The following is a 72089-nucleotide window of genomic DNA, read 5'->3' as shown; positions in this document are numbered from 1 at the left end:
TTTCAGAATCAAAGGATCTCACCTCAATGACTGTGGCATCTCTTTTTGGAAAACTAAGAGAGCATGAAATTGAGACTCAAATGCTTATTGTTTAAGAGAGTGAAGACAAGCATAACAAGAGCATAGAACTTAAAGCTAGCAAACAACAACATGTTTCCAGTGAAACTGAAGAAGAAAACATAAGTTTGTTATCAAGAAAATTCAGCAAATTCTTGAGAAAGAAACAAGCTTCTAAAAGGTATGATTCAAAGAAACCTAGTGAATTTAATTCTAATAAGTATACTTGTTATGGCTGTGGTGAATAGGGACATATTAAGTCTGAATGCCCAAACAATGAAGTCAAGGAAAAGGGAGACTTCGAAAGGGAGAAAAAGGGAAAAGCTAAGAAAGCATATATAGCATGGGATGACAATGATGTCTCATCCTCAAGCTCTTCAGATGATGAGGAAGCTAATCTTTGCCTTCTAGCATCAGTAACAAGTAGTGTGGATTCTACTTCAACAAGTAAAGGTACCACCTATAATCAATTGCTTAATGCTTTTTATGAAACTCATGATGAAGCCAACCGATTGGCCCTTTCTCTCAACCGGTTGAAAGGATTAAATAACTGGTTAGAAAATAAAGTTAAGGATTTAGAGAAAGAGCTATATAAAGAAAATGAAGATTTAGAACATCTGGATTTAATCTACAAGAATTCTTCTTGTAGTTGTGAGAAAATAAGTTGTGAAAATTGTGAACATCTTGAAAAGAAGATTTGCTATCTTTTGAAAACCTTGGACAAGCTTACAACTGGAAAGTCCAACTCTGAAGATGTTTTAGCCTCACAGAACTGTGTTTTTGGAAAAACAGGTTTGGGATTTTATCCTCAAAGCAAAGAAAAAATGATTGCAAAACCTTTTTCAAACTTTCCAGAAAAACAATCGGTTAAAAATTCGTTTCAACCGGTTCTTACATGCTTCTATTGCATGAAGAAAGGCCATTATGTCAAGTATTGCAGGTTTCGTAAATCTCTTTTACCTAAAGGCATCTATAAGTGGATTCCAATATGTATTGACAATACAAAAGATAAATCTAACACTGAAGGTCCCAAATTCTTCAAGGGATCAAATCTTAAGATTTGACAAAGTTATGTTTTGTAGATTTCAGATTTCTTTTGAAAGGTTCAGCAAGGACTGAATGTTCTGTACATGTCAACATATCAGAGTCTTGTTCTGGTTCTTGAACTTCTGTAATTAGGAAATCAGTGATCTAAGGATTAAACTCTCATTCTTTGTTGAGAACTATCAATGTACAAAATTCAATTTAATATGCTTCTCTATGTTTCTATGAGTGATTTCTATGTGCTCCATCTTCTCTCCATATGTTTTATAGCTTGCAAATATGTGAAAACATAATAATTACATGCGACATGTGTTTCTGGTTTAAAATAAGTTGTTTTTCTTCAGAACAGGAATTTAACCGATTGTTTCCTCGAAACAACCGATTATTTTGTCTGATAAGCTCTAGATGAATCTGTTTTTGTTTTTTAATTTGTGGTTTGTGATTCTGTTAAACCTAGTGACGAGTATGGTCAAACTTGCTTTAATTGATGATTGAATGTAGTTTAATTCTGGTACATTACTTTCAATTTATCAGATCTCTACCTATCTTGAAAATCAAATATGTCTTAAATCCTTGGTCAAATATCACATGTGAATCTGTACTTTCTGATTTGACTGACTATGTCAGCTTTATAGTTCAGATTTGATTCGTTTTTATGTTGAATGCAACCAGCTTTGACTAGGGGTACTCTACTATAAAACCCAATGCATTTAGCTACTATTTCCACTCACAAATAATTACTTAATCTGGAAATGGTATTCCTATCATTCTCTAAAAGCTTTCTTTGCAGAAACTGGTTCTGATTTAACAATGGCTGGAACTCCTCCATCGGCAAAAAGGATGAAGTCCAGGGGTGTCAAAAGCTCTGGAAAGCTTGAAGGATGGTTTGCAGGAGATACCAATCTCATCAACAAGTATCTACTAGAGACTAGTAAAAAGAATGTGAATACTTCAAAAGTTGTTTCCTTCACTTGGATGAAATAGCAAAAGTTGGATTATGTAAGGAGTATCCTCAAAGAACAAAAATTGAAGAGATTTCTAGAACTCACAGGGAACATCTATCCTGATCTTGTAAAGGTATTCTACACTAACCTTCATTTTGATGGTGACTCACTTGTTTCTCATGTCAAAGGTGTAGATATGATTATCACAAGTGAGGTATGGTCTGCTGTGACCGGACTGAAGTCTTCTAAACTGACAATCAATAGGGGAAACCTTGGAGTAGTGGAAGATTTCAACAAAATCCAGTTTTACAAAGGTTGTCTCAAGAATTTTTCTGAGGAATTTTTCTGTTGGAGGGTTGAAGCTTGATGAAAGGCTTGTGGCCTTCATAGTTTCATGGATTCTCACATCATGCTGATTATGCTGGCCCAAGTGGAACCAATGAAGGAGATAAAACTGAAGAGGCAGCAATGCAAGATGATCCTACTGCTGGAACTCAAGAAGGCATGCATCATGACATCAACATGGAAGAAATGATGTCAAACATGTCATCCTTTTAAATGCAAATGCTTAATAGAATGGAAACCTTTTGCTGACAATCAAAGGAACCTTTATGAGATGTGCGAGTCAAGATTTACAAACATGGATACAAGGTTCTCTACTCTGGATGAATAAATTGAAGAAGTTCAGAGGCAGATTCTGGAACTGCAATTCCAAAGGGAGGATAGCCCTTCTTTTTAGCTTAAAAGTTTTAAATTTTTATGTTGTTTTTTAATCCTACCATTTGTCTATTTGATTGAGACAAATAGGGGGAGAAGTATTGGGATTGTAATGTTCTTAATATTTCTCTATTGCTTTTGAACATTGCTTTATTGCTTGCTTTTATAAACTATTTTATCTGGTTTATTGTTTAGTTGTTATTTATGGTTTACAGCAAAATTTTAACCAATTATCTCTGTATTATAACTTATTGTTCTTATGCAGGTTCTGCTAATTTTGAAATCTGATATATAGTGCATATCTGTTTGGACTAGACTATTTTGTGTTTGTTCAGTGATTGCAGGATTCAACAGATTCTAAACAAAGAACATTCCTAAAAGCATCCCAGAGATTTGTCTCCATCAAATAGGGGGAGATTGTTGAAGATGGGAAGCTTTGATGTGTCAAATCATCATGAAGCCTGAAGCTGTGTGATGTTTTAGGTTTAGGTTTTGTTATGGGGTTTAGAATCTTTGTAAGATTAATAGTGAATTTCAGACAAAGCTTATTTCAATCTGTTTTAAAGATTAAAGTGTTTTTCCATGCAAAGAGAAAAACAACCGATTAAAATGTCGAGATAATGGGTTGTTTGTAACTTAGCTGGCAAATGAGTTTTGAAACTGTTTTTTGAATCAGTTGCATAACTGACAAAACCATTCAACCGGTTAAATTGTGGTTTTAACCGATTAAATGTATGTTTTCATAACAACTTTTTGGTTGTTAAAAACTGTCATCAACGGTAGCTTTTCAATGTTTATAAAATGAGTCTTCTTTTAAACGTAAAAAGATGGATGAACAAAAGTTCTTTTACACTTTGAGTTAAGATTGATTTGAGAGGTTACAACCTGTTTGTGAAAAGGTTTTTACCAAGATTACCTTTGAGCTTTGTTGTCATTCAAAGAACTGATCAATAGGGTTCTGGTTTATTGTGATTCCAGGTGTTTTATAACCCTGTTCAAGTTCTTGTAATTGTTCATATTACTCTGTGTATAACTGTTGTAAAATCCTATAAAGTCATTGTGATTCTGGCTTGAGGTGTGTGTTGTGTGCAAAGAGGGTGAGTAGGCTTTGTGTGATTCAAAGTCACCTATTTGTGTGTGGTGTTTGTGTAATCTGTGATTGGTTGCATAGTGGATACTCAGTGGTTTGACTGAGGACTAGATGTAGCTCTATGATTGAGTGAACCAGTATAAACTCTGTGTGTAATTCTCTCTATCTCTTCACTCATTAACTGCTTGTATTTTTCGCTGTCATAAACAACCAGTTAAATCGAAATTTTAACCGATTGATTTTCTGATACCAGTTTCTGTTTGACTATTGAATTGCTTTTCTGAATTGCTTTTCTTTGTTGTTTGTTAAAGTTTCATTCTAAGCAAAGTATTTGAGAAAATCTTTTGAAAACAATTTAGCGCCCCCCCCCCCCCTCTTGTTATAGCCATCAAACCTGACAGCCTACACTAGCCGCAACAACCCTGCGTTTGGCCACCAACTCAACCATCTTTTTCTTCATCTCTGTGTTGAGAACAATCTCTGCACAAGAATATAGCGAATAAGATTTTAATTTGGTAAGCACATAAGAAAGTATGAGTACACACAGAATGAGCGAAGGTAAAGAAATGGGAAGTACCAATATGCTTCTTGAGGGAGGCGGGGTAGAACTCGAACTTTATCAGTTCGGCGGTGTCGAACACCACCCCCAACGTGGAAAAGAACTTGCAGGTTTCGTGATCGCGAGGGATTCAAGTCCTCGAGGCGCCTAGGTTTTTTGAGTCTCGGTTCCTTCACCCAGTAGAGCAAAAATCCATCCAGTAGGGTGGAGTCGAACGCACTACACCGTACGTTGAAGAACTTCCCTTTAAAGCCCTTATTAGACTACTGGAAGAGAGACAACAACACTCTTCCAGCGACTCCGTTAAAGCTTACCCAAAGCCTCTTCCCATGACTTTTGGCTTCAAAGAAGTAAAGGAAAGCGTCCACTGATGGCGTATGGCCGAAGTGGTCGCACAAAATGGAGAAGGCCCTAATGAACGCCCAGCTGTTGGGATGGAGTTGGGCAAGGGTCTCGTTGACCTCGGTCAACAAGGCATGTTTGAACCCAGTAAACGGAAGACGCAGTTTAATTCTTTTAAATACGGTGGCGTAAAGGAAGAAGAAAGGGTCCTCTTCGTCCATGGCGTCGTCGGCACACACGAGTTCACCCTTCCTGCAAGGCATGACCTTCACGAATCGGTCGTGCTCCTTCCCGAAGATACGAGACTTATCTTCGTCGCGTTCGCTATCCTTGTAGGCCTCAAGGTCTTCAAGGGTGGTTATTTTAGAAGTCTCGGCCAGAAGGGCTTCAGGGGCCCAACGATATAGGGCTCTGTAATCAACGGGAGGAGGGTTCAACGTAGTTTTGGTTCTGGCCATCTTGATAAAAAAAGCTAAAAGAGAGAGGAGAAAAGAAGAAAACGAGGGTTTAACAAAAGATGGTGGTTTGACTCAGGAAACCCAGAAAAGCAAAGACTCAACAAACGAAGAACAGAGACGGTGCAAAATATAGAAAACCTAAAGAGTGAAGAAAGATACAGTCCCAGAACAGTTATGAGCAGCAGAATCATAAAGCAAGAGCAAACAACACATAAAGTTCATACCTTTGGTCGAGCAGGGGTTGAAGTTCTGAGTTTTGAGAAAGGAAGCGCGAGCGTTTCGAACAAGAGAAAAACTTGGAAATGATTTGCTTGAGTGAAAGTAATGAAACAGTGAAGGGAGTGTAAGGGTTTAATGGTTTAAACAGTGCACGAAGAAGTTCAAGCGCCAACAAGTAATAGCCGTGGATCTTGCCACGTGTACGCGGATGGAAAAAGTATGGTGGGACGTCACTTCAGTGTACTGTTCACATCCTGTCACCCAGTGCCACGTAGGTCGCCTAGGGCGATCACTTAGTCTCTTCGCTGAAACAAGTTACAACTCGAGACTAGGGGGCTTGTGTACCGACCAGTCCTCGGTCATCGACGCTAATGAAGACCTCAGACACCAGAGTATAAAGGCAAGGTGGGTCCCAGGCACACACATCAAGATATGGGCTAGTCTTCGGACATCCGTACCATGGAGATCGACATCAGAGAGAGACAACAGACATCGGACATCAATGTCTGATGGTGATGATGGGCCACGAAAGCGAAGCCCCGCGACTACATAAGCTGGGTCCCATAAGTGGTATGAGTTGAGGTATCGATCAGTTGTCAGACATCGACCTTCGTCTTAAGGACGATGAGTCGTCGGGCATTGGTAGTCTGGACAGCTGAATTGGGCCACAAGAGGTAGGCCCTAGAGGACATCTCAGTCATCAGTAAAATACTCAGATACAAGGGAAAGCCTAAGTCACGAGGGATCCATGCAGGCGGGATGTATAACGTATTCAGGCGCGGCACGAGTGAATAGCCCTTGGAGGCGCTAAGGCCCATTAGGGTTAGGGTTCCCATGGGAGGCTGCATGCATGGCACGTGAATGCTTAGGGCACCCTCAGGACATATGGTCCCAGAGATTAGGTGCATGAGTAAGCATCCAGGTGGCCATTTTGTTGGCCGTTACACTTTAGTGAAGGGAAGCCTTATGCGTTAGATTACACTCATATTGTGTAATAGCGACGCAAGGATATTCCCTAGTAACCCTAGCTATATAAAGGGTAGTAAGAAACCCTAATGAGGTATGCAATTTTACACAGTTTTATGACTAAGAGTTTTCAGAGATTTGGTGTTTCTTTGCCCTAAGATTGACTTGAGCATCGGAGTGTTTCAATCTAGGACGCCCCTTTGTCTTTGCAGGTACATAGTGTTTCAATCCAGGAAAACATGAACCAAGGAGAAGACAAACAGGGCATGAGTCGATCGTTAGAGTCAACCGGCCAAACCAAGTCAACCCGCGAGAACAAATATCATACATGATTAGTGATCACTACATAATTAGCTTGAGAATTCCCATTATAATCGCTTTTTTTGTGCACAATTTTTTTATTCTACCCTTATTTAATATATGTAATTATATTAATACAATGTAGTATTTTGTCATTTCATATGAATTACTTAAAAAATAAATTATTTTTTAATTTTTAGATTAATATTAATGTACAGATTTTATATGACTCTCCCATTACTCTCTTAATTCCTTATTTTAAGGCAATAACTGAAATAAAGAGAAAGTATACTGTCACACATTTTCACACCAAATCTCACATATTAAATAAAATAACCTTTATTTTCAATCACTCACTGTAGTCCATTTTTTGCTTTTCAATTCCGACTCATCCAACATTATTTATGTATGTTAAATAATTTCTACCACGCCTGTGTTTCCGCTAGTATATATAAAGGGATATCTCTTCTCACAATTTTTTCCTATTTTATCCTTATATCAATATTTAATTTTATTAAAATTAAAACAGTTATCATAAGCAGTTTTGAATGTAGAGTAGTTTTTTTTTTAATTTATTTTTCTAAAATATATCTCAATTTTTTTTTTAGTTTTCATGGATGTTTGCTGGTTTTCATCGCTCGTTCTCTATTTGCTCTTTCTCAATTTATCTCTCTTCTTCATCTTCTTCAAATCTCTTAAAACCCAATAACAAGACTTTCATGCTTTTTGTCTCTCATGCTCTCTCTGTCTCTCATACCTACAATACACATAAATCTATATTTCATTTTAATAAATATAAATATACATATATCTATACCTATATATAGGGGTTTCTCTCTTTAACTTATCTCATTTTTTCCCCTATTTTATCCTTATATAAATATTAAATTTTTATTACTTTATCATGGACATTGCGTCATTTAACAATTTTTTTAAAAATTTAATTTGTTGAAATATATATCCATTTTTTGAACACATATGGATGCATTTTATTGATTATTTATCATTTCAAAATTAAAAATATGAAATCAAGTGAGTTCATTTGGAGAGTAAAAAGTTGTTTCATTTTTTTAGTTTGTATCCTCATATTTTTGTTAGGATTGAGAAAGAGTTAGGAGAGAAAAAAATATTTATACAACACCAAAAGTGAAATTAACAGATTTTATAGAGGAAAAAAATTAAATTTAAATATAAAATTCACTTTTTAGTTCTAATTTAATTTACCAGAAAATAATAAATAAATCACATCTAGTCACTTATTCATGTTTCACCCATATTTAGTTATGCAAAAATTAAATAATAAAGAAACAAACAATTAATATTAGCAAACTTTATTTATTTAAAGGACACTCCCATAAAAAGGGAAAAAAAAGGTTTGGTGGTTTGGAGGGTGAGAAATCTCAAAATTATAGGGTTTAAATTGTAACTTTAGATAAACGCAGGATACTTGAATGTAGTTGTTGTAATCATATTACTTATTGTAGTTATTGTTCTTTGAGAACTGATAACTTATTATTGCGTGTGATTCAATATTGAATTGTAAATATTTTGTTTTATTCTCCTTAACCGACAGTGTACTTTGTCTGCTTTTTGAGTCAAACAATGGTTTTTTAAAACCTTAAAATAACAAAAAAAAACTTGACATATATGAAAATCTTAAAGTTATTCAAAAATTAAATAATAAAGAAAAAAAAATTGATGTTAGCAAACTTTATTTATTTGAAGGACAATGCCATGAACAGAGAAAAACAAGGTTTAGTGGTTTGGAGGGTGACAAATCTCGAAATTGTAGGGTTTAAATTGTAACTTTAGATAAAGGCAGGATAATTGAATGTAGTTGTTATAATCATATTACTTTTTGTGGTTATTGTTCTTTCAGATATAATTATTTATTATTGCGTGTGATTCAATATTGAATTGTAAATACTTTGTTTTATTCTCCTTAATCGACGGTGTACTTTGTCTGCTTTTTGAGTCAATGGTTTTTTAAAACCTTAAAATAACAAAAAAAAAAAAAACCAACTTGACATATATGACAATCTTAAAGTTATGCAAAAATTAAATAATAAAGAAAAAACAATTGATGTTAGCAAACTTTATTTATTTCAAGGAAACTCCCATAAAAAGGGGAAAAAAAGGTTTAGTGGTTTGGAGGGTGAGAAATCTTTAAATTGTAGGGTTTCAATTGTAACTTTTCATAAATGCAGGATACTTGAATATAGTTGTTGTAATCATATTACATATTGTGGTTAATGTTCTTTGAGAGCTTATAACTTATTATTGCATGGGATTCAATATTGAATTGTAAATATTTTGTTTTATTCTCCTTCACCGACTGTGTATGTTGTCTGCTTTTTGAGTCAAACAATGGTTTTTTAAAACCTTAAAATAACAAAAAAAAAAACCAACTTGACATATATGAAAATCTTAAAGTTATGCAAAAATTAAATAATAAAGGAAAAACAATTGATGTTAGCAAGCTTTATTTATTTGAAGAACGCTCCCATAAAAAGGAAAAAAAAAAGGTTTAGTGGTTTGGAGGGTGAGAAATCTTGAAATTGTAGGGTTTAAATTGTAACTTTAGATAAAGGCAAGATACTTGAATGTAGTTGTTGTAAACATATTATTTATTGTGGTTATTGTTCTTTGAAAGCTGATTACTTATTATTGCGTGTGATTCAATATTGAATTGTAAATATTTTGTTTTATTCTCCTTCACCGGCTGTGTACTTTGTCTGCTTTTTGAGTCAAACAATGGTTTTTTAAAACCTTAAAATAAAATAAAAAAAAATACAACTTGACATATATGAAAATCTTAAAGTTATGCAAAAATTAAATAATAAAGAAAAAACAATTGATGTTAGGAAACCTTATATATCTGAAGGACACTCCCATAAAAAGGAAAAAAAAGGTTTAGTGGTTTGGTGGGTGAGAAATATCGGAACTGTTGGGTTTAAATTGTAACCTTACATGAATGTAGTTGTTGTAATCATATTACTTATTGTGGTTATTGTTCTTTGATAGCTGATTACTTATTATTGCGTGTGATTCAATACTCAATTGTAAATATTTTGTTTTATTTTCCTTAACCGACAGTGTACTTTGGTCTCTTTTTTTTTATCAAACAATGATTTTTTAAAACCATAAAATAACAAAAAAAAAAAAACTTGACATATATGAAAATCTTAAAGTTATGCAAAAATTAAATAATAAAGAAAAAACAATTGATGTTAGCAAACTTTATTTATTTGAAGGATACTCTAATAAAAAGAGAAAAAAAGGTTTACTAGTTTGGAGGGTTAGAAATCTCGAAATTGTAGGGTTTAAATTGTAACTTTAGATAAGGGCAGGATACTTAAATGTTGTGGAAGTAATCATATTACTTATCGTGGTTATTGTTCCTTGAGAATTGATAATTATTGGGTGTGATTCAATGTTGAATAGTAAATATTTTATTTTATTCTCCTTAATAGACGGTGTACTTTGTCTGCTTTTTGAGTAAAACAATGGTTTTTAAAAACCATAAAATAACAAAAAAAAAACCACCTTGACATATATGAAAATCTTAAAGTTATGCAAATATTAAATAATAAAGAAAAAAATAATTGATGTTAGCAAACTTTATTTATTTGAAGGAAACTCCCATAAAAAGGGAAAAAAATGTTTAGTGGTTTGGAGGGTGAGAAATCTCAAAATTGTAGGGTTTAAATTGTAACTTTTGATAAAGGCAAGATACTTGAATATGGTTGTTGTAATCATATTACTTATTGTGGTTAATGTTCTTTGAGAGCTGATTACTTATTATTTCGTGTGATTCAATATTGAATTGTAAATGTTTTGTATTATTCTCCTTAACTGAAGGTCTACTTCTTCGGCTTTTTGAGTCAAACAATGGTTTTTTAAAACCTTAAAATAACAAAAAAAAAACCAACTTGACATATATGAAAATCTTAAAGTTATGCAAAAATTAAATAATAAAGAAAAAACAGTTGATGTTAGCAAGCTTTATTTATTTGAAGAACACTCCCATAAAAAGGGAAAAAAAGGTTGAGTGGTTTGGGAGGTGAGAAATTTCGAAAATTGTAGGGTTTAAATTGTCACTTTAGATAAAGGCAGGATACTTGAATGTAGTTGTTGTAATCATATTATTTATTATGGTTATTGTGCTTCGAGAGCTGATTACTTATTATTGCGTATGATTCAATATTGAATTGTAAATATTTGGTTTTATTCTCCTTCACCAGCTGTGTACTTTGTTTGCTTTTTGAGTCAAACAATGGTTTTTTAAAACCTTAAAATAACAAAAAAAAAAAACAACATGACATATATGAAAATCTTAAAGTTATGCAAAAATTAAATAATAAAGAAAAAACAATTGATGTTAGCAATCTTTATTTATTTGAAGGACACTCCTATTAAAAGGGAAAAAAAGGTTTAGTGATTTGGAGGGTGAGAAATCTCGAAATTGTAGGGTTTAAATTGTAACTTTAGATAAAGGCAGGATACTTGAATGTAATAGTTGTAATCATGTAAGGAAAAGTGGTGCGGAAGCTATGAAGGTGTGTGAGCAAGATCCTCCTAAGAGTGATGTTGATCTTGAAGGTGCATGATATGTATGAAGCTAGGGAGGTTCGGCCAACCCAAGGAGAGGTGAAGGAGATGAAGTTTAGAGCCTAGAATTCTAGGGAGAAGCAAAGCTTGGCACAAAATGGCAGCATAACTTTACTCACAATAAACTTGAAAATACAAGGTGTAGGCTCCTCCTTTTATAGGCTAAGGAGGACCATAATGCAACCCTAATGCTAGCCAAATGAAATGTAAATGTGAAGCACATGGGTGCACATGGCACATGGGTGCACAAATGAGCACATGGGGAGGGGTGTGTCTAGTTTTTATGCTCACCCCCTCCATGGGCTTTCTAGACCGGCCTTGGTAAATTTAGAGGTTTTTTTAGAAACTCTAAGTTTACCTAGGTTGGTGTTTTAGGTGCCAAAATTAATTCTAAGAAAATTACAAATAAAGTTCCTATGCTAATTTTGACAAGAAATTAAAGTCTACTCTACACTAGAGTTTATGGCATTTGAACATGTAAAAGAACGTCTTCTTGGATCCTCTTGGCCATAACTCTATGGTTGGCCCAAATCTACCCTTTGGTGGGCTTGCATGTGGGCTTGTGCTTGGGCCTCTTCCATCATCCCCTCCCTCTTGAAAAGGATTTGTCCTCAAATCCATTGCTTCTTCTTCTTCATGGCTAGGGGATGGTTGTGGCTGGATGGTGTCCATCATCTCCTCCTTCTTTGAGAAGATCTATCCTCAGATTTTCAGACTTGATCTCGGATAGCAGCCTCTTGCTTCGCCAAAGCTTGTCCTCCTGAGTCAAACGTCCACCTATAGAAATAATCAAATAAGGCATAGGTGTTAGTTTGCAAATTAATTTTACTAGGTTGCCATTTTTGTTTTTCTTTTGGTTTTGGCAACCTTGGACAAAGTTTCTATTTTAATGGTTGTGTGTGGTCTCTAATCATCTTATGTATTTTAAAAGGTTCATTTGTGGTTACTTTCTCTTTAGGCATAAATCCTATAGAAGATGGTAACAACTTAAAAGGAGGAAGATGATTGAACCCACACATAACTTTAAAAGTAGAAATATAAGTAGTTTTGTGAACTACTTTATGGTATGTTTGCTCACCTGTAGAGTTGTGTGTGCACTTCATGTTTATTCTAGGCATAGTAGAAAGAGCTAGATTTTCAAATATATTTTGACCATGCGTTTGAGGATGATAAGAATTTAAAGTGTGCAATTTAGTTGCAAGTTTTCCAAAGGAAATCCTCAAATCATGGTTTGCGAAATTTGGAACTCTATTCAACACTATGCTTGAAGATAAACCATGAAGATGTATGACTTCTCTAGAGAAGAGTTTATCCATAACCATGAAGATTGAATCACAACCTTTTGTTGTCCCAGGGAGTTTTAATATGAAATTTATATCTTCCCAAGGATCATTTGCAAAAGGTGAAGGAGTATAGAGTTCATGAGACATTGCCTTGGGTGTAGTTTGAAAACAAGAATTGTACCTAAGGTAATGTCTTTGAACTTCTTTTCTCATGGGGGACAAAAGTTTTCCTTTTAAAAGCTCTAGAGTTTTGTCAACTCTAATTTGTCCCATGAGTTCTCCTTCATGAAGACTCTTTCTCTTATGTGTAAGGATAGTCTCGTTGTGACAACCATTGTTTATAAGGATTTGTACACTTTGCAATGGTTGTCTCAATAAGACATGACAAGTTTCTTTAGGCCCTACTTCACATAAAAATTTGTTTTTGTAGATGCTTATAAAAAAACTTGACATTCACTTGGTGATATCCTAGCACATATGAGAAATAATCTATTTCATTTTTATCTATGCAAGCTTCTTTTAAAGACTCTTCTTTTTCACTTAGGCTTGCAAGTGTTCCTTTACAAAAGGTAAGGCTTTGAGGTTGTTCAGCAAGACACATATTTTCAAAGGTATTTTTAAATCTTTGGTCTTGTTGAATGACCTTGTGGGAAGGAACACTCTTCTCCCACGCCTTTTGTTCTTCAAGGGTCTTCTCATGCTTTTCTTTTTCTTCTTTTTCTTTAGCTTCCCTTTCGACTTCCCCTCTCTTCTTTTGTATTTTTCTTTCCTTTCTTTCTTTATGGGAAGCAAACAATTTTTCTACCCTCATTTCCCAATCTAGGCAAGCTTCTATATTTTCTTTTCCATGGAAATGGGGTTGTTCTACCCTAACCTCTCTTGGGTTTTCTTGTTCTTTTCTATCTCTTCTATGTCTTCTAGGGGGTGCTTGATAATAATCATTTACTCTAATGCTTCCCTCCCCAAAAGAATCATGATCTTTAGAGATATATGCATGAGAAGGTAATTTTTTTAGAATGTGAGACTTCTCATCCTTTGCTTTAGTCAAAACATTAAGTTTAGTCTCACTCTCCAATTGTCTATATGCAATTGATTGCACAGTTTGTGAAACTTCTTTCAAAAGAGTTTTTAAAGATTTTAATTCACTTCCAATAGACTTTGTAGAATGAGAAGAAGAAGACATGGCTAAAGCTTTGTGTATACAAGTATTTTACCTTGAGAAAACTTAGGAAAGTCAAAGAAGGTAGTTTTCCAAGTAAGGGAGGTGAGTCACAAAGGACTACTTAAATGCCAAGCCTTTGCCTTTGCCAAAAACTATCCCCCAATGTCTTCACACAAAGCTTTCTCTTAGTAAACTACTTAGAACACAATTAAGTTGAGAAATCAATTTTTTTTTTCAATGCAAGAAAACAATGTATGCTAACTAATTAACAAAGCTAGACGGTTTTAACAAAGCTTAAAACAACCACACATACAAAGCGTTACTAATTAAGCAATATAGAAACAACTAAAAACAATTAACAATTGCTAATTAAAGAGTTCTACACTAGTCGGCCCTAGGTGAGGCTTCTTGGACACTTGGAGCCCTTGAAGACACACTCACCGTCTAATAACGTAATTAAGAGGTAATTAACACAAATTAAGTTGCAAGGAAATTAAGAAAACTACCTTTGTTGATCCTCTTTTTGCTAAATGCACTTCCTTGTTGTCTTTGTTTGTTGGCCCTCCAAGTGTTTGTAGTGTTTTTCAAGAAAGCTTGATTCGGCCTTGGCTTTGTTTCCCCTTAGAATGAAGGTCTTAATTCTCCAATTCCAGCACCTATCAAAAGACTAGACCTTACCCAAGTCAAGTTTCCATTCAATTAAGCACCAAAGGAGAAATAAATTCCAGCACCAAATTAGAGGTCAAAGAACAAAAGCAAGAAACAATTTAATTGAATAAAACAGTACCACCAAAAGGAGTTAGATTATGACAACTAGAAAGAGGTCCAAGAAATATTAAGCAAGCAAATAAAAGGTACCAAAATAAAGGTAGGCACACAAAAGAATCCTAAGAATGACACTAGATTTAGATGACCAAATAAAAAAACAGCACCACTGGAAAATGTTGTGGGCCAGAAATGTGTTTTTCCCCAATTTATGCTGAGCTGTGTTTTTAATATATGATTCTGAAATTTGATATGCAAGATATTCAAGATCTTAGCTAAATCCTGGCTTTGGAATCACTCAAAACTCATGCACCAATTATTTTTAATAAATTTTTCAATTTTGGTGTTCAGTTACGCCAGCTGTAGCGCCTCAGATTTGCACACTGATTTTAAAAGATTTATCATTTTTTTTCTGTTGCTTCTTTTGGACTAATTCTTTTTTTGTCCTTTCTATAACACTTAAAACTTGCAAATTCCAGAGAATCAAAATTTTCCTATGAGTGAAATTATTTTTTCTGGATCAAAACAGTCAGCACAGAAAATCTGAAACAGGGGATTCTGAAAACTGGAAACAAAAAACAGCAAGATACCAAAGTTTAGACACAATGGAAATTTGTGAAATAGAATTGTGTAGGATCTAAAATATGAACTCAAACTAGGATTAAAAAGGCACCAAAAGAGCAAAGAACAGCAGATTCAAGCAATTAAAGGGACCCAAAATCAAGAAACAATCAAGCCAAATAAAAGGACTACTATGAATTGTTGACAATATGGATGAACATGACTTGACAAAACATGTATAGATTCAGAAAATTAAAGACTCAAAGCATAATATGAACCAAATAATGAAAGCAATAAAGACTCAAAAGCCTAAAAGAAAATAGCAACTCAAAGGTGTATGGAATCCTATCACAAATTGCACAAGAACTTGTTCAAGATCAATTGAACAAGAGTGCTTCGGTTGGATCTTCCACAAAGCACACCAAACAAATTAAAATGTAAAAAAAAGCAAGACAATTATGGAAAATAAGATGAACAACATGAAAGTAAAGAAGAACTAAAAATGAAAGACCAAAAGCAACTCATCTTGAAGAACCATAGCTCATGATACCAAATGATGGCATTTCATGAAGGTCTTCTTGAATCATGTAAGGAAAAGTGGTGCGGAAGCTATGAAGGTGTGTGAGCAAGATCCTCCTAAGAGTGATGTTGATCTTGAAGGTGCATGATATGTATGAAGCTAGGGAGGTTCGGTCAACCCAAGGAGAGGTGAAGGAGATGAAGTTTAGAGCCTAGAATTCTAGGGAGAAGCAAAGCTTGGCACAAAATGGCAGCATAACTTTACTCACAATAAACTTGAAAATACAAGGTGTAGGCTCCTCCTTTTATAGGCTAAGGAGGACCATAATGCAACCCTAATGCTAGCCAAATGAAATGTAAATGTGAAGCACATGGGTGCACATGGCACATGGGTGCACAAATGAGCACATGAGGGGTGTGTCTAGTTTTTATGCTCACCCCCTCCATGGGCTTTCTAGACCGGCCTTGGTAAATTTAGAGGTTTTTTTAGAAACTCTAAGTTTACCTAGGTTGGTGTTTTAGGTGCCAAAATTAATTCTAAGAAAATTACAAATAAAGTTCCTATGCTAATTTTGACAAGAAATTAAAGTCTACTCTACACTAGAGTTTATGGCATTTGAACATGTAAAAGAACGTCTTCTTGGATCCTCTTGGCCATAACTCTATGGTTGGCCCAAATCTACCCTTTGGTGGGCTTGCATGTGGGCTTGTGCTTGGGCCTCTTCCATCATTACTTATTGTGGTTATTGTTCTTTGAGAGCTGATTACTTATTATTGGGTGTGATGCAATATTGAATAATAAATATTTTGTTTTATTCTCCTTAACCGACGATGTACTTGGTCTGCTTTTTAAGTCAAACAATGGTTTTTTAAAACTTTAGAATAACCAAAAAAAAAGCAACTTGACATATATGAAAATCTTAAAGTTATGCAATAATTAAATAATAAAGAAAAAACAATTGATGTTAGCAAGCTTTATTTATATGAAGGACACTCCCATAAAAAGGGAGAAAAAGGTTTAGTAGTTTGGAGGGTGAGAAATCTCGAAATTGTAAGGTTTAATTTGTAAGTTTAGATAAAGGCAGGATACTTGAATGTAGTGGTTGTAATCATATTACTTATTGTGGTTATTGTTCTTTGAGAGTTGATTACTTATTGTTGCATTTGATTTAATATTGAATTGTAAATATTTTGTTTTATTCTCCTTGTACTTTGTCTGCTTTTTGAGTCAAACAATAATTTTTTAAAACCTTAAATTAACAAAAAAAAAACAACTTGACATATTTTAAAATCTTAATGTTATGCAAAAATTAAATAATAAAGAGAAAACAATTGATGTTAGCAAACTTTATTTATTTGAAGGACACTCCCATAAAAAAGAGAAATAAAGGTTTAGTGGTTTGGAGGGTTAGAAATCTCGAAATTGTAGGGTTTAAATTGTAACTTTTGATGAAGGCAGGATACTTGAATGTAGTGGTTGTAATCATATTACTTATTGTGGTTATTGTTTTTTTTTGAGCTGATTACTTATTATTGCGTTTGATTTAATTTTGAATTGTAAATATTTTGTTTTATTCTCCTTAATCGACGATGTACTTTGTCTTGGAGATGTCCTGCTGACATGTGGAGTGTGTAGTAGGTTTTGTCACGGCATATATTGTTTTGCAGATAGGAGTTCTTGGTATTTTTTTATGGAGAAGGGATAAAAGAATATAAGATTATAGATTTATATTGTAGCAAGAATGCTGCTGTTATTTCCCTCTACAGAAGGGAATAAGGGAGCCAAAATTTGTCACTGAATTGTTTGAAGTTTGATTTGTCATCTTGTATGTGGCCTTGAAACATATCGTTGTAATAGTTAGACTTCTTAATACCACCCGTTTACTGAATTATATAGCTGCTACTTATGTGCTAGTTTTCCTGTTGAACAAGTGACTCTCGCTGTTCTTTATTTTCTCTATTATTTTTGCTTTGAAATATGTCATGCATTTTTTGGGGTGTCACATTTGGATTGGGAGGGTGAAGGCAACACTTTGGTAGTGAACCGTAAACAGAAAAGACAGTCTTGGAGGTAAAATAGGGTTCTTTCTTTCCAATGTGCCTTCAACCAACGTCTCGTCGGGGATAAAGATAAAATATTCTCACTTATAATGAAAATTTATTGTGATAGTATGATGGAAACCATCCAGCCACATACATCCACATAATGATGATGAAGAAGAAGCATTGGATTTGAGGACAAATCCTTTTCAAGAGGGAGGGGATGATGGAAGAGGCCCAAGCCCATGATAGAAAAAGCCCAAGCCAAAGCCCAAATACAAGTTCAAGCTTCAACTCAAGCCCAACAAATAGAAGATATGGGCAAACTAAGCATCATTGGATGTCTTTCTTTTGTAATTACTTTTGAGTATTTTTAGTAGAACATAAAGGGAGGTGTAGATATAAATATAAGAGGTGCAAATGTATAAAGTTAAGTCACACCTTCCATGTAACACAAAAGAAGGTGTAGGTATAGATTTAGGAGGTGCCAAAAATAGAAACCAAATCACACTTCCCTTGTGATTAGGAATTGGCTCCAAATTCAAATGCTTCTCATTTGAATTTTCCTCCACTTTCTTTTTAATTTCCAGCCCCTAAACACTATAAATAAGAGGGCTTGACTCATGTATTTGCAAGATTAATTGAATAGTGAAATGCTGCCAAAATTGTGTCATTCTCACTCCTTGCCTAAACTCTCTTAGGAATAGGCTTTTAATCTTCAAACCCTCACCTCCAAAGGGAGTTGGCCGAACCACACCTCTTAGGAGGACCTTGCCCACTCTCATCCATAAGCTTCCGCACCATCTTCAACCAAACATCCAAGAAGAGCTCATAGGAAATCCATCACAGTATAATTTATGTTTGTAATTTTTATGCATAAAATTAAGGTTATTGAATTTAAATAATGCTGCTTCTCACTGAACTAAAAATCCTATAAGCACATTCGTACTGGCATGTAGACATTTTCACCTTGAATAAAGCTGCTTCGCACTGCACTAAAAAGCCCAAAATCTTAAAATTATTACTAATACTAACTAGGGATTGAACCCTCCAAGGTTTACTATCATATTCTCTGGAATTACAAGGTTTTTTTTTAAATGGTCAGCAAATTATATAGCCTCTTTTAAAACAAAGGAATGGGGGGATCACTGATGGTAATCACATTAAAATCAATTTCATGGATATTTAACCATACACCAAAAGAAAATTCTTTAAATGTCAAGACAATAAATACATGAATCTAAATGAAGTTCATGAGATTCTCACTATGACTCATCCAAAGATGCTTCAATTTAGAGAAGAAGAAATCCTTAGCAATCTCAATTAGAACAAGTTCATTCATGATGACTGCAATCTGGAAAATCTCAGTTGCAGCATTACGTGTTGAAGATGTGGCTGGTCGCAATTTCAAATTAGTAGCAAAATCTCAAAATTCTTTGAACAACATTGGTTCCAACATCAAATTGGTTCACCAATCTCAAATTCGCATAATAATAACTTTAGATTTGTCCAACTAGTAGCAAAGAAACCGAGTGGAATTTAAGTCCACAAACAAAACTCCAAGTTCCTATCCAATGAATAGTTGTCCAAGGAAGAACAAGACAATAGTGTAATCCAAATGATTGTGCAACCAAGAGAGTAGATAAATATGGTAGTCATTACAAGTGAAATTGGAAGAAACCATTACAAAAGAAAATTACAAGCATTAATTTCTAAAATTATTTAGAGAATGCAATTATAACACTAGGGAAGTAGTCCAAATCACTGGCAGACGATTGTGTGGCTACTCCCTCCTAGTACCAACGTGCACCAGAAATGTTCTTACTACTTGGTCTTCCCCTAATATAACTTCACAGATGCATACATCATTATTTTTTATCTTGTTTCTTCTACTAAAGTTAGCCCAACCCCCTATACATATTCTATCGTTATTCCACCTACACACTTTTCCTGTCACTTCTAAATATTTTTTTTCTGATGGGTACCAGTTGTGCCAAGTTGAGATGATAGTCTTGCAATTGGTTTCTTTGAATATCCTGTGGTGACAATGAATGTACAGAGCTATAACTTCAAATTCTCAGGACAACCCCATTAATTCACACAAATATCCCCAACATATACTTGTAAAAATGATAAGTAACTATTAGAATCATACCGTACGCTGGCAGTGTTGGCAACATTTAAGGGTAATCTTTTCAGGAAAACTAAGGGAAAAGTCTTGAATGGCGATACCTGGAATATGCTGCAATAGAAAGGAATCAAATCAAACCAAAAGTGAAAAGTACAGTATATGGACAAAGGAAAATGCAATAGTTAAAAGTTATGAAAAGTTAAATTGCTTCAAGAGAATCAGGAAATGACAAATCAATCAGTTAACACTTTAAACATGAACACAACAGTATAGGCTCAAAGATTGGAAGGGTTTACAAACCAAACCAAAGGGAATTTAAAGCAAAATGACTTAAAAAGAAAATTGACTCTGGTCGAGGTGGATGAGGCAACAATAGCACTGGAAGAGCTCGAATACGCAAGGTTTAAGATTAGGGTATCAGTGGGCTGTGAGGCAAAGCTAACAAGCTATATGAGAATTAATGATGTACTGTATCAGGTATCGGTGGAGGAAGAATGCATTATCCCAGACTACAAGCTCTGTCAATGCCAGTGGGACGACGAAACTGGAAGTGTAGATACAGAGGCCGAATCAATTGGGTCCCAAGCTTCAGACCGATCGGTATGTAGGGAGTTTGAGGAAAGCAAAGTTGAAGAGGAAGACTCGTCGGTAGAACCGCCTGCCATGGCACAAAGTCGCCGTAGATCGGAACCAATTTTTCCGTCTAGGTGCTGCGAGCCTCTTCTGGCAAGACCTACTGGTCCTATCCCTGTACCTAATCGACCTACAGCTAAAGGAAAGCAAGTTTTAGGGTCAGAACCCCCAACGGTTACAACCACGGCTGACGTGGCAAACTGGATTGGGCCTGTTGAATCGGGCCAACGTGTGGAGCGCCAAAAAACTGCTGAGAAGGGAGTTGGGAGGTGTGAGTATCAAAACCCTATTTTTTTGGAAGGCCCATTCGTTGACAGGGAGGACCTCCTACAGAGCGGAGCGCTGGAAAGCCCACCCACCTCTGAAAGGGGTCACGTTATGGGCGAAACAGAACAAGCTGGTCAGACTCAGACCACCATGGAAACATCTTTGAAAACCAGAAATGGAGAACAAAACGCGACTCTCGTCAGGACACACAAAGACGACGCAGAGGGGAAAAGAGCGACGTTATGTGAGTCGTTTTCGCCAGAACAAAGGGCTGGAATTTCCAATTCGCTTTCCAATTCGTCGAAGGAGGTGGAAGCCGCGGGGAACCACGAACCAAGAATTTCAATTTCGAGAGTGGAGGACTCTTTACTTCAGACAAGCGAAAGGGAAGTTAACCATCTTCCTAGACAACAAGCTCATAACGCCGAAGAGCATAAATACAAGCAACACTACATCCATTTGGAGTCGAATTCGGGCAAAATAAGAAATTCATTCCTGCCGTTCGGCGAACATAAGGAAAGGGGGATCATACGATTGCGGAAGGTTCGTCCAATTCAATAAAGGTAATTAACGATTCAGTATCCATTTGCTCCTCAGGCACATCTGAAAGAAGAGTTTTCTGGGTGGGAGACACAAGCAAAAATAACACGCGGGAAGACCGAAAATATGTAAGGTCAGTTTTATCTCAAATTAGCAATTCTGTTTCTGATTTGGCTATCAATAACTGTAATCGTTTATTTTGGTTAAAAAACGGTAGTCAAGAAACGATTAGGCTATGGGAATTGGGTAAAAAGATAGGGGCGTCTTGTGGGGAAGAAGGTAAAGTAATGTTAAATTTAGAGGAACTAGAAGTAAGAGATAGGAGTCTCAAATCTCGAAGGGAAGAAGGGGAACATAGGGGGTTCTAATGAGAATTTTAACTCTAAACGTGAGAGGGTTCGGGAACTCTTTGAAGTGGAGGCATGTTAAAGACTACATTAGAAAGGAAGATGTCAAAATGGTATGTTTGCAAGAAGTAAGAATGGAAAGTTTTAGTTTAAACAAGTGTTGCCAACTATGGGGGGACAATGATATTGATTATCTTTATAGTGAACCTTTAAATGGGGCAGGGGGTATTCTAACAATATGGCTTAAAATTTTTTTTCAATGCACTAACCACATCATTGATAGATGGTTCATTGTGTTTATTGGTCTTGCTAAGGAGGAAAATACCCCTGTTATTATTGTAAATGTGTATTCTTCGTGCATCATGCAAGTGAAAAGGAAAATGTGGGCAGATTTATTAGAGATCAGACAAAGAGAACAATGTAATTCTTGGTGTGTTCTGGGAGACTTCAATTCGGTAAGAAATGAAAGGGAACGAAGGGGGATAAATCGTCATAGCAGTATTAACCGAGAGATGCAAGGTTTTAACAACTTCATTGATAGTATGGAGATGGTGGATTTACCCTGTATCGGAAGAAAATTTACCTGGTATAGGCCCAACGGCAAAGCTAAGAGCAGGCTGGACAGATTTTTAACCACTTTTGACTGGTTACAACAGTGACCAGGAAGTAAGCAATATGTTTTAGATAGACAAATTTCTGACCACTGTGCACTGGTGCTTAAATCAAATGTGGTGGATTGGGGGCCAAAACCATTCAGGTTTCTAGACATCTGGCAGGAAGAGAAGGAGTTTGAAATTTTTGTCAAAAGTAAGTGGGAGAATTACCTGGTCCAGGGAAACGAAATCCTAGTGCTAAAGGAGAAACTGAAAATGCTAAAGAGCGATTTGAAAGGATGGAACAAAGACGTCTTCGGGCATACTGATAAGATTAAATTAGACATCGTAAAGAAAATTCAAGAGTTGGATATGAGAGATGAAGTAGACGGTTTAGATGAGAACATGATTACGGAAAGAAGAGATCTCTTAAGTCAGTTACAAGTTATAAACATGAGGAAGGAATCGTTATTACAACAAAAGTCAAGAGCACTGTGGATTAAGCAAGGGGATTCCAATTCTAAGTTTTTTCATGCTTCGATCAAGTGGAGGAGAATGAGAAATGAGATAAAAGGAGTTCTTTGCCAGAATTCAGGTAGCTGGGTGGAAGAACCTAATATGGTAAAGGAGATGGTCAAAGAGTTTTTCAAGAATAAAATGACTGTTGTTGACGACATTGGAGTAAGGTTGGATAACGTGGAGTTCAAGGAGTTATCTGATCAAGACAACAATTTCTTGACTGAACCTTTTGATGGAAAAGAAATAAAGGAAGCCATTTGGAATTGTGATAGCCATAAAAGTCCAGGCCCAGATGGTGTAACTTTCAGCTTCATTAAAAATCATTGGGGTCTTCTTCAAAAGGACGTGGAGGGTGCAGTGAACTGCTTTTACAGAGAAGGGAAGATACCGAAAGGTTGTAATGCTTCTTTCTTAACGTTGATTCCAAAGACTGAGAACCCCCAATCTCTAGAGGAGTACAGACCCATCTCTTTAGTCGGTTGTGTGTACAAGATTCTGACCAAATTGTTAGCTAATAGGTTTAAGAAAGTTATTGGGAAGGTGGTAGATGGGACACAATCAGCTTTTTTGTCCAATAGAGGCTTATTAGACAGCGTCCTAGTGGTGAATGAGGTTTTAGACGAGCTGAGAAGAAGAAAGAAGAGCGGGGTGGTAGTGAAACTCGATTTTGAGAAGGCATACGACTCGGTGAGATGGGAGTTCTTATTTTATATGATGAGAAGACTAGGGTTCAGTGAAAAATGGATCCAGTGGATTAGAGCTTGCCTAGAATCGGCTACTGTTTCGGTTTTAGTAAATGGTAGCCCGACTAAGGAATTCAAGCCTTCTAGAGGTCTTAGACAAGGGGATCCGATGGCACCGTTTTTGTTTTTGATCGTCGCACAAGGTTTAGCGGGTCTAGTAAAAGAAGCGACAAGGAAAAATTTGCTCTCGGGAATTAAAGTTGGGGGGAAAAAGGTGGAAGTGAACTTACTCCAATTCGCTGATGACACCCTTTTCGTCTGCAAATCTAACGTTCAAAATTTCATATGCATTAAGGCTATCGTGAGATGTTTCGAATTAAGCTCTGGTCTTAGAGTTAATTACCATAAGAGCAAAATTGGTGCAATTGGGGTAGGTAGGTATGAGATGAATGCGTACTCTGATATACTTCATTGCAGTCTCATGAATATACCCTTTATATATTTAGGCCTACCTATAGGAGGTAATCCATCCAGATGCTCGTTTTGGGAGCCTGTGCTTTTAAAGGTTAGAAAGAAACTATCAGTGTGGAAGGGGAAGAACCTGTCTTTTGCAGGTAGAGTATGTCTTATAAAATATGTCATCAGTGCCATACCACTCTTCTTCCTATCCTTTTTCAAAGCACCGATTGGAGTGTGCAAGGAGATAACCAAACTACAAAGAACTTTCTTGTGGGGTTGGGGAGCGGAAGGAAGGAAAATTGCTTGGATAAGTTGGGAAAACGTTTGCAAGGCAAAAGAGGAGGGAGGTCTAGGCATTAGAAACATTGAGTTGTTCAATAAGGCACTCCTGGCAAAATGGCTATGGAGATTGGGATCTCAAGAGTCTGGACTCTGGAAGGATGTTCTAGAATCAAAGTATGGCCAGTGGGGAACGTCAATATCACATGCACCAAATCGAAAGGGGTATACATCTAGATGGTGGAGTGATCTAGCCAAGGCTAGTCTTTCTGACCAAGGGGTCAATTGGTTCAATCAGAATTTGGGTTGGAAAGTGGGTTCTGGGGAGAAGATCAAATTTTGGGAGGACGAGTGGTTAACCAATGACCAACTCAAATCAAGATATGAGAGACTATATAATAACTCGGAGCTCAAAGACAAGTATATCGGTAGTTGTGGAAGCTGGTCTACGGAAGGGTGGGAGTGGAACTTCAGATGGAGAAGAGATTGGTTTGAATGGGAGAAAAGCATGGTAGAGGATTTCATGGCAATTATATCTCAAGTGACACTGCGACAAGAGGATGTGGACATACGAATTTGGATTGATCCTCCGTTATATACATTTACGGTGAAATCAGCATATAACAGGTTAGTAAAGCATGATACAGGGGGGGTTTTGCAGGTGTTCGAAATACTTTGGATTTTAAAGGTCATGCCATCAGCTAAGTTTTTTGTGTGGAGGGCACTACAGGACAGATTAGCAACAAAACAGAACCTGCAAAGAAGGGGCGTGTTATTGGGGGATACACTATGTGTGTTTTGTGGAAAAGAGGAAGAGACATGTTCACATATCTTTGTCTCATGTGAAGAATCAATTAAAGTATGGAACATGTGCTCTAGTTGGATGGGAGTAAGTTCGGTGAACCATAATGTTTTGAATCATCATTTTGAACAATTTCCTGGCATATGTTCTAATCAAGAAGGTAATAGGTTATGGAAAGGTCTTTGGGTATCAGTTGCTTGGTGTATATGGAAGCATAGAAATAGGTTTATCTTCAATCAAGCTAAGTTAGATGTGGAGGAAATTTTTACTTTAGCACAAGTACAATCATGGGTTTGGATGAAACAAAAAGAAAGGAAAGTCACTTTTTCATTTTCCGATTGGATTTTATCTCCTTTAACATGCATCAATATGACTATTAGATAAAGATTTATACTGGTTTTAATATTATGCATGTTGGTTGGCTGCTGCAACTTTTTTTTTAAAAAAAATTTAAAATTGCTTAAGACCCACGGGCTGGACTGGTTTTATATTCTAAGTTACGATGAGGTGGGGAAGCTGTTTGCTCTCTCATTACTGCAGGAAAATAGGGAGGATATCTTATAAATATATGCAAATTCTTCTCTCATGAAGCGGAGTGGAAGGTGTTTCCTTGGTGTAGGAGCTACCCTGGGAGTTATGAATCTTGGAAACTAAAGCCGTGTTCTTCAAATCTTAAAACTATTGTGTGCTTGGGAAGTGTTTCGACCACACAAAAGAAGGAAGTTGAGGAGTAAGCCATAGGTGATGTGTATTCCATGACAGGAACAGTTGGTATTCCCATGACAACCATTGAAGCCAGGTTTAAATCTGTGCCAGAGATGGAATATGATGCTCTCCCCAATGCAGCCCATGGAGAAATTTGTCTGAGAGGAAATACCTTGTTCTCGGGTTACCACAAGCGTGAAGATCTGACCAAAGAGGTTATGGTTGATGGTTGGTTTCACACAGAGTTATAGATGAAGCACTCTGCTGTCAAGAGGCAATCCCTGGATCTGTGTTAGCAAATGCAGCAAGGCCCGGGGATTTTTAGTCTTTGCTCTTCATGGTTAAGTTGTGCTGGTCACACCTAGCTGTTAGCATGTTTTTCTCTAGCAGTTTTTCCCTCGCCACCAGGCTTTTGTTTGTTTTGTGCTGGTTTATGCAGATTCAGGTTTTGGGACTGAGTATCTTTAACTAGTTTTAAGGTTTTGAGTTAAGAGGTTTGTCGCTTAACTTTGCTCTAATTGTTAAATGCTTTATTAGGAGTCTTTATGTATAAGGGTTGGAACACCCCTAAAGTGTTCCTATTAATTCTATTAATTCATTGCTGAAAAAAAAAAAAAAATTGACTTACTCGTCTAACAGTGCTTTAATGTCTAACAAGCCAATAGCTACATAAACAATATTAGAATTCTAATTTCTAACCAATTTGTTGGGTCTAGTTCTTTAGAGTTTTGCTTCAAAATAATTATTTTCTGACTGAATGCACATTTCAGGATCAAATTCATCGTCTTTGAAAGTGTCTTCAGTCTGGGGGTAGGAACTTGATGCAGTGTCCCCTAAACCAGATTCATGAACTCATATTATAGACATGGGAAAAAACAAAAACTAGTTTTCAGCATGAAGTTCAAAACTTACTTCTGCAAGGTTTGGGATAATGTTTTGACTCGTGTATCCAACAGGACCAACACTGTTTTCTCCTTCACTCTCTTCTTCCATCTCTGTGTTCTCATCCTCCTCATCATCAAAATCACTATCGTTATTGTCGTCATCGTAGTGCTGATCTTGACTGTCTTCCTCATCCTCTATGTCACAGTCCTCAGCCTGCTCCTTCTGTCTTATCACTGTCTCTTCAACTTGTGCAGCGGCTTTCTCTTCTTCATTCCCCTCCTCCTCCTCAATATTTATCAGAGTTTTCTCACAATGCGTTGATATTTCAAAGATTGTGACCCTGAACTCATTAACCCCATCATATCTGAATACTAGAAAATATGCATTTCGTATGCAGTTTTTGTAAGAAATTATGTAAATTAATTTCTATAAAGTGACTCACATGACTTAGAGTTTGGGCTTTGGGCCCGAATATGATTTAATAATAATAATAATAGAATTAAAGAGCCCTTTGGTTAACGTGAGAAATATATATATGATGATATACCTAATGAAAACCTACATCTGATGAAGATTGGGAACTAAAGACTATAGGGTTTTGTCTCTGCAAATAATAGGTGTCTCACTGTTAACCATCACGAAGTGTGTGACAAGAACGAAATTGCTAAGAGATAGATTGTGACAAAGGAGATAAAGTAACTGCTCAGTTAGGATCACTCATGGATCAAGGTAAGTGTCTATTCCTTCTTGATTGTATGATTGTGTGAGAATTATGATATGATAAGATCTGTATGTGAACATGTATTGTATGTGTTCAATTTACGTTTATTCATGTTTTAATTTACATGTGGTATCAGAGCCTCGTTGCTCATTTTGTTGTGATTCTCCATTAATGTTTTTCCAAAATTGAAGAACCTAATTTTAAAATATTCCCAATTTAAGAATCCTAATTTAAAATTAGGGTTATAAATTAAGGTTTTCATTCCTCTATAATAGATCTCTAATTGTCCTAAACCATCAAAAAACAAAATCAAAGAACCCTAATTTTAAAATAATCACAATTGAAGAATCCTAATTTTAAAATTAGGGTTTATGGATTAAGGTTTCCATTAACATAACCCTAATCTTCCTATACCCAACGCCATTAACGGTGTTAAAAAAAACCCTATGAATCTATTAGTGGGACCGCAAGCCTTCGCCGCTTCCGTGAACCTTGTTTGCTCGATGGTAGTGTTGTGATGGTGGTAGGAGCCTTTCGGAAAGAAAGGCGTGAGGAAGATGATGAAGTCAATTTCTGATTATGAAATTATAATATAATATATATTATAATATAAATTAATGAAAAGCATGAATTGTTTCTTCCTGCAATTTAGATTAAATTATAATATAATGTTGAATTCAATTTATGAATAGCAATAAATTCATTCATGCACCTTATGTCATTCATTCATCTTATGTTATTTTATTTTTAATCAAATTACTGAAACTTATGAATTAATTTCCTTACCTCATTTATTTTATTAATGATTTCAATTAAAATTTTAATTAAAGTGAGGAATGGAAAATTATTTTTTCCACTTTATGTATTAATTTTTAATGTAATTTAATTTGCATTAAATTAAAATTTTAATGAAATTTTATTATTTTATAATGTAATTTAATTTGCATTAAATTAAAGTTTAATTAATTGATTGAAAGTGAGGAATGGAAAATTAATTCCGCTTTATGTATTAATTTTTAAATTATGATTTTGGAATTATTGTATGATAGATTTGTAATCACCAAAGTGATCAAATCTTTAAGTTTATTTAATTCCAAATTATGGATGAAATTTCATTTCAATTAATGATATTATTTATGGAATTATTTGTATGTTAGATTTGTAATCACCAAAGTGATCAAATCTTTAAGTTTTATTTAATTCCAGATTACTGATAAATTTTATTTCAATTACCTATAGAATGGATGTTAAATTATTTAAATATGGGTAAATGGAAATTCATTATTATAAGACATTTTTGGATCATCCAAAGGTTGATTAGTTGTCCTTATAATTATTGGATATGATTGTTGGTAGTGAGTATGTGTTATTAGTTTTGCTTGTATATCCAAAGATAACAAGTGTTTCTAGTTAATGCATATATATTGCCAAATAAAGTTAATACTATTAGCATAATTATGTTTTGTGTATTAATGAATCTCCCAAAGGAGAACATTAGTACACATAGAATGTTTTCTGAATTTGTATTGTATGTTTAGTTTATGACTCAAAGTATTAATGTTAAGCATGTGTGATCGAGTATTTGTTCATGTATCTTTATGGGAATGAGCATAACAAGTAATATTAAGTCTGCTCTTCCCAAAACTGATAGTGCAAAAGAATTTATGAAATTTGTGGAAGAGAGCTCTCAAACTACTGATAAGTCTCTTGTTGGGACATTAATGAGTACATTAACCACCATTGAATTTGATGGTTCTCGTACTATGCACGAACATGTCATTGAAATGACTAATATTGCGGCAAAACTTAAGTCTATTGGAATGGCAGTGGATGAGAACTATAACATGTTAGTTTAGGAAAAGACTAGATTGAAGAATCGAGGAAACCACTCTATACACTATGTGAACAATCAGGGAGCTGGAAAGAAAGTCTTCAAGAAACATGGAAAGGGTAAAGGACCACTGAAGATAAATGAGTCCTCTACTAAGCTCTAGAAGAAGAATGACAAATGTCATTTCTGCAAGAAATCTAGACATTTCCAAAAGGATTGTTTGAAATGTATGGCTTGGTTCGAAAAGAAGGGTAAGCAAAATGCTTATTATGTATGTTTTGAATCAAACTTAACTGAAGTTCCACATAATTCTTAGTGGATTGATTATGGATGCACAACTCATGTTTCTAACATGATGCAAGGATTCCTTTCAACCCGAACCATAAAGCCAAATGAAAAGTTTGTCTTCATGGGGAATAGAGAGAAGGTTCAAATGGAAGCAGTCGGGACTTATTGTTTAATCCTCGACACTGGATTTTATTTGGACTTGATGGATGCTTTTATGTACCTAGTATATCTAGGAATTTAGTTTCATTGTCTAAACTTGATGTTGCCGAGTACTCTTTTAAATTTAGGAATGGATGTTTTAGTTTATATCAGCATACCTATTTGATTGGATCTGGTACTCTTTATGATGAATTATATAGATTGAACCTTGATAATCTATATGCTGAAACTCTTATGACCTTGCATCATAATGCTGGCACTAAACGTAGTTTAGTGAATGAATGTTCTGTTTTCTTGTGGCACAAACGTTTGGGACATATTTCCAAAGAAAGGATGGAGAGATTGGTAAAGAATGAAATACTTCCAAGTTTGGATTTTACTGATCTGAATGTATGTGTGGATTGTATTAAAGGCAAACAAACAAAACACATAAAGAAGGGAGCAACAAGAAGTACTCAGCTTCTTGAAATCATACACACTGATATATGTGGACCTTTTGATGCAAGTTCTTTCAATAAAGAAAGGTATTTTATCACCTTTATTAATGATTTTTCACGTTATGGTTATGTCTATTTACTGCATGAAAAATCGCAAGCAGTGAATGCCTTAGAAGTTTATATAAATGAAGTGGAAAGACAATTAGACAGAAAGGTGTAAATTGTTAGGTCAGATAGAGGTGGTGAATATTATGGAAAGTATGATGAAAGTGGACAACACCCTGGTCCATTTGCTAAGTTCCTTGAGAGACGTGGTATTTGTGCTCAATACACAATGCCAAGTACACCACAACAAAATGGTGTTTTAGAAAGGCGTAATTGAACCTTAATGGATATGGTTAGGAGCATGTTAGTAAGTCAATTGTACCTGTTTCATTGTGGATGTATGCTTTAAAAACTGCCATGTATCTGTTGAACAGGATTCCTAGTAAGGCAGTTCAAAAGACACCTTTTGAATTGTGGACAGGAAGGAAACCCAATTTTAGACACTTTCATGTTTGGGGATGTCAGGTAGAAGTCAAAATATACAATCCGCAAGAAAAGAAATTGGATGCAAGAACAATCAGTGGATATTTCATTAGTTATCCAGCAAAGTCAAAAGGGTATATGTTTTACTGTCCTACCCATAGCACAAAAATTGTTGAATCTGGAAATGCACAGTTCATTGAAAATGGTGAAACCAGTGGGAGTGATACTTCATAAAATGTGGAGATTAAGGAAGTTAGAGTACAAGTTCCTTTAACTAGTACCTCTACTTCAAGTATTGTTGTTCCTAATGTGGTTGAATCACTCAACGATGAAAAAGAAGAACAAATTAATGATCATGAAGTTAACAATGAACCTGTAGTAGAATAACCACAAGAAATAGTATTAAGAAGATCTCAAAGAGAAAGAAAGTCTGCTATTTCGAATGATTATGTGGTTTATCTACAAGAGTTAGAAAATGACTTAGGTATTGATAATGATCCAGTTTCATTTTCAGACGCCATCAATGATGATAATTCTGATAAGTGGTTAGATGCCATGAAAGATGAGCTTAAATCAATGGCACAGAATGATGTATGGGACCTTATAGAATTGCCAGAAGGATGCAAGAGAGTCGGGTGTAAATGGGTCTTTAAGACTAAACGTGACTCTCATGGCAATATCGAACGTTACAAGGCCTGACTTGTTGCCAAAGGTTTTACTCAAAAGGATGGCATTGATTATAAGAAAATATTTTCACCTGTTTCTAAGAAAGATTCCTTTAGAATTATCATGGCATTAGGATGTCAAAACTGCCTTTCTGAATGGGGATTTAAAAGAGGATGTTTATATGGACCAACCAGTGGGATTCATTGTAGAAAGAAAGGAACACATGGTGTGTAAACTTAAGAAATCAATATACGGGCTTAAATAGGCTTCTAGGCAATGGTATCTTAAGTTCAATGATACTATTGTGTCCTTTGGGTTTAAGGAAAACATCGTTGATCGGTGTATGTACCTCAAGGTCAGTGGGAGCAAGTTTATATTCTTGATTCTGTATGTTGATGATATCTTGCTTGCAACTAATGATCTTGGTCTATTAAGTGAGACTAAGAAGTTTCTCTCTAATAACTGTGAGATGAAAGATATGGGTGAGGCATACTATTGATAAGTGTCTAATTTCAGTAATATTTCATATTAAAATATAGGCACTTATGAGGATTTATTGCTAATTTACATATAAAATAATCCCTAATTTATGAATTTATACCTTTTTACATTTTTTATGATCTTTATTTGAATAAGAGTATTTTATTCCCAAATTTGGTGTTAATTGCATATTTCTAAGGAAGATTGGAGATTTGGATTAAAGATGAATGATTTGAGCTAAAAAGATAAAGATAGAAGGTCCCAAAATGGAAAAAGATGCAAAGAAAGATTGAGACTTTTTATGTTTTATCATTTAGCCCATTAGCGTGACACAATAAACAACCTAACCCTAGAAAACTAGGATAAATAGAGGGCTAGAGGCTCAACCTTAGGGTGCCAGATTGAGAGGAAAACACCATAAAGTGAATTGTAACCCACTTGGGAGAATGGAAGGTGAGAGAAGTATGCGTGGCTAATTCTACCATTTGGGATTGGGAGTAATCTACTCAAACTCTTATGTATTGAGGTGATATTTTATATATTAATATTCAGTTCTTGATTGATTATTGGTATTGTTGTTTTACTTTTAATTTTCCGTGACAAATTGAGAATCTTAAATCTAACCGGGAGGTATTTTTAAGGTTCGGACCTAAACAACAATACTTAACATATTTGAGTGTTAGGAATAGACTTGAAATGTTAATTGCTATTAAACGTCTGAGCTTTGTTCTAAGTTGTTCTTATAATTATGCAATGGATCGATAGTTAGGGGACATTCTTAAGGATTTTATATGCGAGGAATCGATATAAATGATTTTTATACGGGCATCAATTTCAATTAAAGAACTTAATATTGACATGCTAATCAAAATACATGAGAGTGAGAGAGATGAAACCTAATACCTATTTTTCCAATTGAAACAATTAATTCTTTGTCTGTTTTCTTATTGATCATCGCCAACACAACCACTTTCAATACACTTTTAATTGTTTTGTTCTATATTTAGCGATTATTGTACTTGATAATTCACTGTTCCTTGTGGGATCGATATCCGTCCTTAGGGACAATTATTACTTCTGACAAAGCGGTGCACTTGCCGTAAAAAGTCATCAACTATGTGATAGGAATTGAAATATTTCGTGACAGATCACAAGGACGGTTAGGTTTGTCTCAGAAAGCATATATTAATAAAGTTTTTGAGAGATTCAGAATGGATAAATGTTCGACATCTCCTGTTCCAATACAAAAAAGGAGACAAATTTAGTCTCATGCAATGTCCAAAGAATGATTTGGAACGGAAACAGATGGAGAATATACTTTATGCATCTATTGTTGGGAGTTTAATGTATGCTCAAACTTGTACGCGACCAGATATTAGTTTTGCAGTTGGTATGCTTGGAAGATACCAGAGTAATCCAGGATTGCATCACTGGAAAGCTGTAAAGAAAGTTTTAAGATACTTGCAAGGAACGAAGGATCACATGCTTACTTATAAAAGATCTGATCATCTTGAGGTGATTGAATATATAGATTCAGATTTTGCTGGTTGTGTGGATACACGAAAATCTACATTTGGTTATGTGTATCTTTTAGCCGGAGGAGTGATTTCATGGAAAAGTGCGAAGCAGACCGTTATTGCTGCATCCACCATGGAGACTGAATTTGTGGCATGCTTTGAGGCCACAGTTCAGGCTAATTGGTTGCAGAATTTTGTTTCAAGACTTGGAATTGTTGACAGTATTGCTAAGCCGCTGAGAATTTATTGTGATAACTCTGTAGCTGTCTTCTTTTCTAAAAACGACAAGTATTCCAAAGGTGCTAAACATATGGAATTGAAATACTTTGCCGTTAAAGAAGAAGTTCAAAAACATAGAGTGTCAATAGAACATATTAGCACTGATCTTATGATTGTTGACCCTTTAACAAAATGGTTACCGCCCAAAACATTTACTCGTCATGTTGTAAATATGGGCATTATGTCTACTAGTGAATGATGAATGTTGTTATTACTGCTTATTTGACACTCTGAGCTCATTGAATAAATAAAGTTTCTGAAATTTATGTTTTCTACTTTATGTATATGCATGTAAATTATGTTGTGGAAAACAAATTATGTTGTTATTGATGAAAATGACATTATGTTTGAACCTATTATGAATTTCTCATTATAAAGTCATATTAAGGAGAAAGGATGATATAGTAGTACATGGAAGGAAATGTGTCGATGGAAATGACATGTAACCGCCATGATTCTTATTATTTATGTATCCTTGATTTTGATTAATGATAGAACCAATTTATGTAAGGCCTTTTAAATGCGCATTTATGTAATTATTAAATCATGAAAGTATTATAACTCATATGACTCAAGTGGAAGAATGTAAGAAATTATGTAAATTAATTTCTATAAAGTGACTCGCATGACTTAGAGTTTGGGCTTTGGGCCCGAATATGATTTAATAATAATAATAATAGAATTAAAGGGCTCATTGGTTAACGTGAGAAATATATATCTGATGATATACCTAATGAAAGCCTACATCTGATGGAGATTGGAAACTAAAGACTATAGGGTTCTGTCTCTACAAATAATAGTTGTCTCACTGTTAACCATCACAAAAGTGTGTGACAAGAACGGAATTGCTAAGAGATAGATTGGGACAAAGGAGATAAAGTAACTGCTCAATTAGGATCACTCATGGATCAAGGTAAGTGTCTTTTCCTTCTTGATTGTATGATTGTGTGAGAATTATGATATGATAAGATTTGTATGTGAACATGTATTGTATGTGTTCAATTTATGTTTATTCATGTTTTAATTTACAGTTTTCTTCATGGAAAATCTTCCACCCATCATCGAAATATAATTTGTCTCCAAAAAAACGTGTTTTAACATGCCACACTCTCTCGCTATGATTCTTGAGAAGAACATCCTCAGGGATCCTTCCCTGTAACCCTTGCTTCTTCACAAAAGTATTTGGAATAAGCTGCAATTTTAGAGGAGAAAGAAAAAGAACAATGGTGTAAGCCTCTTATCACAATTGGCCTGTAATCTTTAATGGAATCAGCACTCTGAATCTTAGGAATAAGAGATACCACTTTACTGTTCATTCCAGGGATAACCCAATTTTGTTTAAAAAATTGTTGAACAGCATTACAAACATCTGTCCCAATAATTTCCCAGCAAGAATGATAGAAAACACCACCAAAACCATCAGGACCAGGAGCACTATTACCGTTAAGATTAAAAACAACATTCTTGATTTCAGAAAAATCAGGACATTTAATCAACATCATATTCTCCTCAGAGGAAACCATCGTAGGAATATAAGTACCAATAAAATCTTCCATATTATCAGCATCCAGAACATTAGAAATAGACTCAGCATAAAGATTTTTATAAAAGTCCAAAATATGATCCTCAATGATTTTAGGATCCTCCGTAACCTCATTATCAATCCGTAGACGATGAATCCCACTAGAATTATTTCTCCTTTTGACCATAGCATGGAAAAAAGCTGTATTTTGATCTCCATCCTTGAACCATAACATCTTAGCCCTTTCTTTCCAAAACAAATATTGACAGTGAAGAGCATGATCAAGCTTCTCCTTTTCTTGACAGAGAAGCCCATCACTATCAGACAAACTAGCAGTCTCTAAGTTTTTTTGAATACCAAGGAGGATACCCTGCTTAAGAAGAACTGCATTGTGAACATTACCAAAAGAATTTTTATTCCAGTCCCGGAGCTCAAGTTTCAACCTTTTTAACTTATGTTGCAAGATAAACATAGGACAACCAACAACCTTATTAGCCCAAGAATCATGAATAAGCTTCATACACGAAGTGTCCTGAAGCTACATAGAAAAGAAACGAAAATTGCTAACCTTCCGCAAAGAATTACTAGCAAGACTAGCAAGAATAGGGGAATGATCAGAACAATTTTTAACAAGAACTTGATAAGTACAAGAATCCCATTCATCCAGACACACTCCATTACATAAAGCCCTATCCAGTCTTCTGTGAATTCTATGCAACCCTCTCCTTCCGTTACACCAAGTATAACAAGATCCAGTAAAAGGCATACAAGAAAGATCATTAGTATTAATCCAGTCCAGGAATTCATTACAAGAAACCTGATTAGGAGCCACCCCCCTTTACAGTCATCCGCCGAGAGCATAGCATTAAAATCTCCCAGAATACACCAAGGCCCTGTGAAGAAACTAAGATCCCTCCACAAAAATCGTCTAGACAAGTGTGTTAGCACCATAAACACCTGCAAAGCTAAAATTTTTATCCAGCCAAAGACAAGTTACAGAGATAAATTGATCATTAACCAAGAAATTTTGGACAAGATTAGGAACCGACAAACACCAAAGCTTAGCAACTTTATTAACAATAGGAGACGTAGCCACCAAATGCATATTGACAGATTTGAAAAGGAGGTCGAAAGCAGTAGTGTACGGCATCATGGGTTCAGCAAGAAAAACCAGGAGAGGTTTATGTAGGTTAAGTAAACTAAGCAACATCTCCACAGTTTTGTGGTTTCCCAATCCTTTGCCATTCCAAAAAAAAAGAAGAGACCTTCATTGCGACATTGTAGAGAGAACTGCCTTAGCAGTTTTCCTGGATTTACCAGTCCCCTTAGGTGGTCTCCCTGGTTTTCTTTTAGTGCGAACTGTTTCTTCCCCATTATCATTGTCATCCTCCTCCATCTCAGTATTATCAGCCCAAAATTTTGAAACAACCTGATTTTCAATATGATCAGAATTAATTCCAACAATGGTAGGCGGAATAGTTGACGCTCCAATATGAGAATTACCTCCCACATCTGTAGTTTCCAAACCATCAAGAGAGGAAAAGTGATTTTGAAGGACCAACGATCTTGCTTTAACATCCCCAATATATTTAGCTTTCCGATGGGAGGTATGAGGCGATTGAGATGGTACAGTCACAATAGCAGAGACCTCCACATTAGGATTAGTATCTGCATGTGATGTAGCCCTCCGAGGAGAGGTAGTACGCCACAGAGATGGTACAGTCACAGGAGCAGAGGCCTCCACATGATGATCATCAATAAGAGTCATTGAATGTGACTGTGAGTCCTTAGCTTGAATAACGACAAGTGAATCCAAAGTGGGAGGAGACAACCCCTGCTTGGGTGAGGACCTATCATGATCGGAAGCATCCTCAAGAGGAGGCATATCTGCAAAATCATCTTCCCCGCCATCTGTTTTATCAGCAAGGTGTCCCAAGGGTGACCCTACATTAACCCCAGTAGCATCAACTTTCAAATTATCCATGGGACCTTCTAAGAGCTTCGTTTGCAGATCTTTTTTCCGATATTCTCTACGTTGGGTTGGAATCGTGGTCCTCCCTTGTTCCTGTTCATCAGAAGGTGTCTTCTGAGAAGATTTATGTTGAGGCCCAGGAACACGACCCTGGTCATGGATCACTCGGCACTGAGCAAGCTCGTGCCCAATCATCTCATTAATGAGAGCAAAATGGAGGGAGCCATTCATATTCCACACCAGCTACAAAAGCAAAGTCTGGACGTTCAACCAAGAGGTGATCAGGAAGAGGGGACAACATATCAATATCCACCAGCACTCTAGCAAACATACCCCTATTCTTTCTCATAGTATGCTCATCCAAAGACAACGGAGTACCAAGGCCTCTGATGATGGAAAATATTGTCCTTGGTTTCCAATACTCCAAAGGCAAATGGTAAATTCTAACCCAGGTCTGAGCTTTGGTACTCCTCATGGTAGCTGGGACAAAGTCTTTTGTCCAGGCAAACAGTCTCAATAAACCAGGAGATAACTTCAGGGAACCCATCCCGAGAGCCCATCGCATGTCTTCTATAGAAGCGAACTCAAACTCATAGAAACCCTTTCCAAGAGGAATTGCTTTTCATGGTCCAAGAGCTTTCCACACCGGCTGCAACTTTTTAGTTAAATCTAGGTGTGTGAGAGGTTTATCCCCCTTAGATAGAATAACCCGACCATGGAGATGGGTTTTGCAATCCTCAAGACCAGCCAAGTAATCTGCCTCATCAATCCGGACAACAATCATGTCACCCTTAATACAAGGGGTAGGTAGCTAGGACAAAGGAATGTCACATGTATTTCCCAAAGCCTGAGCAAAAGTCTTCCTTTGACCGGACATAGAATATAATTTATTATCAGGACATACTTTTCAATCCATCAAACAAGTCCATGGAATGAGGAAACCCGCAGAGCCCTCCGCCATTTTAAAAGGCTAACAAGTTGCCGCCAAAAATCTTCGCAAGACACACAAAATAGCGACCGCACCGCACCACCACGTGAGCCACCACCTCTGCAGTCACCGTCGTCGGTCGCGCCGGACCTGTAGTAGAAAACCCTAAAACCCCCAAATCTTCAAATTAGGGTTTTGCTGACGGTGCTTGGAGCTCCGTCAATTGAAGTCTCGTTTCAACCAATCATATTTGTGCTGGTGAGAGCGACGACTGCGAAGGTGTTGATCGGAATTAAGATTAGGACACCACTTTTTCACATTCTCGGTAGATTAGGACACCACTTTTTCACATTCTCGACCACTTTTTCACATTCTCGATGGAGAGAACCAACGCGGCGCTGTCAAAAACCAAGGTTTTCAAAAAATATGTAGGTTTTGAACATATTGAAATGTATTTTTTAAGATGTAACACCCATGCGAAGATAGTCCATAGTAGACTATGAATATTAATTGATTGATTAATTTGTTTTTATAGCCACAATTTACATTGATTTTTCTTATTCCCTTCCCCAACCCATTTGGTCATCATTTTCCATGATTGAAGGTGATTTTAATAAATAATTTAATTTAATATTTTTGAATTTTTTATTCTTTTGAAATAATTATAAATTATTTATTTAAAGTATTTTATTGAAACTGAGAATGGTTGGGAATATTGAATACTTTTAATTGTGAAATGAGTTTTGAAATTAATAAATTTCAATTACATTATATTAGAAGATGCTTATTTTTAATTTTAAATTTTAATTTATAACAAAATATATCTTTCAGACATAGCTTATGTATGCATTATATATCATATTAGATTCAACACAAATTAATCTAATATTGTACATCATCTAATCACTTAAATTTTGTTTATTGATATAATATTAAATGATGAAGTCCAAACAATAATTTTAATAAAATAATTTTTAAGTATTTATGGGTAAAATAGTTTTTTATTTTCTTTAATCTGACGATTAAAAAGTTACGTATTAGAGTCATTAAATTAAAAATAAAAATAAATTTAGATTAAGTAAATACGAAAGAGGAAATTTAGAGCAACTTAATGGCTAACTTAATCCTAATCCTTAGATTAAGTAAAATAAATAATAGAAATAGAAATTTATTTTGGAATAAATTCTTTCTTCTTCATATCTGGTTTATTTATTTTATCTTTTGTACTACTTTTGTTTATCTGTTGGCATGTGCAAGATTTCATGTAGATTAATATTAATAACTTTGAATTTGTTTTACAGAACATCTTGTTCCAGTTCAATTCTCAATCTACTGAAAAACATTAATTGTCAATTTTATTTTTCTAAAGGTGTCTTGAAAACACTTGGTTATTACAACTGAGATGAAAGTTTCTCTTAATATATACAACATGAAAAAGTTTCATAAATATTAATAGATGATTTTAACAAAGAGAGAGAAAAGACAGTGTCTGATGAAAAGACATGTTTAAGGTCTCTAGTGGATATATATATCAGAACCTTAAAGCTGCACTTCATAATGATATTTATTTCCCTAAGACTGTGTATAAAACAATGATGAAGAACGAAAACAAGAGACCGTCACCAAGAATACCTGCAAAGTGCACTCTGCCATGCACTTTGCATATAGATAGCTTCTAACATCCTCCGCCACCTCCACCTCCACATCCACCTCCACCGCCACCTCCACCATCGCCACCTCCACCGCCGCCACATTCACCGCCGCCACCACCGTGGCCACCACCGTGGCGCTTTCTATTGTTGTTGTCGTCTCCACAGGCAAATATGATGATTGAAATCATAGAAAGAGAGGCAATAATCATGAGAAACAAAAGTATAGGCGGAGAGTGGAGCACCAAACCTTCATTTGCATCACCACCATCAACAACAACAAAGTGTCTAGCCATGTATTTCTTCTCACAAACACCAAAAGTATTTATTATATTTTTTAGTATAAGTGTCGATGTATATAAAGAGAGATTTTAAATGAGGTGGGTCAAAGTTTTATATGATAGAAAAGGGAAACCAAATTGAAGAATAACACACACTCATTATCTCTCTATTTATATATTATCCGTGGACAATTAATTGTAATTCTCAAAAAACTAAAACATCAGCACTCTCTAAGAGTTTATTTCAATTTATTTTACAATATTAATTACTTTTAAAAGTATTTTTGGCAATTTATAAAAATAATTTTATGTGAAGACGCCTATTTTTTATTCCGTTTACTTCCTTCATTAACCTTCTTTTTCATAATATCATCTTATAGGCAATCTCTCGGATACAATTTATGTCGGCAGATAAATTTATCAAGGTATATATTAAATGTTTCATTATGTATAACTTGCTTAACAAATTAATAAAAGATCTCGAGCTTTGTCCTAAGTTGTTTGTATAAGAATAGTATGTTACTTCCAGAAGGAGAGAATAATATTACTTCTAGAAGCTATATTGGATAAATAAGAAGTATTTTATTAGTTTAGAAAACAACTTTTGGAAGAATTTTCTTGCAAGACCTGTGAAGATAAAAAAAATTGATACAATTGTAATTGTTAAAAGGAAAAAAAAAACACACTTATTATTTTTATATTATTTAATTTCAATCTAGTTAAGCTATCTTTAATTATTTTTTTAAAAATTTAGAGAATCTCTTTATGATCAAATTGATTATACAATATTTGTAATGTTATTTTTAATTTATAATAAATATATAAAATTATTCATGATTATCCCTTTATTTTTCTTAAGATAAAGAATACAAGTATTAATTGATGTTCAGACTTTTTACCTTTCTAGCTATTTTATATATGACTTTTATCTACATTAAGAAAAAAATTGTTAAAAGATTAAAAGGATAACTTAAAAGAGAAGGATAGGTCTTGACTATTCTTTTAAAATGACATTATTGTTTGTAGTATTCACTTATATTTAAAGTACTTTTCATTGAATATATTATTTTATTAGTTTAGAAAACAACTTTTGGAAGATTTTTTTGCAACACCTGTGAAGATAATTTTTTTTTTTTATACAATTGTAATTGTTAAAGGAAAAAAAAATACACTTATTATTTTTATATTATTTAACTTCAATCAGGTTAAGCTATGTTTATTTTATTTTTATTAAATTTAGAGGATCTCTTTATGATCCAATTGATTATACAAATATTTTTGTAATGTTATTTTTAATTTATCATAAATATATAAAATTATTCATAATTATCCCTTTATCTTTCTTAAGATAAAGAATACAAGTATTAATTGATATTAAGACTTTTGGCCTTTCTAGCTATTTTATATATAACTTTTATCTACATTAAGAAAAAATAATGTTAAGAGATTACAAGGATAACCTAAAAGAGGAGGATATAAATATAAACGTTCTTTACTATTCTTTTAAAATGACATTTGTAGTACTAACTTATATTTAAAGTACTTTTCATTGAATATTACTTTTTACATTATAACATTAAATTTAACATATGATATCAGAGTATTTTCTTCTCTGGTATAAAAATCTTCATGTACACTTGGAGTGTAGTATTGATGGCTCAAAAGAAGGTTTAACAAATTTAAAAGTAAATTTACATCTGGTTATATTAGTTATATATGAAATGTTATGTTTTCATATAGAAGACGTGCATAAGGAAATATTTGCACTATAGTGATGAGATCTTTCTAATCCATACAAGAACAATTGACGTCTATCGTGAGATCGAGGAGGACTAAGAAGACTTTATGGTAACTACGGCAAATAACACTAACGAACAAAGAACGACAATGGAGAATGATCATGTAACTCTACTTTTGGTCATTTAGAGCAAGATTGCTTAAATGAAGTGAAAAAACATAGAAGAATTCCAAGCTCTCTCGGAAGAGAATGGGGAGATGAGAAAGAAGCTGGCCGAGGGGTCACTTACACCCCACAACAATGAATTTGACCAAGATATACCTCCAAAGCTAACTCATTGATGTTCCGTCCGGTTGACCGGGACGTCTTCGTGCGCAACCTCAACCGTCAGCTAGGGACTCCTTCCCACTGGTTGCCTGTGGATTCCTGCAAAAAAGAGGACAAAAAGGCGCCCTAGCGGCCGTGTGCACTACGACGCTCAAGTCAGCCAGCAAGAAACACCAAAAATTGTCCACCTACGTGTCTGAGCACTGCGTATGGCACTCTGAAGGTGGTAAAAGAACTGTGTATATGTGTGTGTTGTCTCCTTCAGGCAAAAATATTCCCCAGTCACTTGTACGTAACCTTGAAGCACGAGCAAGCAACTAGAGAGTTCTCTGGTAAATTTGCCGAAAGTTCCAACCCTTTTTCCAACATTCTCTGCGCTATTTAAACTACCCAAGCATTTAAAGCGCCTTAAAGCGCTTTTAATCACAAACGTAACGCACTCATTAAAGCGCTTAATTAGAAAACGTAGCGCATTTAAGACGTTGAAACGCTCGGGAGCCATTATAGTACCTGAATGCTCGAAAGGGAAACTGTATTGAATAACTTTTAATTACCTGGCACCTGACTAAAGGGTGTTTCTATTCTGGCATGGCTGTCGTACACGTGGAGGGCCTCACGACGCCATGACCCCATCTGGGGGCGCTTCGGCCCACCTGGGGACGTTTCTACGTGTGAGTCCTCCTGCTGGGAGTGCTACTGCGCTAGGGGTGACTTTTTGGGTGCCAACTCATGCCCCCAAGTATCTAGTCACTTACTTTGAGAGCGTATCTGCCTTCCTTTTGTACTCTGCACCCGGTTGCCCTGGGCGTGACTTTCCTCTTGAGTCGTATCTGCCCCACGGGCATCTTTGGGGCGGCAGGAGCACTTCACGAGTCAGGCTGCCCTTCACTGGTACTATTACTATGGCCTTGAAGCCACCTTTTCCTTCTCTTTATCGCTGCCCCGTGCTATTGGGACCTGAGGCCTTCCCACGGCGTCGCTCCCTCCATGGTCTTTCCTACCCATGGGTATCGGGGAACCACACCGTGATTACCTTACTTTAGCACTGTTTGATCTGGCGACGCCCTGGTTGGGCGACGCCTTCACCTAGGCTACGCCTTGCCTTGGCGACGCTTCCCCTTGGCGCCTCTCCAACTAGGCGACGCCTCGCATTGACTTTGACTCCACCGCCGTTGACTTTGACTTTGACTTAGTCAATGCCCGGATACGGGACGGTACACAAGCCCCCCAGTCTTAAGCTGAAGACTTGTCTTCAGCGTAAAGACTAAAGCCTCGCCCACGCCGTCCACGTGCCCTCCTGATGACGTGTCATTCTCTGCTGACTCAGCAATTCTTCGAATTATTGACACGACATTTTCTGAACCACAGGGGTATTCTTAATGACTGATTGGACATCCCCTGAAATGAGGATGATAACACCTTTTGGGCTACCCTTGATCGCGCGCCACGTGGCCCATCGCGCGGCCATCCTCCAGGGACCTTTGCGTTTCCCTTGGGCAATTGATCCTCTGACGCGTGGCACGATCCCACGGCCCTAGGTTAGCGCCTCTCGAGTTGCGAAATGTAACGTTTAAGTTACTCCAAACCCCGCGCTCACCCTACTGTTACATTCATTCACTCTGCAACTCCGCACTGTTCATCGCCTCCAAAACCCCTTTTCTCTGCAATCGCGATTCCCTCCTTGCTGCGCTCGTCTACTGCCTCCATTCCAATAACAAAGGTACGATCTCGAGTATTCACGACTCTTCCCTTTCGTCGCATTATAGGATTCATTGAACTGCCTGGGACTGTTGTTAATCTCGTTATTACTGCATTTCTCCGCTTCTTCTTCCTCCTCTGATTTTTCTCACGTGGGTGACGCTTCCTGGGGTTCTTTCCCCTTCTTGCCATGGCTAAACTTGCTAAACCCTTTTTCCTCTCTTCTTTCTCCAGCTATCTATTTTCACCATGACGCGCGCGAACGCGGAGCCTGATTCTTCTCCCATGACCCCCAAGTCCAACTACAAAGCCTTCTACCCCTGGGCCCCCGACGAGCTCCTGAGTGAATGCACCAGCCTGACTTCCTTCCAGGACCTGGAAGCTCACCGGGGGGATCCCCATTTGTACAACTTTAACGTCTTCTGCCGCACCCACGACGCCCACATATCCGTCCGTCCCGACAGGCCTGGAGAACCTGTTTGTTTGGACGACAGACCTAGAAAGGGGAAACCCTTCTTCTTCATGTACCAGACCGTGTTCAAGCGCGTAGGAGTGCGTCTCCCATTCACTCCCTTCGAACGGGAGCTTCTCACTGAAATCAACACTGCCCCCGCCCAGCTTCATCCCAACAGTTGGGCATTCGTGCGGGGCTTTCAAATTCTTTGTGGATACCTGGGCATCCCCCCTTCTGTAGATATCTTCCTGCATTTCTTTGAGGTGAAGAAACAGGGGAAAAGCTTCTGGGTAAGCTTTTCCGGGATCGCAGGCAGGATCCTCCTATCCCTCTTCCAGAATTCTTACAAGAACTGGAAAGGGAAATTCTTCAGGGTGTGCAGCGCCAAGCACGATCCCACAGCTTTGGATGGCTTCCCCCTTTACTGGACTGAGCGCCCTAAATTGCTCAGGGCCAAGACCCTGGAAGAGCTATCTCCCGCCGATAGGGAGGTAAGCAAAGCCTTGGCTGGGTTGGGGATCGTTTTTGATACATTGAAGCTGGTCGCTAGCGAGTACAATGCTCACGCCCTGACCACCTACTTTGGTAAGGGGCTCTCCCCTCATCCTTTTGTTGTGAACAGCTTGCTATCGAACATTGGTTCCCCTGGACTCTTATACTCATTTTATAGTGTGCTATGTTGCTTGCATTTCACGCCTCCATGTGTGTTGTAATTTTGCATAGTTACTTTGGCCTTAATTCTTGCTGTTTGGTCTATCTTGATGTAGGATCAGTGATGGGCGCTTCCAAGAGAATGATGCTGGCGAAGGCAATGAAGGAGGCACGGGCCGCCAAGGCGGGCGCCTCCTCCACCCTTGCTGCCGATCCGGTTCCCCCGCCGATTCTGTCGCCGCCTCCTCCGATCACCGTCGAGGCTATCGCGAGTTCACCTCCGTCATCTCCTCGCAGCCTTGCAGCACTTCAGACTCCTCGCTCTCCTCTACCCATCGCCGCTGTTCCCCTAGCCGTGGCCTCGTCACCGGCTCCAACCCCCCTTGACAAAGGGAAACGGGTTTTGGAGGTTCTAACGGATGATGAGGACTCAGAAGGCGTGGCTCCCTTCAGAAGAAGAAAAACTGTGCGGGTTCCTCTTTCGGTAGAGGCGTCGCCCCAGGGAGGGAACCCCTTCATGGATAACCCCCCGAGTGCGACCTCACTCCCCCCCATGACACTCCACGAGGAAAGGGGGGAAGGCGCCGAATCTGCCCCGCCTCCGCCGCCGGCAGAAACCATTGCTTCCCCTGCTTCCGTCGCTGCCGCCCCTGACTTCATCGCCATCCCTCCTCCGATTATGCATCTAATGAGGGGCTTCAGCGGCGGGACTCTGCCAGAGGGCACAAACAGGAAGGAAGGCATGCCCTTCTACCTGGGGGCCTTCTTGGCGGTGGCCCTTGAATGGCGCGCCCAGGCCAGAAACGCGGTCTTGCAAGCTCAAACTCTCCAGGCCTTGGAAACAAAGGCAACTACCCTGGAAGAGGAAATGAGGACCCTGGGACGCCAGAACGAAGCTTATCAAACTTCTATGAAACAAATACAAGAGTCCAAAGCAGAAACTGAGAGGCAACTGGCAGAGGCATTGGAGCTCCAGGCTGGCTTCTACACTCGGGAAGTTGCTCTCCAAGTCCAGGTAACGGGTCTTCAGGAACTGGTCAAAACGGATGCAGAAACTCGAAAGGACCTGAAGGACCGTTGCTGTGAACAGGCTGCCAAGATGGAGCGGATGGAGGGGGAAATGGCCACGCAGGCCAAAGCTATGGACCTTCTCCGGGTTGACTACGACAAATTACAGGTCGAGGTCAGTCGACTTCGCGTTGAGAAGGAGGCTCTAGAGAAGCAGGTGGCCTCTGGGGATGCCGCCGTTGAGGAGCTGGAGAAGGAGAAAAAGTCCCTTATCCAGGAGATGGCGGGTACTTTCGAGGAGGGGTTCCAAGAGGCTCTGACCCAGGCGTCCTGTGAGAACCTTGGCATCAATATTTCAAACTGCGACCCCATGCACCATGTCGTCGACGGGAAGGTCGTGCCCATGGACGTGGACGACTGAACCGCTGCCTCTCAACCGCCACCTTCAGCTTCACGCTTAACCGCTTTATACTTTACCTTCGTTTTTGATTTTATCTGTTAAAACTTGTAATTTTCTGAACTACCCGCACTCTTGCTACTGATTTGGGGCGTTCGCATGATTCCCTTTATGTCCTTGCCATATACGATTCTGCTTGCGCGATCTGATTCTCATCTTTTACCTTCGCGCGCTTCGATCATTTTATCGGTGTTCTGCCCATGTCTCTCACTTCGTTGGGCGGCTCTGTATGACCGAAAAAAGGTCGCGTGCCAACCCTCACGCCCGTGGAGAGGCTCACCTAGTGACGCCGTATCGTCCACGAGGTGTTTCTAACACCGAAGCGGTTCTCTCCCTGATTCTTAGGCCCCGGCGCCCACGCCTAAGGAGAGGCTTGCTACAGCAGTGTCGTATCGTCCCCGGGTGTCTAAAACGTCGAGTGCTTTGGGGGGGGGGGGGGTTCGTTCCCTCTATGGTCTTTCCTCCCCATAGGTATCGGGGGACACCCTGCCACTAATTCGCTGGCGTTTGGCGATCTTATCTCCCTCCACAGTCTTTCCTACCCGTGGGTATCGGGGAAACAACGCCAGCAACTAACTCTGCTTCCTTCACTTTCGTCTCCCTCCACAGTCTTTCCTACCTGTGGGTATCGGGGAGGCGACGCCAGTTGGTATTTGGGTTGGCGATGCCCGTGACGTCTCACGCTGGCGTCGCCCTTCACGTCCTTCCGGGCGACGCCTCGGGCGTTACCTTTACTTCGACATTGACTTTGATTCTTGCCTTGGTCGATGCCTGATGGCAGCGAAGAGCTCAAGGCTTTGTCTGTGCCATCCACGTGGCGCTCCTTGTATAGCTGATGGGACGTTCCGTCATTCGACTTGATCCACGTGGCGCTGCTTGTATGGTTGATGGGGCATCTAGCCATTCCATTAAGTTCTGACTCCTGCTGTATCCCTGACTCACTTTCGACGGCGCATCGTACCACTGGGTATTCTGCTGATACGACGTTTTCTGATTTAAACCAGTGGTGCCAGCGTCATCCTTTCGTCTTCTGCCACGTGTATCAATCGTGCGGTGCATCCATTCGCGTCGTTTGGCGCTCTAACCGCTTTATTTAACTCTTCAAACTCTGGAACTATCTTCATCATTTTCTCACTCTTCATAACCTACTTGCGTTCTTTCTTCTTGCACCCTTTCTTCTCTGTCGAAGGGTTGTTCTAACCTTCGCTCCCCTCGCTCAACTCTTGCATTTCTGGCAGTCCTGATCTTGTTAAAGAATGTCGTTTCACGCTGCTTCCTCCAGGGTCCGTCCCAAAGATTTGTACCCTTGGGCTTCGAATGAACTTCTTGACGAGTGTTCATGCTTACTCTCTACCAGGGCCATACAGGAGCACAAAGGGGAGTCATGTTCTTATGACCACCGGGCCTTCGCAAGGAGGCACGATGACGACATCGCTGTGCTCCCTTGCACTCTGGGGAGCCAGTGTGTGGAGACGAACGGGCCAACGACGGGGTCCCTTTCTTTTACTTTTACCAGGTGGTGTTCAAGACCATCGGGGTGCGCTTACCCTTCTCCTGGTTCGAGAAGGAACTGCTGACGGAGATCAACGTTGCTTCGGCCCAGTTATACCCCAACAGCTGGGCCTTTGTCAAAGCCTTCGACATTCTCTTCGGGTTTCTGGGCTGTGCACCCTCGGTTGACCTCTTTCTTCACTTCTTTGAGGTGAAGAGGCAGAGACACAACCTCTGGGTAACTCTCAGTAATGTACCCGGGAGAGTTCTCTTCACACCCTTCCAGAACTCGTTCACCGGGTGGAAAGGCCGGTTCTTCAAGATCTGTCGTACTGACCTTGTTCCCGACGCTCTGGATGGGTTTCCGCTGTACTGGGTGAGAGAGGAAAAGGCCCTCAAAGCCAAACCCCTCAAGAAGCTGGCTCCAAGTGGTCAAATAGCTTGCCAGATTCTTGCTGAGGTGGGAGGTTTTGACTCTGCTACGGTGATCAGCCTGGAGTTCAACGCTGGGACTCTTGAGAAGTACATATGTAAGAACCACTGCCTTAGGAAACTCGGTCTTCGTTACTCTCTAACTGTGCCTGTCTTTCTTCATGGCGTCTCTAACACGTCTTTTCCCCTGGTGCAGGTTCGAAACTAAACCACGAAAAAAGGACACGACTTACTCGAGCGCTGCGGGCTGGGAAAGGGGCTTCGCCTTCCTCCAGTGATGACTCTGATGAGCGCTGAGAAATGGCTTGTTCGTGTTTTTGCATGATTTGTAGCGTTTGCTCCGTTTGTACTACTCCCATTGTATTGAACATTGCTTGTAACAACAACTTTTCAATATCACACTTGATTTTTTGCAACGCCACTTTACTTTGCATATGCTTCATGTACTGCGCGCTTTCCTTTCGTCTCGTTCTTTCAACGATGCATGTCTTCACTTGGGCGACGCCTGCTCAGGGCAACGCCCTTATCTAGGTGGCGCCTTCTTTCTGGGCGACGCCATGACCTAGGCGACGCCATGGCCTAGGCGGCGCATCACATAATCTTCAAACAAGGAAAGATAAAGGCTGAAAACCAAGGCACTTCTTTTTCTCAAACTGGTTTTTCCTTTTATTAGGGTGACCTCATTAAAAAACCCCTGAGAGGGAAAAAGAGCGTCCCCTTCAACTAAATTGTTACATACTGCTTACATAAGTCAACTAAAATAAAATTTTAAGTTGGCTGCATTCCAACTGCGCGGGATGGGCCCTCCATCTAAAGTCTCCAGGTTGTACGAACCGTTGCCCTTAGCCTCAGTAACTCTGAAGGGCCCGGTCCACTTGGGAGACAGCTTATTCTCCAACTCGTATGGGTGAGCTTTCCTCATCACTAGGTCGCCAACCTGAAACTGTCGCGGCTTTACCTTAGAGCTATATTGCCGCTCTACTCTTCTCTTCGTCGCTTCAGCTTTTATTCTGGCTTCTTCCCTGGCCTCTTCTAGCAGATCCAGGTTTACCCGCCTCTCTTCATTGGACTCCTCCACCACAAAGTTTTGAAAACGTGGTGAGCTTTCATGTATTTCTACTGGAATCATCGCGTCCGACCCGTACACCAAACTGAAGGGCGTCTCCATAGTAGAGGATTGGGGCGTGGTGTGATATGCCCATACAATCCTTGGCACCTCTTCCGCCCACGCCCCTTTGGCTTTCTCTAACCTTCTTTTTAACCCCCTCAGCAGAACTCTGTTTGCCGACTCTACTTGTCCATTGGTCTGGGGGTGTTCAACCGACGCGAACACTTGTTTGATTCCTACTTCAGCACACAGATTTCTCAACTGCTGACTGGCAAACTTGGTCCCGTTGTCAGATATCAGGCGCCTAGGTACGCCAAAGCGACACACAATGTTTCTCCACACGAAATGTTGTACCTTATGCGCAGTGATCTGTGCCACGGCTCTGCCTCTATCCACTTAGTGAAGTATTCGATGGCGACGATCAGATACTTCATCTGCCTGATTGCCAGTGGGAAAGGGCCCAGGATGTCAATTCCCCATGTATGGAAAGGCCACGGGCTGTATATGGACCGCAACTCTTCTGGCGGCGCCTTGTGCCAATCGGCGTGCTTTTGGCATTGCCTACACCGCTGGGCGTGCCGTGCGCAATCCTCTTTCACTGTTGGCCAGAAGAAACCTGCGCGTACTACCTTGGAGGCTAAGGATCTTCCCCCTACATGGCTTCCGCAGATGCCTTCGTGTAGCTCCGCCATTATCCTGGTGCACTCATCGCCACTGACGCATGTTAGGATAGGGTGAGTGAAGTCGTGCCTGAACAGCACCCCATCCACCAAAGTATATCTTGCGACATTTCTTTTGACTTTTTTACCCTCTTCAGGGTCCACTGGAAGAGCCCCATCTGCCAGGTATCGCTTATAGGGTGTCATCCAGGTGTCTCCCTTGGACAAGACACATACCTGCATCTGCTCTTCCTCAGGCACACCCGCGAACATGCTGATGCGGGGCGCCCTCTGCGTATCTTGGGTCAAAGAGGAATGACTCCTCGGCCTTCCCCTTGATGTATAAATCTGGAGGACATCCACCCTGTAGTCTTCCACGAATCGACGCGGAGCTTTGAGAGTCTCCTGGATCACTGTCCTCTCTCTACCCCCCTTGCCTGAGCTAGCCAGCTTTGCGAGCAGGTCAGCTCTGGCATTCTGCTCCCTCGGGACGTGTATCAACTCAAGAGCGTTGAACGCCCCCCTCAACAACTGGACGTATTTTAGATACGCTGCCATTTGTGGGTCCTTCGCCTGGAACTCACCCGACACCTGCCCCGTAATCAACTGAGAGTCGCTCTTCACCAGGAGGTTCTGTGCGCCCATCTCCTTGGCCAAGAGCATTCCTGCTATCAGGGCTTCATATTCTGCCTGATTGTTACTTGCCTTGAAGGCGAAACGCAAGGCCTGCTCGATCAGTATGCCGTCGGGTCCCTCCAAGACTATTCCTGCACCGCTCCCTTGTTGGTTTGAAGAGCCATCAACCGAGAGCAGCCACTGCGAACTCGCTTCCACCTCTTGCTCACCTCCGGGCGAAAGTTCTGCTACAAAATCTGCGTACACCTGCCCCTTGATGGATCCTCTAGGCTCGTACTGGATGTCGAATTCTGATAGTTCCACTGCCCAGCGTACCATTCTTCCTGCCACATCGGGTTTCTGCAGCACTTTCTGTATAGGGAGATTGGTCATCACCACCACCGTAAAACTGTGGAAGTAATGACGGAGCCTCCTAGCAGAGAACACTACCGCCAGCGCCGCCTTCTCTAGTTCTTGGTACCTCGTCTCAGCCCCCTGTAAGGCCTTGCTTACGAAGTAGATGGGCTTCTGACTCTGGTCCTGCTCTTGGACCAACACAGAACTGATGGCCCGCTCCGTTACAGTAAAATACAACCGGAGGGGAACGCCCGTTACCGGCTTGCAGAGGACCGGTGGCGTCGCCAGGTACTCCTTCAGCTTAATGAAAGCCGCTTCGCATTCATCAGTCCATGCAAAGCGACTGTTTCTCTTGAGGCACTGGAAGTACGGGTGCCCCTTTTCTCCTCCGGCGGAAACAAACCTCGAGAGCGCCGCCATCCGCCCTGTCAACTGTTGCACCTCCTTTACCGATGTCGGGCTCCACATGGCGATAATAGCCGCACATTTGTCGGGGTTCGCCTCTATCCCCCTCTCGGTGAGCAAAAAACCCAAGAACTTACCGGCCTCTACCCCGAAAACACACTTCTCGGGGTTCAACTTGAGGCGGTACTTGGATATTGTGTGGAACAACTCCTCCAGGTCTGCCATGTGCTGCACCCTATTTTGCGACGCCACCACCATGTTGTCTACATAAGCGTACACATTCCTCCCAAGCATTGGCGCCAGGACCTTGTCCATTAGCCTCTGGTACGTGGCGCCCGCATTTTTCAGCCCGAAGGGCATCACCTTATAGCAGTAACTGCATGTCTCAGTCATGAATGCAGTCTTGCTCTCGTCTCTTGGGTGCATCTTGATTTGGTTGTACCCTGAAAAGGCGTCCAGGAAACTTAGCACCTTGCTGCCGGACGCACTATCTACTAAGGCGTCGATGCTGGGCAGCGGATACGAGTCCTTTGGGCATGCCTTGTTCAGGTTCGTGAAGTCAACACACATCCTCCACTTTCCGTTCGCCTTTTTCACCAAGACGACGTTGGCGAGCCACTCAGGGTACTGAATCTCCCTGATGTGGCCAGCGCTCAGCAGCTTCTGCGTTTCGTCTTTCACCACCTGTTGTCGTTCCTCATTGAACTTTCTCCTTCTCTGACGCACGGGGCGGACCGTGGCGTCCATGCTGAGGTGGTGACACAGGAAATCGGGGTCGATGCCTGGCATGTCCGAGGCGGACCATGCGAAGGCGTCCAGGTGGCGCGAAATCACTTCTGCCACCCCCTCCTGTTCTTCTGGGCTTAGCGAACTTCCTAACTTGAAAGTCTTGCCGCCAATCTCCCTTTCTACGGCGCTAGCCGCAGGCTGCTCCCTGCTATTATCTTCGACAGACGCCGCCTCTTCCACGGGCGCCGCCTCTTCCATGGGCGTCGCCTCTTCCACGGGCGCCGTGTCGTCAGGGCCTCCCTCCATTTGCACACCTGCTTCGGGCATCGCCCTCTCCGCTATGACCTCTTCAGGCGTCAGCCCAGCGGGCGTCGCCTCAATCATCGTCGCGTCCATGCTCGGCGGACGTTCATACACCATGAATACGCCTCTCTTCGTTTTCAGGCTGTTTTCATAGCATTTCCTCGCCTCCTCCTGGTCTGACCTGATGACTATCACCCGGCCACTGAGGTCCGACAGCTTCATCTTCATGTGACGGGTGGAGGACACCGCGCTCAGACGGTTTAACGCCGGTCTGCCCAGCAAAATATTGTAGGCAGAATTAGCGTTCACGACGAGGTACCGGATGCTCTCGGTACGGGAGGCCTCTCCGTCTGTGAACGTAGTCCTCAACTCCAGGTACCCCCGGACTTCTACCTGGTTATCCCCGAACCCATACAAACATCCCGTATAGGGACTCAGCAGATCGGGGGACAACCGTAACTTATTAAAGGTCGACAGAAACATGACGTCTGCCGAGCTTCCTTGATCAACAAGCACTCTGTGGACCTTCCTTCCAGCTGTGACGACTGAGATGACAACGGGGTCGTTGTCGTGGGGTACCACATCTCGGAGGTCTCTTCTTGTGAACACAATATCTGACTCCCAAGGCTCCCCCGAGAGCCTCTCTTCGATTGAATTCACCCCCCTCGCGTATTTCTTCCGCTGGGAGGCGGTGGGTCCTCCGCCGGAAAAACCTCCAGCAACGGTGTGGACCTCGCCAAGCACAGGCATCTCGTGTGCTGGCTCATCTGCCGGCGGCGGCAAGGTGGCGGTCGTTGTGGAATCTGCGACATAATCTTTCAAAAACCCAGTCCTCACCAGCTCATCTAGCTGGTAGCCCAACGACAGGCAATTATCAATTTGGTGCCCGAAAGCCTCGTGGAATTCGCACCAAGAGTCTTTACGGGGCCCTAACACCTTGTCGGTCTTCGCCGGTCGCCTCAGCCTCTCAGCTATGTTGGGCACGGCGATCAAATCCTTCAACTCAACCACGAAGTTGTACCTCGCCGGTCTTGCTCTTTCTCTGGCGGGGCGTTCGCCTCCTGCTAGGCCCCGGGGCTGGGGCTTTCTGGCCTCGTAGAGGCATCTCGCCTCTGGCTTCTTTCTCCCCGTCGTGGTCTCATTGACTCTGACGGGTTGAACTCGCGCCGGTCCCCTCGGGCGTGAGGGCACGGCGCTGGTGCGCTTCACACATACCTCCCCTTCCGAAGCAATATGCTCTACCGCCCTGCGCCGTAATTCAGCGAAAGTCCTAGGGCGATTGCGGATAATGGATTCTCCGAAGGGGCCGGGGCACACGCCTTTCACAAATGCGTACACGATCATAGGCTCCTCTGTTGTGCCAACCTTCACGACCTGGGCCCCGAAGCGATTGATATACTCCTTCAGGGTCTCCTCCTGATACTGCTTCACATCGAACAGGTTGTAGGAGACCGGCGGTGGGGCCTTGTTGGCTAAGTACTGTTCTCGGAACAATCGCGACAATTGGCGGAAAGATGTGATATGACCTTATGGGAGGCTAATGAACCAGTCCATAGCCATCCCGGTCAGGGTGCTCATGAAGAGCTTGCACTTGGCAGCATCAGAACCGCCTATCAGGACCATCTGCTTGTGAAATGCAGCCAGGTGCGTCTCTGGGTCCTCCATCCCGGTGAAGATCACCTGGGGTCCCGCGAACGCGTTCGGGATCGCTGCGTCTAGGATCTCCTGTGAGAAAGGAGTGGAAAACTCCCTTGGTGGGGAATGGTTCTCCATCTCGTCATTCCCAGGCCGCCTCCTATCGTTTCTCAGGCCTTGGCGCAACTCCTCATTCACACGGTGGAGGTCTTCGTTCCGCTCATGCGAGGCGTCAAGGTCTGCCTGCATGCGTTCCTGCTCCATTTTCGAATCCGCCATGTCCTGCTGCAGCCCCCTCATTATTTCCAGGACCTGCTGCATGGATAGGTCTGCTGGGGCTGCGCGTGCTGCTCTTCGTCTGGTGGGGGCCATTGTCACTCCGACCTCCTTCAGCGCTACTGTAACCTGGTAGATTTTCTCGAACTTGTGATGGGACTGATGTTTTATATTGGCGCCCACGGTGGGCGCCAAATGTTCCGTCCGGTTGACCGGGACGTCTTCGTGCGCGACCTCAACCGTCAGCTAGGGACTCCTTCCCACTGGTTGCCTGTGGATTCCTGCAAAAAAGAGGACAAAAAGGCGCCCTAGCGGCCGTGTGCACTCCGACGCTCAAGTCAGCCAGCAAGAAACACCAAAAACTGTCCACCTACGTGTCTGAGCACCGCGTATGGCACTCTGAAGGTGGTAAAAGAACTGTGTATATGTGTGTGTTGTCTCCTTCAGGCAAAAATATTCCCCAGTCACTTGTACGTAACCTTGAAGCACGAGCAAGCAACTAGAGAGTTCTCTGGTAAATTTGCCGAAAGTTCCAACCCTTTTTCCAACATTCTCTGCGCTATTTAAACTACCCAAGCATTTAAAGCGCCTTAAAGCGCTTTTAATCACAAACGTAACGCACTCATTAAAGCGCTTAATTAGAAAACGTAGCGCATTTAAGACGTTGAAACGCTCGGGAGCCATTATAGTACCTGAATGCTCGAAAGGGAAACTGTATTGAATAACTTTTAATTACCTGGCACCTGACTAAAGGGTGTTTCTATTCTGGCATGGCTGTCGTACACGTGGAGGGCCTCACGAAGCCATGACCCCATCTGGGGGCGCTTCGGCCCACCTGGGGACGTTTCTACGTGTGAGTCCTCCTGCTGGGAGTGCTACTGCGCTAGGGGTGACTTTTTGGGTGCCAACTCATGCCCCCAAGTATCTAGTCACTTACTTTGAGAGCGTATCTGCCTTCCTTTTGTACTCTGCACCCGGTTGCCCTGGGCGTGACTTTCCTCTTGAGTCGTATCTGCCCCACGGGCATCTCTGGGGCGGCAGGAGCACTTCACGAGTCAGGCTGCCCTTCATTGGTACTATTACTATGGCCTTGAAGCCACCTTTTCCTTCTCTTTATCGCTGCCCCGTGCTATTGGGACCTGAGGCCTTCCCACGGCGTCGCTCCCTCCATGGTCTTTCCTACCCATGGGTATCGGGGAACCACACCGTGATTACCTTACTTTAGCACTGTTTGATCTGGCGACGCCCTGGTTGGGCGACGCCTTCACCTAGGCTACGCCTTGCCTTGGCGACGCTTCCCCTTGGCACCTCTCCAACTAGGCGACGCCTCGCATTGACTTTGACTCCACCGCCGTTGACTTTGACTTTGACTTAGTCAACGCCCGGATACGGGACGGTACAATTGACATTCCCATTTGTCATAATTCGACCGTTAAACGTTCGTAGCCAGAAGGCCGAATCTAGGCCGAACACTTCAACCCATATTTCTGGAACACTTGAGGGAGTTCCCCGACACCCCTTCATTGATGGGATAATGGAAGTCCAGTTGCCTGCAAGCTAAGAATCAAGCACAAACAAATATGATGAAACGATCGATCTCGATGAGCACATCGATGTTACACGACGCAGTTGAGCCTATACACCATGGATGTCGTTGTCATGTGTTGAGTCCTCCTAATGTACCTGAATGGAGAAGCCATCAATTTGTTTACCCAACTCCCCTCTTTGTCAATTGACTACTTTGAGACGTTGATAACCAAGTTTGGAACGTAATTCGCGATAAATCAACCTCACCATCTCACCTCAATAGTCTTTAATTTGTAAATATTTGCCAAGAGAAGGGAGAGTTGTTGCGCTTATTTATGGAAAGGTTTGGGAAGATAACTTTAAATATCCAAAACCTTAGTCTCGATATGGCCTTGCACCACACGATAACAACCTTAAGGCTGGGACTTTTCTTAGTCAGCCTATGCAAGAAGAACCGCTGACCTGGACTAGCTACGAAGGAGGACTACTGATGTGAATCCAAGAACATGATAGGGATATGATATGAACATGTTATGGATTCAATAAGAGTTGAAATATGATTAGGTAATTTTTAAGAATGGGATCAATGTTCTTAATCATTCAAGAACTCACCAAATCACAAGAACCAAGCCAAACTCACATAGAAACCCATTTTTGGACATATGAACTGAATGAAACAAAGAAGAACACAAATGCACTGATTAAAACTTCAAGAAACACAATTAAAACCATAAGAACAGCAAACTAAGACAATCTACCGAACATAAATACAAACTAAACAAGTTCTACCGATTGAATCAACAAGAAACAACAAAGACATGTTTTAGAGTTTGTTTTGGAATGGAAATGGAAGAAGATGACTAGGAATAGGAAACTTAGGTGGTTGGAGCTCTTGGAATTGTGCACGCCACTTGAAGGATGGTTGGCTTCAAGATGAGTGTGTTTTCCGTAACTTGAGAGCCCAAGAATTCACTCAAGATAAGACTAGAAGAGAAGAAGACACAAGTCTCTCACTCACTCACCAATTTGGTTGAAGTTCTTTACTCTAAAAAATCAATCTTCACTTCTTATTTCAAAGACCCAAGCACCCCTTTTATAATAGAGAGGGCTGGTCACAAATGTACAAGAGAAGGAAGCTTGAAAGGTCACCTTCTAATTCCTTCTAAGACAATCTAGCGCCTAAAGAGAGAATGAGTGTGAAAAGGCACTCTTCTAGTCTCTTCCTACCAAAACTAGTGCCTAAAGTGCTATACAATGGAGGTGTCTTTTAGGTTTCCCTCTTTAGCACATTCTAAAGCTATTCTATATTATTTTACAAATTTATACAAAAGAAATTACAAAGAGAGATATTAATTGGAGCCCATTCTTGAATGCTTGTAGTCTTCTTTTAGACTTCGTCATCTCTTTATTTAATTTCTTCTTTATTTTTTAGAAGACTAGAAGAAAGAACTTTAAATGCTTGGGTGGATGGCCTCTTCCTTCATTAGTGAAATCCTCTTCTACTTGATCTCCATCATTCTCCCCAAGTTGGAGAGAATTCGTCCACGAATTCTGAATCCCTGCATATAACAAAGTCAGTTTGCTATCAAAATTACCAGTTGAATAAAAGAAAGGCAAACATGACTTAGAATTTGTAAGCAGTAGGAGTTCAGAAAAGGAGGTCCTATAGACAGACCAAGTTGGAAAACATTGTTTGGGAATGATGATATTTTTTGGAAAAAGAACTCTTAAAAGGTGAAAACCATTCAGAGGTATGTAAAAATCACCCCTAACATTTTTTAACCAAGTTGGTGTTGAAATAGGAACCTTGGGTAATGAAAAAGATAAAGAAGAAGAATACCTTTGAGGTTCAACTTGAGGCATAGCACGAGTCAACATGATTGATTTAGTGGATAAAGTGTTGTGACTCGGTTTAGTACTTACTTTTTTTGCTTTCTCATTTTCTCTTTTATTTTTCATTTTTATTTGGTCCTCATGAACCTCTTGGGGAGAGAGGGGTTTTAAGGTAACCTTGTGTTAGAATGGATGGCTTTAAACTAGAGGGGGGTGATTTGTTTAAAGAAGATTTTCGCAAACTTTTAAAAGAAGAATGAATTTATCTCAGGAAACAATTGCTAAGAAATTCAGTTTACCAAAAATAGCAGAACCAGAAAAACAATCGGTTGTTTCACAGAAACAATCGGTTGTTTATACCAGCAAACAACAAACAAAACTGAAATTAAAGAGTTAAGGATAGAGAGGTTGCACACAGATGTTTATACTGGTTCACTCCAAACCCAGAGCTACATCCAGTCTTCTCAGAAACCCTGAGGAAATCCACTAAGCAATCACAACTTGATCACTTACACAACAACCAAGAGAATGACCTTGAACACCTCAAGACACACACTCTTCTTGGCCAACACACCAACACCAAGATTGTTGATCTTGATCCCCTCAAGAACACACAGCGGATAAGTGTCTAATTTCAGTAATATTTCATATTAAAATATAGGCACTTATGAGGATTTATTGCTAATTTACATATAAAATAATCCCTAATTTATGAATTTATACCTTTTTTAAATTTTTTATGATCTTTATTTGAATAAGAGTATTTTATTTCCAAATTTGGTGTTAATTGCAGATTTCTAAGGAAGATTGGAGATTTGGATTAAAGATGAATGATTTGAGCTAAAGAGATAAAGATAGAAGGTCCCAAAATGGAAAAAGATACAAAGAAAGATTGAGACTTTTTTATGTTTTATCATTTAGCCCATTAGCGCGACACAATAAACAACCTAACCCTAGAAGACTAGGATAAATAGAGAGCTAGAGGCTCAACCTTAGGGTGCCAGATTGAGAGGAAAACACCATAAAGTGAATTGTAACCCAATTGGGAGAATGGAAGGTGATAGAAGTATGTGTGGCTAATTCTACCCTTTGGGATTGGGAGTAATCTACTCAAACTCTTATGTATTGAGGTGATATTTTATATATTAATATTCAGTTCTTGATTGATTATTGGTATTGTTGTTTTACTTTTAATTTTCCGTGACAAATTGAGAATCTTAAATCTAACCGGGAGGTATTTTTAAGGTTCGGACCTAAACAACAATACTTAACATATTTGAGTGCTAGGAATAGACTTGAAATGTTAATTGCTATTAAACTTCTGAGCTTCGTTCTAAGTTGTTCTTATAATTATGCGAGGGATCGATAGTTAGGGAACATTCTTAAGGATTTTATATGCGAGGAATCGATATAAATGATTTTTATACGGGCATCAATTTCAATTAAAGAACTTAATATTGACATGCTAATCAAAATACATGAGAGTGAGAGAGATGAAACCTAATACCTATTTTTCCAATTGAAACAATTAATTCTTTGTCTGTTTTCTTATTGATCATCGCCAACACAACCACTTTCAATACACTTTTAATTGTTTTGTTCTATATTTAGCGATTATTGTACTTGATAATTCACTGTTCCTTGTGGGATCGATATCCGTCCTTAGGGACAATTATTACTTCTGACAAAGCGGTGCACTTGCCGTAAAAAGTCATCAACTATGTGATAGGAATTGAAATATTTCGTGACAGATCACAAGGACTGTTAGGTTTGTCTCAGAAAGCATATATTAATAAAGTTTTAGAGAGATTCAGAATGGATAAATGTTCGACATCTCCTGTTCCAATACAAAAAAGGAGACAAATTTAGTCTCATGCAATGTCCAAAGAATGATTTGGAACGGAAACAGATGGAGAATATACTTTATGCATCTATTGTTGGAAGTTTAATGTATGCTCAAACTTGTACTTCAAAACTCTTTTAATTGTTCTGTTTTTATATTTAGCGATTATTGTACTCGATAATTCATTGTTCCTTGTGGGATCGATATTCGTCCTTAGGGACAATTATTACTTCTGACAAACGCGGTGCACTTGCCGTAAAAAGTCATCAACAGCCAATCTCAGCAAACACAAAAACGAAACTTGTTTCACAGAGTACAAGGATTAAACTTGTTACAGAAGATAATCTGAAATCAATACAAGCAGAATCCTATTCCACAACTTTGATCAATCACAAACTTTCAGCAATCTCATCTCTTTGAAAAACTCAAAAACTCTTAGCAAAAACTTGTCAAAGATTGATTCTCAAATCTGTTTTTCTGAATTTATTCAAAGATGTAGTTTGTTATCAAATCTTAACAAACTCTTAAATTGCATTAAAAGATTTGTCAAAGCATTTAATGACTGGAGCGTAAACAGTTAAATCATTTAAAGCTCAGTCAAAGATAAAACTGTTTTTCTGTTATGGTCCCAAAACAAACAATCGGTTGTTTCTTCGAATCAATCAGTTGTTTTGGTTCTTAACAGTTCAACCATTTTAAAAACAATTTTCAATCTTTTTCTCAAAACATCTAAGTATAAACAATCGGTTGTGTCGACAAAACAATCGGTTGTTTTAACTTAGTTTGAAAACATTTTACTTTCACAAAGATTGAGATGCTTATGCTTTAGATTCGATCAAGGGGTGGATTACAATACTCAAACTACCCCAGAACTATACTAAACCAGCACAGCAACACCAAGCACAACCAAGGCTTCAACATCCTTCAAAGGGTTTGGATTCTTCAAAGCTTGAACACCACTTGGTTCAACACCTTGCACCCTTGGAAGGAAAAAGACATAGTATTGGATAGGCATCATGTAAAACATGTCTACCATATTACCAAGGCCTTCCTAAAAGAACAACTTGCTTCCATTGGCACAACATCACATAAAACCTCATCTTTATACTTTTCTATTGCAAAGTTAATGAGGACTTGTTTGTTAACCATGATTTCACCTTCGGTACTAAACCATTGTAATTTATAGGGCTTGGTATGAAAGATGGTGGGTAAGGCTAACTTCTCCACAACTCTTGTACTAGCCACATTAGTGCAACTACCCCCCATCAATAATCAAGGAACATAACTTGTTGGTGATAAGACAACAGGTGTGGAAAATATTTTCTCTTTGGGTATCATCGAAAGGTTTTGGAATTTTTCCCAACATTCGCCAACAAGTCACCTTCACAAGGACTTTCGCTCTCAATCTCACTTGGGGATCTAGAAGGTGAGGAATGTCTAGAGTTTTCGGAATCATGCTCACTAACCACTACCCCATCATGTATAAACATATTTCTTTTAGAAGGGCAATTAGAAGCTATGTGACCATATCCTAAGCATTTAAAACATTTCTTACTAGACGATTTGGTTGGTGACTTATAAGTAGAAGTTGAAGGCTTAAAATCTCTAGTTTTGAAAGATGATTCTTTAGGAGGAGCCTTTGAAAAAGATTTGTTTTTGTTTTTCCAAGAATTGTTGTAGAAGCCATCATTTTGAGTCTTTTTGAAAGCATTTTTCTTTGAAATTTGAGTTTCAAACTTGATGGCAAGGTGAACCAAATTTTGTAAAGCTGAATACTCATGAAGTTCCGCAACATCATGAATATCCCTCCTAAGACCACTCACAAACCTAGCTATTTTAGCTTCCTTACTTTCATGCATATCTACTTTGATTAAAAGCGTTTCTAACTCTTTAAAGTAAGCATACACACTTAGCGTGCCTTGGAGAAGCCTTTGGAGCTTCAACAAAAGGTCTTTCCTAAAGTGTGGTGGAACAAATCTAATGCGCATACACTCTTTCAAATCGTTCCAAGAAACCACGGGAGGTCTCTTGTTTAGTCCAATGTCCATTACAAGTCTATGCCATCATTGCATGGCATAATCTAAAAATTCTAAAGAGGCTATTTTCACCTTTTGTTCATCTTTAACCTCATGTACATCAAAAATTTCATGTACAAGATATGTGACAAACTCGAAGAATAATGAAGAAAAGACAATCAAGAAAAACAAGGTACTCTATTAAAAGATGGCACACAAAAGAAACCTAAAGAAAAGCACTAGAATAGATGAAGAAAACAAAAAACAGAACTACTGGAATTTTTTTTGTAAACTGTGCGTGACTTTACAAATTGATCTGGAATTGAAGAAATGAAACTGGATTATGAAATTTAAACCAATGAAATTTCAAGATCTTATCTCAACAATGGATCTGGAATCACACAAAAATAGTGCGCCAATTAATTGTGATAAATTTTGCAAAATTACTGCCACTTTTCCATATTTTTTGTGCCAGAATTACACACAGGACGTATTTGATTTATCATTTCTTTTTTGTACTTGGAATTTTGACTCACTTCTTTTTTCTACTTTTTTTGTAACACTCTCAAGAACTCAAATCCAAAATTTCATAATTTTCCAGTAATCACAGAAATTGTAATAAACCAAAACAGTCAGCACATTTTCAAGAAAACAGAGGAAACCTAATTGGAATGAAAAACAAAATTGAGAACTTCAAAAGACATAATAGAATTGATGTTTTAAGAACTTGTATAGATCTAAAATACAAGTAAGAACTCAAATCTAAAAAGAAAAGGCACCAAAGGATCAAGAAAACAAACACATAAAACTGCACTCAATTAAAAATCAAGAAACCAAAATTATCAACAAAAGGACTACATAGAATTGATAACATTTTGGAGAAACATGACTTTGACAAAACTTATAGAGATTCAAAAATCAAAATGACACAAACACAATGTATTAAGAACAAGAAAACAACAAGAAATACCCAAAAATAAACCTAAAACATAAAGGTAAAGAGGAGAATGTAAAGTTCTTGAATTAAAAGTGCCAAAACAACTCAAACATACACAAACATGAGTGTGTTTTCCGCAACTTGAGAGCCCAAGAATTCACTCAAGATAAGACTAGAAGAGAAGAAGACACAAGTCTCTCTCACTCAATCACCAATTTGGTAGAAGTTCTTTACTCTCAAAAACCAATCTTCACTTCTTATTTTAAAGACCCAAGCATCCCTTTTATAATAGAGAGGGCTGGTCACAAATGTACAAGAGAAGGAAGCTTGAAAGGTCACCTTCTAATTCCTTCTAAGACAATCTAGCGCCTAAAGAGAGAATGGGTGTGAAAAGGCACTCTTCTAGTCTCTTCCTACCAAAACTAGTGCCTAAAGTGCTATATAATGTCTTTTAGCTTTCCCTCGTTAGCACATTCTAAAGCTATTCTATATTATTTTACAAATTTATACAAAAGAAATTACAAAGAGAGATATTAATTGGAGCCCATTCTTGAATGCTTGTAGTCTTCTTTTAGGCTTGGTCCTCTCTTTATTTAATTTCTTCTTTATTTTTTAGAAGACTAGAAGGAAGAACTTTAAATGCTTGGGTGGATGGCCTCTTCCTTCATTAGTGAAATCCCCTTCTACTTGATCTCCATCTACTGCAAAATTGATTCAGCTGGAAGGTTTGCGTGAGTTTGGAAACAATTCTCGAGCCGAGATGGTCCCAAACAAGAAAGAGGTTGAGAAGTAGGCTAACATCAAGGTGATATTGAGAGAGAAAATTAGGGGACGAAAAGAGAGAAACTACAAAAGAGGATGCTGAGAAGATACAATTCAAAGGTAGAGTCGAGAGCCATTAATCTAGGTGATCTCATTTGGCGGATGCGCAATGGTGCAAGGAAAAAATTTATGGTAAAACCTCTATAAACTAGGAGGGACCTTTTCGGATCTAGAACGAAGCCAAGAATGGAGTTGACATGCTAGAACATCTATTCGGAAAGATAATGTCGAGTACCTAAAATGCTACTGACTTTGAAATTTTATTTTAGTTGAGTTATTCCACTTGTAATGTAACCACCACGGTGTACTCTTTCCTCACTTGACCTTTTTTTTTTATGAAAGGGTTTTAGCCGAGAAGGTTTTAACGAGGCACCCGGTGTTTTTTTTCCAAAAAATCTTAGAGTCAGGTATCAATATTCGAACCAAGCCTCAACCGAGATTCCCTCAGCTAACGTAAATCGACACGCTTGAAAACTTGCATAAACCAAAATGTAAAGACCAAGCATAAACCGAGATACTCTCGGCCAGCGTGAAACAACACGCTTGAAGATTTTCTTTAATCAAGATGCAAAGGCTAAGTGTCAAACGACATGCTATCGACCAGCATGAACCAACACACTTGAAGGTTTGCATCTACCAAGATGAAAAAGTGAAAAATCAACTGAGCCGACACGCTTGAAGATTTACAACAACAAAAATGCGAAGGCCAAAGCATCAACCGAGAGCGCCTGTGTGAACCAACATGCCCAAAGGCTTGCATCATCCAAGATGCAAGGGCCAAGTGGTGACTTTTTACAGCAAGTGCACCGCTTTATCATAAGTAATAATTTTGCCTAAGGACGGATATCGATCCCACAAGGAATAGTGAATTATCAAGTACAATATTCGCTAAATATAGAACAAAACAATAGAAAGAGTGTTGAATTGGTTGTGTTGGCAATGATCAATAAGAAAACAGACAAAGAATTAGTTGCTTCAAGTTGGAAAAATAGGGATTAGGTTTCATCTCTCTCACTCTCATGTATTTTGCTTAGCATTCCAATATTAAGTTCTTTGATTGAAACTGATGCCTGTAGAAAGTTCATTTATATCGATGTACCCCATATAAAATCCTTAAGAATATTTTCTAAATATCAATTTCTCGCATATTTATAAAAACAACTTAGAATCACATGCGGACGTTAATGGCAATTACCATTTCAAGTTTATTTCTAGCACTCAAATATGTTAAGTATTATTATTTAGGTCAGAACCTTAAAAATACCTTTCAGTCAGATCTAAGATTCTCAATTTGTCACGGAAAATTAAAAGTAAAACGAAAATACCAATAATCCATCAAGAACTGAATATTTTAATATAAGAAATCACCTTAATAAATAAGAGTATAATTAGCCACGCATACTTCTAGCACCTTCCATTCTCCCAATTGGGTTACAATTTACTCTATGGTGTTTTCCTCTCAATCTTGCACACTAAGGTTGTGCCTCTAGCCCCCTATATAACCTAATTTTCTAGGGTTAGGTGACTTCATGCGTCGCGCTTATGGGCTCAATGATAAAAACATAAAAATAGCCCAATTAATCTGACGCATTCTCGTTGTTAAGTTGGACTTTTTCTCTCTTTTGTGTGTTCTATGCCTTCCAGCTTTCTCCTTTTAGCATATATCATTCTTCTTTAGTCCAAATCTCCATTATTCCCTAGAAACCTGCAATTAACACCAAACTTGGGAATAAAATGTTCTTATTCAATTAAATATCATAAATATTGTAAAAAGGTATAAATTCACAAATTAGTTATTTTATATGTAAGTTAGCAATTAGTACTCATTAGTGCCTATATTTTAATATGAAATATTACTGAAATTAGGCACTTATCACCAAGCATGAACCGAGATGCTCTCGGCCAACATATACCAACATGCTTGAATACTTGCATCAACCAAGATGCAAAGAACAAACATCAACCTAGATGTTCTCGACATCAATCTAGATATTCTTGAAATTGACTTGGATGTTCTCGACATGAACAAACATGCACTCGGCTTTACATCGACCACAATGTCAAAGCAAAACATAAAAATAGATATTCTCGACATCATCCTAAATGTTCTCACAGTTGGCTTGGATGTTCTCGGCATAAACCAAAATGCAATTGACTTTACATCGACCACGTTCTCAAAACGAAACATTAACCTAAATGCTCTTGGCATCTGCCTGAATGTTCTCAGCATGAACCAACATTCACTCGACTTTACATCGATCCCGATGTCAAAGCAAAACATCAACCTAGATTCTCTCAGCATCAACCAAGATGTTCTTGGCATGAATCATCATGCATTTGGCTTTACATCGACCAAAATGTCAAATAAAAACATTAACTTAGATGTTATTGGCATTAACCTAGATGTTCTCAGCATCAAAATTGACGTTTGCAACATGGACCAGCATGCACTGGACTTTACATTGACCATGATGTCAAAGCAAAACATGAACCTAGATATTCTCAACATCACCCTAGATGTTCTTGACATCACTCTAGATGTTCTTCGCATCGGTCTGGATGTTCTTGGCATGAACCAACATGCAATTGACTTTACATCGATCATGATGTCAAAGCAAAACATCAACCTAGATGTTCTCGACATCAACCTTGATGTTCTCGACATCAACCTTGATGTTCTCGACATCAACCTTGATGTTCTCAGCATCACCCTGGATGTTCTCGCCATCAACCAATATGCACTCGAATTTACATCGACCATGATGTCAAAACAAAAATCAACCTAGATGTTCTCGGGATCAACCTAGATGTTCTCGACACCAAAATAGATGTTATCAGCATCAACCAACATGCACTCGGCTTTACATGAATCATGATGCCAAATTAAAGCATCAACCTAGATTTTCTTGGCATTATCGAGTACAAAGTTTTTTATCATCCACAACATTAAAACCAAGGCACCATTGGTGAAACACACAAACTTAATCGATATGCAAATGGCTCTACAACAAACATATACTAAAAACATACAAGTCCAAATGTCACCCCTTTTTCCAATTGTTATATTAATCCCCATCCAACGATTATGATGACCCCCATAAGGAATCCCGGAAACACAAACCCTGTTGAAACATAGAAGCTTCTAACTCTTCAGGGCCTTTTTCCAATCAAGGCTAGGGGCTAGTGTACAGATAAATAAAAGTGTACATTTTGGCACCAATAAGACTACCCAAACAAGATAAAGTTTTCTTGCTCCTTTATCAAGGTACACAATCCGACTCTAAAAAAAGCAAAAAGCTTTACAAGTCTAGGAGCTAGTGTATTGTCCATATACATCACCAGGTACTCCCATGGTAGGACCGAACCTTCTACATTCAAGTACATCTCGGGAAACCGATAAGTACTCTCGAATAACATGCTTAACATAATCACTATACGAAATATTTGTCTAATACTATGATGGATTTGTGCCTTCATTCCGTTTTGAAATTTCTTGGAGGAGTGGCGGAAGCTTCAATGGATGAGAATAAGCAAGGAACTCACGTAGAGTTGTGGACTCCTTGAAGGTGCATGTTAGGTGTGAAGAGTGAGTGGTGAGGCCATCTCACTTGACAAAGGTGAAGAATGAAGATTAAAATGTCTATCCTAGAGAGGCAGAAAACAAGGAGCAAAATTAACACAATTTTGGTAGCAATTTGCTCTAGATTAATCTTATAAAATTAGAGCCAAGCACCTCAATTTATAGGAGAGAGGGCTGAACATTTTTTAGCCAAAAGTTTAAAATTCAAAATAAAACTCTCTAATGAGAAGGTGCCATCTGGAGTCATGCTTTCCATGTTTAGCTCACACCTTCCATGCTAAATCCTCTCCACTCCTATGTTGCCATGTGGACGTCCATGTACTCCATGCCAAGGTATTTTCGTTCTCCAATATGCCCTAGACGTTTTAGGGTTACATTGGGCTCAAAGAAGCCCAATTGTTACCCTAACTAGTCACTTTTAACCCTAACTAGTCATATTTTACTATTAGCCCAAATACAAGCCTAAAAACCTATACTACTTGACCCAAATATTTGGTCCAATTATTTTATGCTACTAGGCCCAATACATGGCCCATAAAAACCTAAACAACTTTATACATTTTATTTAAGCTAAAGCTTGACCCAAAAATAATGTCGACTAGTCAGCAGAAAATCAGTCTTCTTGTGTTCTTTTAACCAAAACTTTAGTTTATGTTTTGATGACTTGGAGTGTTTTTTGGATATGTTTGTACATTCCATCACCCTAGAGTTGTCCTCTTGGTTGGGCCTACAAAAATAAACAAAAGCCCAATTAGACCCATATTTGCAATTAAATCAATAAACAACCTCTAGGTCTTCGTCCTCCTTATTATATGGTTGTGTGAGGTTGGACGGTTTCCATCACACTAAGATTAACTCGAAAATCTAGGCCAATAATTAAGGTCCACGTTGACACTATAAATATATACTTCCAAGACAAGATAAATGTATGCATTTTAATAGCATTTATTACTCCAACCACCGATAACCGAGCATTGACTTGAGCGTCGAAATACTTTTTGTAGTTACCATTCCACTTTGACCGAGACTGAAGACCAAGACCTAGAAAAGACCAAATTCATATAAGAGACTATTAGTTAACAACAACAAACTTCGTTATTTGTTAATATCTTTTTGTTTCCATGCACTCTATAAATATTGTTTTTACGTTTCTTATTCATGAATATATATACATACTCTGTTTTTCAGTTCTCTCTCTCATCTTCTTTACCTTCTGCACATCACTTTCTCTCCTCTGTTATTCCTTACATGGTATCAGAGCCATTCATGGCTTCTTCTACCTCCACTGTCAATACTATAACCTCTTCAAGCTCTACTGCAAACACTACATCACATGTTTCCTTTCCCCATATCTTTGCCACACCCATTCATTTTAAAATTGATCATGATAATTACCTAATCTGGAAACAACAAGTGTTAGCCACCATTCGTAGTCTCAATCTTGCATCATTCTTGGAACCTCCCGTTACTTCTTCCTCATCCACGGACGTACCCTCTCTTTCTCCCGCCCAGGCCCACGCATATGCGTCGGTATGCGTCGGCTGCGTCCCACGCATATGCGTCGGATTTGCGTCGGCCACGGCCCACGTATATGCGTACGTCACAACCCACGCAAAGTCCACGCATGTTTATATTTTAGGATTTTAAAATTATTAATTTAAATTTATGTAATTTATAACAAATATTTTAATATTTAATTCTTTATTGTATTTATTTTAAAATTATTTTTTTAATATTATAATAAATTATTTAATTTATCAAATTCTAATATAAACTAGTTAAATTAAAATTATTAAATTAATTAAGTGTTTGATTTAAAATTAATTTAGTAAAAGAAAAGATCTATTTAAATTATTTAAATGTTATATAAAATATTTTATTATTTTAAAATTTATTTATTTTAAATTTATTTTATTTATATATTATCATAAATTTTTTTTTTAAATTAAGATATAAATTAGTTAAATTAAATTTATTAAATTGAGGAAGTGTTTAATTTTAAAATTATTTAAATGAAGTTATCTTAAAAAGTTTATAAAGATTTGAAAACATGTAGAAAAATAATAATTAATTAAAAAATAGTAAAAGAAAAGTAAAAAAAATTCGTATTTAAATTTTGTAAATATTATATAAAATATACATAAATTTAAGAATATAAATTCAAGATGAAGTAATTAATTAGTGCAAATGGTAATGGATGTATTTAAAAATAGAAAATAAATTTTATCTAAAAATGTTTTATTTGGTTTAAGAAAAAAAAAAGCTAGATAAAACTTTTAATTAGTAACTTAAATAAATTTAAATGTTATATGTGTGCAATGGCTGAATGAACTAGGATTTTTATTTTGATATCCATTATAATTTTAAAGATGTTATTTCTCATAAATGAAGCATAAGATCATCTTAAAGAATTAGTGAAAATGTATATGATACAAACATATTAAGACTAACTGCGTGAATAAGTAACTTATTCTTAATTCTTAATTCTTAAATTAATACAATATCTAAAGTGTTTCAAAGTTGACTACATGCTATATAAATGTCATTGTTATAGTTACTGAGTATGATCTCTAAAAGAAATTAATGTTTTCCAACTAAAGCACATAATAATGTAGTAAGTTGTAAGTAACGAGATGACACATATGCAATATTCTTTTATAAGTGTGTTAATATAGTTTTCCAATGTTCGCCTGATAGCGAGAACCGAGGGAGAAGCACGGAGACGAGAAGTACCCCAGTCAAGCACCCAACAACCTTTCCGACCAAGGGAAGAAAACGAAAACTTCAATAGTTCTCTAGGTCCCATCTCCCAAGCAGGAACAAGTTAATAACCCTAGTCCATTGTCAAGGTAAGAGTTGAACTAAGAAGTGCATTGTAAAGGCTGAAAGAGAGTATCATAAGCAATTTGAGAAATATGAGTCATTTCGTGATAGTTATAGAATTAACTTAGAATCATGGAATATAATTGATTATTAGATTTTGGATTATAAGTTAGAAGAGATTATAAGTTAGATTTAACCACTACACCAAGCAAATTCTTTAGTATTATTATGATTTTAATTATACTTATTATTATTAACAATATTAATAATATTAACAATATTAGTAATAATATGAATAATATTAATAATATGAGTATAATTTATTTTATTATTATTAATAATAATTATATTAATATGTATAAATTATATTAATAATAATAAGTATAATAAAAATGATAATATGACCAAAGAACTTGTCTGGTCTTGTGGTTATTGCTTTTCTGGTCACTGGAAGGACTTGAGTTTGATACCTATTTATATAAGTCGTCGCATGTTGCGTCCGTTTTGCGTGGACTTGGCCCACGCAAGATGCATCCAACTTCCGAGCCCATGCTAATTTGTATTTGCTTCCATGCTTTTTTCTTCTGTTTTTTCACTTTTGCATCCGTTTTTGCCCCACACAAAATGGTTGTTTTCTTGTAGTGTCTTTTTATCTAGAGCTTCCGATACTCCGATACTATTTCTATCTTGATTACTTTAAAAGAATAAATAATACTAAAAAACGGGCTCCTAATATTTGTTGGCTAGACATAATTTTTACTAATATAAATAAGGTTGTGCTACTTTTTTACATTTTATTTTTTTCATTTGATAATTTGTATTGAACACTCATTTTGAAGCCGTTTACTAACTCCTTCATTGACCTTCTTTTTCATAATATCATCTTATAGGTAATCTCTCGGATACATATTAAATGTTTCATACCGAGTGAAGTACTGATCCATACCGAGTGATATGGCATATGTCTGTTTTCCTAAAATTAGATCCCCTTGGTGCATCAAGAAGCGTGTTGGAAGGTGAAAACAAGTGGAACTTTAACTGGTTTAGTGCAATATTAAGGCAGTTAGAGTGAAGTTTTTTTCGGTGGCTGCTGGTTTTTTTGTTGAAGTTTGGGTGGTTGTTGGTTTTATGCAGGAGCAATTACAAGTTTGGTTGCTATGTTATTTTTGTTTTTGCCTGTTAGGGAAAATTAGACCAGCACTTGGTCTGATAATGCTTGGAGTTAAGCTAGGTCGGTCTGGCTCTGCTCTTAAGAATGATGTAGGAGGGATCTGGAAGCATTTATCTGTTTTTTTTTTGTTTTTTTTTTAAAGTTTTCGTCTAAGGCATTATTATGCAACTTGAGATCTCAGCTAAGCTGACACCTCAAGTAACAACAATAATCTGCCATCACACGAAAAAAAAATATTATTAAAAAAAGGAAAAAAAAAGAAAATACAAAATATGGGAGACTAAACCAAAACTCATATGTTAACACAGACGATATATAGATAAATTATACCTATTCATAAAGAATTTTAAGAACAGACTAGCTGGAAGTCTTTATACAGGTTGGACACTCTTAAAAAGGTTTCTTTTAATTTAATTAATTTTTTCTAATAAAAAAAACATATTAAATATTTTATTATGTATTATTAATGTTATTTCATAAGACACTAGTGTCTTTGTCACTTCTAGAGGGAGAGTTGAATAATATTACTTCTAGAAGCTATATTGGATAAATAAGAAATATTTTATTAGTTTAGAAACCAACTTTTCGAAGATTTTCTTGCAGCACCTGTGAAGATAAAAAAAAATATTATACAATTGTAATTGTTAAAGGAAAAAAAAGCAAAATTATTATTTTTATATGATTTAATTTCAATCAAGTTAAGCTATGTTTATTTATTTTTTAAAATTTAGAGGATCTCTTTATGATCAAATTGATTGTACAAATATTTGTAATGTTATTTTTAATTTATAATAAATATATAAAATTATTCATGATTATCCATTTATTTTTTTAAGATAAAGAATACAAGTATTAATTGATATTAAAACTTTTGAACTTTCTAGCTATTTTATATATGTCTTTTATCTACAATATGAAAAAATATTGTTAAGAAATTACAAGAATAACCTAAACGAGGAAGATTTAAATATAAACAGTCTTTATTATTGTACGGTGAAAATTCTATTCATAGGAGTTTTCAATAAAATCATTGAAGTTTGCGTACAAATTTATTGTAGAAGTTGCTATTCTTTTATTGAATATAATTTTTTACATTGATAACATCAAATTTAACATATGATATTAGAGTATTTCGGTCTACATCTTTTTGGGAGTGAAGTGTTGATAAGAAGGTTTAACAAATTTAAAAGTAAATTTACATCTTGTTATAATAGTTACATTTAAAATATTATGTTTTCACATAGAAGATGTACATCAGGATATATTTGAATAGTAACGACGAGATTTTTCTAATCATAATAAAAATAATTGATGTCTATCACAAGATCAAGGAGGAGTGAGAAAACTTTATGGTAACTTTGACAAACAACACTACAATGTAGCTCTACTTTTGGTCCTTTAGAGTGAGATGGCCGAAATGAAGTAAAAAAACAAAGAAGAAATCCGAGCTCTCTGAG

The 72089-nt window shown here is 38.2% G+C and overlaps 3 protein-coding genes and 1 long non-coding RNA gene across 8 annotated transcripts; 3 read left to right on the top strand and 1 right to left on the bottom strand.

Moving 5' to 3' along the window:
• Positions 1-11395: 11395 nt before the first annotated feature.
• LOC137833161 (uncharacterized) lies at positions 11396-14981 on the bottom strand. The gene is made up of 2 exons (XR_011084693.1): positions 14259-14981; positions 11396-12084 (listed from the first exon to the last, which is right to left on the bottom strand). It is a non-coding gene; the product is annotated as an uncharacterized lncRNA (long non-coding RNA).
• A 5040-nt stretch (positions 14982-20021) lies between these two features.
• Positions 20022-70729, top strand: LOC137824732 (uncharacterized). Of its 5 annotated transcripts, none has more exons than XM_068630423.1 (3): positions 20022-21336; positions 27098-27209; positions 70352-70729. In XM_068630423.1, exon 1 carries the CDS (start codon positions 20219-20221, stop codon positions 21227-21229), a length of 1011 nt encoding a protein of 336 aa, XP_068486524.1. In that variant the 5' UTR covers positions 20022-20218; the 3' UTR covers positions 21230-21336; positions 27098-27209; positions 70352-70729. The 5 variants fall into 5 exon arrangements, with proteins under 5 accessions (XP_068486524.1, XP_068486509.1, XP_068486513.1 ...); XM_068630408.1 differs by having other exon boundaries at positions 20022-21341; XM_068630412.1 differs by lacking the exon at positions 70352-70729 and having other exon boundaries at positions 27098-39836.
• On the top strand, positions 32935-34458 carry LOC137805829 (secreted RxLR effector protein 161-like). The gene is made up of 2 exons (XM_068605741.1): positions 32935-33406; positions 34418-34458. Exons 1-2 carry the CDS (start codon positions 32935-32937, stop codon positions 34456-34458), a joined length of 513 nt encoding a protein of 170 aa, XP_068461842.1.
• On the top strand, positions 65002-65844 carry LOC137805818 (uncharacterized). Its single transcript, XM_068605735.1, has one exon. It carries the CDS (start codon positions 65002-65004, stop codon positions 65842-65844), a length of 843 nt encoding a protein of 280 aa, XP_068461836.1.
• Positions 70730-72089: the final 1360 nt, after the last annotated feature.

Source organism: Phaseolus vulgaris, chromosome 11 (genome assembly GCF_000499845.2).
Source record: "Phaseolus vulgaris cultivar G19833 chromosome 11, P. vulgaris v2.0, whole genome shotgun sequence".
Lineage (NCBI taxonomy): Eukaryota > Viridiplantae > Streptophyta > Magnoliopsida > Fabales > Fabaceae > Phaseolus > Phaseolus vulgaris.
Note: the sequence above shows the minus strand (reverse complement) of the source record. Positions and strands in the feature narration are given on the sequence as shown.

Bases quoted from the DNA above. Each gene is read 5' to 3' on its own strand.
- LOC137805829 (XM_068605741.1), top strand. From the start codon at position 32,935: ATGTATGCTCAAACTTGTACGCGACCAGATATTAGTTTTGCAGTTGGT. The intron at 33,407-34,417 runs GTGCTAAACATA...TTTAATTTACAG, and splicing joins AAACGACAAGTATTCCAAAG to TTTTCTTCATGGAAAATCTT.
- LOC137824732 (XM_068630423.1), top strand. From the start codon at position 20,219: ATGAGAATTAATGATGTACTGTATCAGGTATCGGTGGAGGAAGAATGC.
- LOC137805818 (XM_068605735.1), top strand. From the start codon at position 65,002: ATGCAAAGAACAAACATCAACCTAGATGTTCTCGACATCAATCTAGAT.